The 72,089-nt window shown below is 38.9% G+C and overlaps 2 protein-coding genes and 1 non-coding gene across 3 annotated transcripts; 2 read left to right on the top strand and 1 right to left on the bottom strand.

Moving 5' to 3' along the window:
• The first annotated feature begins 20,445 nt into the window (after positions 1-20,445).
• On the top strand, positions 20,446-24,460 carry LOC140817149 (vacuolar protein sorting-associated protein 60.1-like). Its single transcript, XM_073176759.1, has 7 exons — positions 20,446-20,759; positions 20,911-21,062; positions 22,584-22,677; positions 23,368-23,439; positions 23,539-23,650; positions 23,868-24,013; positions 24,231-24,460. Exons 1-7 carry the CDS (start codon positions 20,691-20,693, stop codon positions 24,282-24,284), a joined length of 699 nt encoding a protein of 232 aa, XP_073032860.1. The 5' UTR covers positions 20,446-20,690; the 3' UTR covers positions 24,285-24,460.
• Positions 24,461-25,432: 972 nt separating this feature from the next.
• Positions 25,433-28,067, bottom strand: LOC140817284 (nudix hydrolase 26, chloroplastic-like). Its single transcript, XM_073176925.1, is given in 7 exon segments — positions 25,433-25,640; positions 25,895-25,987; positions 25,989-26,010; positions 26,459-26,553; positions 27,326-27,418; positions 27,735-27,785; positions 27,860-28,067. Coding segments are annotated over 7 exon segments (594 nt in total). The 5' UTR covers positions 28,034-28,067; the 3' UTR covers positions 25,433-25,574.
• Positions 28,068-40,260: 12,193 nt separating this feature from the next.
• Positions 40,261-40,366, top strand: LOC140817602 (small nucleolar RNA R71). The gene has a single exon (XR_012114816.1). It is a non-coding gene; the product is annotated as a small nucleolar RNA R71 (small nucleolar RNA).
• The last annotated feature ends 31,723 nt before the right edge of the window (positions 40,367-72,089 follow it).

The following is a 72,089-nucleotide window of genomic DNA, read 5'->3' as shown; positions in this document are numbered from 1 at the left end:
TTATGATGATAAAATAATAATAATGTGTAGTGGAATTTTTAGTTAAAAGCGAGGGATGTTTCCACATGAATCTTAAAACTTTAAACTTAACCATAAAACTCAACTTTAAACTAACATTTCAGCTAACACGTCCCGAGGCAGAAACTCCAAAGCTCGAGAATTAGCTCAACGGGAATCTATGCTATGAGAAACCGCAATAATCGAAGCGTCATCATCGGAAGAGTAAAACCCCAGCTCATGAACTTGATATTGAATTTCGAATTAAATCATTTAATTCATAAAAATTGACATGAATCTTAAAAATTTAAACTTAACCATAAAACTCAACTATAAACTTAAAATTTCAGCTAACACTGCCCGCGGGAGAAACTCCAAAGTTCGAGGATTAGCTCAGCGAGAATCTATGCTATGAGAAACCCCAATAATCGAAGCGTCATCATCGGAGGAGTAAAACCCCAGCTCATGAACTCAATATTTTAGCTCAAGGATGATCACCTTGCTTGTCCTAAAAGAACAAAAAATGAAACTAGAAGAAGAGCTCAAGGATTGGACATATTTAATGTGCAAGAAATTACCCTTGAGAAAACCAAAATGACCTTTGAGTTGGATGAACTTTGACAACATTGAAAGCCTTACTTGAGCATCAAGGGGGGCGGCCAAAGGGATGTTGACAAGCCATTTTTTTCACCTATAAATATGGCATCACATGCTGAAGAAAAACACACCTAAAAAGCCACCAAAAATTCGGTCATCTCCTTTCCCATTCACATCTCAGCCGACACAACCTAGGAGGAAGAAATAGGAGTTGTTCTGACTCTTCAGTGTTTTGATTTAATGTCCACACCGTCGTTAGGTTCCTGTCGAAGATCGGATACCATTCGTCGGAGTTGCAACAAGTTTCGAATGTCCGAGTTTCGGCAAATTTCAAACTACACCTTCGGATTTCGGTAAGTGGGTTTTTGATATGTAACTCTTTGTATTTTAAAAATTGAGTAAGAATATCATGACATACTTATATGTGTCTAGTTATTTTCAAAAACTGGTGATCCTATATTTTAAAATTCGATCGATATACGTTTTGTGCTTTCTGTATTTGATAATCTTTGATTCTGCTAGGTCCTTTTGAAATTCAGATACGAACTGTTTGATAAATCTGATTTTTGGTAACACACTATTATGATTTGAGTTGTATGAATTGTTCTGATAAGTTCTGTTTCACCTTTCGAGTCTGATTAAGTTAATGTTTGATATAATAAGTTTTGAAAGTCTGTTAAAATATTTTTTAAATTATCATTATATGTATCTGTGGTAATCGATCGGCCCCACTTGTTGAGTGTTTCTCAAAGCACTCACCCCTTATATCTCTCCCCGGATAAGAATGGGGAAGAATTGAATGAGGACGAACATGCGACATTCTGGGGCTGGTGATCGAACCAAAATATCTAGACTCAAGACTTTGTATTTATTTCTATTATGCAATTCCGATGTGATTTTCATTTTGTTGTCATTGTAAAGACAATATTTTTTTATGAAAATGGCTGGTGTTTGGTTATTTGCTACGAGGCTTATTTGTTTTCATCTAAATTGATAAACAATGCCGGATGTCACTGACGCCTCGATCCCGGGGCGTGAAAAACGCTGCTAGACCTTTCGAACTACCCGAGACGTAAAATGACAATTTTACCCGTGGACCTCGAACTTTTCAATTTTTTCATTTTTATTACTTTTATTAACTCGAGCCTATCCATAGCATCATATAAACTTACATTTGACTTATTAATATTTTTCTTAAATGCAAACTCGAGCCTTTCGATTTATTGAATTAATAGCTAAACCGTGAAGCGTTTTCAACCCGAATAAATTCAAAACTTAATATTTTATTTCCAAATTTTAAACATAAGTTTTTCATCCATGAAATACCCTCATGAACCATGAACCAACTCCCGTGGACCATGGTTCGAGCCCAAACTCTTTCCCTAGCCAAAACCGAATCATTCCTCTGTTCCTAAGCCACACAGCAATTCCTACCGAGCCACCCTCGAGCCATCTTTGATCCAGGCCTTGACCAGACCCTAGGCTACCCTCCTAGACCCCTAGCCTACCTTCCTGGACCAGTTTCACCAGCCTACGCACCCTAGAACCTAGCTGCGCCAAACCGAGCCCTGAAGTCCCTCCACGGCCGCGGTTGCTTAATCCTTGCGCGTCGATGAGTCCAGCCCTTCTAGGACTCTCCCTAGACCTAGGACGCATCCCTCGCAAGGTCACGACCCTGCCTGAACGAGCATTTGTCCAGCCATTGTTGCGACTTTGATTGTTGCACTCCCAAGAGCAGGTTGTCCACAAGTAATATAATTCGGTGAGTACGAATATCGTATCCACAGAGAAGCAAAGGTAATTACAAGTCCACTATAATGTCATTTTGTTTTTGTTTTTGTTTCTTTTTAATTTTAATTGAATCTTTAATGGGTAAATTTTAATTGTTCAAATTTTAATTTAAGTAGTTGAGATTAAAGGATCCACTCTTGGTATTTTAATAAAGTTAACATTAACGAACAATATTGAAATCCACTTAATAAAATGGTTCCAATATATTAAATAATCATATTTATATTATGTTATAAATTATTATCTCATAAATATATAATATATCCCAAAACTTATAAATGTGGTCAAGTATTTATTGTGCTATATATATATTTGTAAACACTAAATCAAGGTTCCCACTTTAAATGGTTGGTAAAACCAAACTAACATTTAAATGGTACCAAGAAAATATTATTATGATATATTTATATATAGTAAATCAAGGAATCCAAGTTAAATGGTTGGTAAAACCAAACTAACATTTAAATGGTTCCAAGAATTTAATATTATAATATATTTATATATAATAACTCAAGGCATCCACTTTATATGGTTGGTAATACCAAACTAACATTTAAATGGTTCCAAGAATTTAGTGTAACATATAACAACAATAAATCAAAACTCCCACTTATAAGTAGGGTATAAAAATACTTAAAGAAATAAATATAACATAAACAATAAATAATGATTAAATAATATAAAACATAGATTCTTACCTTATAATAACCTTATTATCATGCCAAGAGCTTCACCTTATCATCTCAACTTTAGGAAGTTAGCTATTCATTATTCAAAGTGTAAAACTTTGAATATGAAATTAACATGCTAATTATATTTAAATGAAGAAATAAAAGAAAAATATAGAGAGAAATATTATGAACTCAAAGATTTGTTCATAGAATGAGGGATATCTCAATACATTACAATGCACCCCTATTTATAGCCAAATTTGGGGAGACAACCACAAATAAAATATTATTTTTTTACACATAAGTCTTCATTGGTGTTCCAAGAAATTAATATTATATTACACATCACTTTTGAAAATCTTCTTCTCCGAATTTGCTTCTTCACATAAAATGAAACATGTGGATAATTGAGTTGTCTAGTTGTGGTATTTTTTTCAGAATATTTGACCAAGTAATTTGAGAGATATGGTCAAAATACTATAGCATGGTAAAACTGCCACTCCTTTGGTAACTTTAATTGTTGCTTAATTTGATCCCACTTGTGAGAGGATTTTTATCTCATACTTGGCAACAATATTGTAGATCTTATAATCAACTTTCTACAGGTCCAATAATCATCTTAATCCTATTTGCAACGCCAAGGTTATTCTTGTTTTATCGAACCTGTAAAAATAGTAAAAACTTATAATTACACCACAACTTATATTTTATACAATTTATTATAAAACATATAATATTTAAACATTTAATAAAACAAAAACTATATATTTATATTATAAAACATTTAATTAATGTACAATTTTTATGTTTATCAGCCATCACAAAACCCGATCGCTACAACCCATACCATGCAAGGAAACCCAAAGGTTTTGCTTCTCCCAAGCGCGACTCCTTATAGCTACTGTCCAGCCTTCATCGTGTCCTTATATGTCCCCTTTCTCGTCCCTTATATGTCTAATATAGGCAGCATGTCCCTTAGATCATATAACACGACTCATACATGCACAGAAACGTCGAATTTTGAAAAATATATGTCTAACATAAAATAATTTGAACGTAAATGTTTTTCATGCTATAAAACATAAATCATGTATAATATGATTTGAATTGTGCAAAAAAAAAAGTTTAAAAACATGCCTTAGTTAAAACGCTCGAAATACGAATATCGAAGCAGTGGAATGTCGGTAACGAACGGAGGACGATTTCTACCTTTTTTCTACCCTTTTTTTCTTGTCAAAACCGCACCAAAAACCCATCTTAGAATGCAAGGGAGTCGGGTGAAACTTGTTGGAAGGAAGAACGAGGAATAAAATATGAAGGATCGTGTGTGCTAGCGCCTTCGAAGGCATTTCGCACACAACAGTCTTCAATGAGCTTAAATAGCTCGTTTTCTAAGAATATTAACACCTATGAATTAAATCGAGTTTGGTTTTAAACCAAGCGGAAGAAACTCGAAGTAATCCTTCGTAAAGAAAACTGAAATGTTAGAAAATATTTTAACTTGTGTAAACTGACTAACCGAAAGAACACATATTAGTTTTTGCATTCTTGTATTTCAGTTATGGTGACAACTGAACACACGAACACTCCAACTGATCAAAACAATTTTAAAACGATAGTTAATCAGTTAAGTACAAAAGATATGTTTATGGATGTTCGCAGACTTCAACTGCTCCTACATCACCCCTTCTACCTCCGCGGGTAGGATCCACTAGAAGACTTTGATTTATACAACACCTTGTACAAACCCACTCAGCTAGGACTTACAATACTGCCTAAACTGAACTCCTAGCTACGACTGAAAGCAGCACCTTTCAGCCAACACTTCTTTAACGTCTATGTGTCAAAGGCTACATACACAAGTTTAACGTCTTTGTGCAAGACTGTATTTGCGTGGTGGTGTGTGTGTGTGTGAGAACTGATATCTGAAAACTACCCGAAAGTGTTCTCACACACTGAGGGAAATATCCTTATAATCTAAAGCTGATAACATGTTTAAGTGTTCCCTCGATTGGGCTGAATGCTTCTTTCTAAAGCTGATATAACTTTGAAGCGTGCCCTTTTCTTTTCTCTCTTGTATTGTATTATTGTTGTTTGAGTTTTCACCGATCTTCTCTTTATATAGGCGGGAAAAGCTGATCGTACAGTGAGACTCATTTATTGTATCCGTTGCATTTGAATCGGCTTCTTGGACTTTGTGTCTTGTCTTTTTGACTGCCCTTCTGAAACGTTTTGTCTTTAATGCTCTGATGCAACGTCCATTATTGTCCTTTGACTGGATAATGGCTTTGTACCTTCTCGCACAGCTGGAATCCACTAGCTGTAAGCTGTCTTGATCTGCAACTGAGAGGTTCTGACTGTTGCTTTAGTTTGATCAGCTTGACTGATCTTCAGTTGGGCTAGCTAAATCAATTGACTCGTCAGTTGAACTGATTTAGCTTCTTCAATTGATCTGGCTAGCTGGGTTCATCGTTAGTTGGACACATCATCGGCTGGCCAAGCTTTTGAGGTCTTCCTGCTGAATCACTTATCAGCTAAACTATCAACTGAACTGCTTGCTTTGAAGAACCAGTTGGACTGATTCGATTTCGGCGATCAGTTGGTATCTCCGATAGCTTCAGTTATGGCTTCGTAAACTTGATTAAATCAGTTTCAGCTATCTGCGCACTAAGGTAGATTATTAATTCAATTACCAAGTTTTTTTTATCATCAAAATCAAGATTGCGAACTTGAAAAGTTCTAACAATCTCCCCCTTTTTGATGGTTACCAAACTTGAGCAGTTAAGCGCAATATATTCAGTTTAAGAGTTAGTACATTCAAACTGTTGAAAGCTCCATCTTAACAACTGAATCAAAGAAATTGTGAATACAAAAAAAAATCCCATTTTAAAACTGAGTAGAAAGGAAAAGAGAATTTAAAACAGTATTTATCAGTTGACTGAGAGAGTAACTGGATTTTAATACAAATTTTCAGTTATGAGAAACGCTCCCCCTCAGGAACTGAATAAAAGCCCGTATTTGAGAAATATTAATTAGTCATTTAATCATTCAAGCATCATAGACAAGATAACTGAGAATATTTATTCAATCACAATGAGATATAACTGAACAATCATGATGTTTTATTTAAATAAACTTCTATGTATTTACATTTGAGTACATACATCAGTTGAGAAAGGAAAAACTGCTATAACACTAGCATATTTTAAACAACATTAGCTATCAGTTGGTTTCTGTGACAGAACTGGATATACCATCAGCTAGTTGTCTTGACTACTTGAACTGCTGCATCAGTTATGAGTTCAATTTTCTAGAGAAACGTGTAAAACAGCTTTGAACTTGTCCTCTGTACTTACCTAACTGGTCGAGCAGACTCTGACTTGGCTCACGTGGAGTTCAGCTGGTGATTAAATCAACCAACATCCCAACATAGATGAGTTTTGTCTGAAGAACAACTGACTTGGTAGGTTTGAAACTGATTTCTTGTTCAGTGAGCAATTCAACTGTTCATCTTTGCAGATGTTCCTCAGTCCCCTGCAAGCTGATTAAAAGCTCTGAAGTTAGGAAATTGGAGAAGTGGCCATAACGAAAATTGTAGGACCAATCCTCTCAACCTTTTACCAAAGAGCGACATATAAATATTTTCAAATAGTTTTGAAAATCGTATAAAACATTTTTAAATAACGTTTAACACTATTTTAGATTAATACATTTTAAACACAGTTTTCTTCAAATGTTCTTCTTAGAACAACCTGCTCTGATATCAATTGAAGGATCGTGTGTGTTAGCGCCTTCGAAGGCATTTCGCACACAACAGTCTTCAATGAGCTTCAATAGCTCGTTTTCTAAGAATATTAACACCGATAAATTAAATCGAGTTTGGTTTTAAACCAAGCGGAAGAAACTCGAAGTAATCCTTCATAAAGAAAACTGAAATATTAGAAAATATTTTAACTTGTGTAAATTGACTAACCGAAAGAACACCGATTAGTTTTTGCATTCTTGTATTTCAGTTATGGTGACAACTGAACACACGAACACTCCAACTGATCTGTGGGGACTCGGGCTCTAAATAAATTATCTTTGGGATTAATTGGATCTTTGCTAGAAAATGGGTCATAAAAAAAATTTCTTTTAAACATTATTAACTATTGTATATATAATCGTACACATGTGATAACTCTGTTTATTTCATTAAAAGTAAGTACATATCTTGTTCCATTTCATTTATACAAACTAGTGTTGGTAACAAACTACATATCACATTTAGAACATCTAGTTTATCTTCTACGCCAGAAATCACCATGCTATCCAATCTCAGTCACGCTCTCCTTGACCCTGATCCTGATCCTGCTCCACCTGTTGTCATGCACACATACAGACACAACAACAGCCGGATACTCCGGTGAGAACAAATTCCAGTATAAAACATGTATACATGCATGTCATGCAATTAAATACAACATCATAACACATGAATCAGTATTTATGACACATTAGTGAATACAGATAAAATTCTTCGACTCTTATTCTTTGACTCAACTCGTATCTATGTCTAGGGATCCCGGTGTGAATAAAACGTAACAATCTCCCACCTACTCTCCCAATCGGGGTGGCGGTACGTCTTATTCCCGGACTTCGGCCCTCTCTGTATCGATTATCTACAATAGGAGTCGATCTTCTCCTACGTACATCGACACCACCGAACATCCGGTATCTTGGCATGTCTGCCAACGACTCACCTATCTCATGTGCATTGCTATAATTCTATAAACAAGGCATAACCATATCAAATTATAAACAATCTAGTATGTGATTTTTGGAAACTCAAATTGAATCTAATTCGAGTTGTGTCATCCCGAATCAACATTGAATTATACCTTTTGGTGTTCAATATTTGTCGATGTCGAAGTCTTGACGTCGAACTTGTCGATATCAAACTGAAATGGCGAATAGCACAATATCAATCAATAACTCAACCAATACATGTACGTATCAATATTCATTCCCGGTACATTTCGACGGCATAACGGCATAATCTCGCGATATCGGTCAACTCAAACATGAATAATCAATAACAATAACTCATAATTCTCATCATAACACAATCTACTATGCTGAAATCTGCATAATCTCATACACATATATGCTGGAAAATCGTAATAATCGCATACGGTAACATTTCTTTGATCCGGTTTCAATTCTACATATCTCAACATATCAAGAACACATAATAGAAATCACAATCTGATTTCTCTCAACATCTCAACTTCAAAACATGCTGAAATGTAGCAATACTTACTTCCTTTGATAGCTTGTAACAAGAGAAGCACAAATATAAGCTCGGATCGAAAATCGGACTGTTAGATTCTTGCATGAGTAGAATTCTTGTACATGAAACTTTAAAGATCCTAAGCTCTCGGTTCTTCCTCCTGCAATTCTGAATGAAGGAATGTATTACAACTCATATATATATCTTGCATGGTGAGAGGCAAATGGCTTATTCTTTGTTCAACACGTCTCGCGCATATGCGCGAGACATAATGTCTCGGCACGTAGCATCACGGTGACTCGCTCATATGCGTGCCCTCCTTCGGCGCATATGCGCGAGGTCCCTCAAAATTCTTCACAACTCTCGGGTACCCTCACGCATATGCGCGGGTACACGTCGCGCATATGCGCGAGGTGTTCTGCCTATTTCGTGCATATGCGCCCGGTCTGGTCGCGCATATGCGCGAGGCTCATTCCTCGCACAAAATTCCACTCTTCTTTTAGCTATCCCGGTCGGATATGTTTCGTCTATAATCACATCACCATTATCCACAAATCATATCGGATTACAGTAATCAAAATTTCGGGCATTACATTTCTCCTCCCCCTAAGATCTGATTTCGTCCCCGAAATCATAGACACCTAATCATAATAGAAAGAAATGTATAACAGAAGCTGAATAAGAGTACTCACTACAATAAAATAACTTGGGAAATCTCTGTCTCATGTCTGACTCTGTCTCCCAAGTAGCTTCTTCAATGCAATGGCGACTCCACTGAACTTTCACAAGCGGAATTGTCTTCGTTCTGAGCTTCTTTTCTTTTCGATCTAGAATCTGAATCGGCTTTTCAAAATAGCTCAAAGTCTCATCGAGTTCAGCTTCATCAGGCTGAAGAATATGAGAAGTATCTGGCAGATATTTCCTTAGCATCGACACATGAAAAACGTCATGTATCCCGGATAGAGAAGGAGGAAGAGCAAGTCGATATGCACGATCACCAATCTTCTCAAGAATCTAGTACGGACCGATGTTTTTAGGAGACAATTTCCCACGTTTGCCAAACCTGACAATGCCTCTGAAAGGAGAAATCTTCAAAAATATTTTGTCTCCCTGTTCAAATACTAACAGTCGACGACGTACATTCGCATACTTGGCTTGTCTATCTTGCACTGTCTTCATTCTTTTCTGGATCAGTTTTACTTTTTCAGTAATTTCACGAATTATATCAGGCCCAAGTTCTGGTACTTCAGATAAATCATCCCAATACAGAGGAGATCTGCACTTCTTGCCATATAATGCTTCAAACGGTGCCATCTCGATGCTCGTCTGATAGCTGTTGTTGTACGAGAATTCACAAAGTGGTAGTGAATCTTGCCAACTAGTGCTAAATCTAGCACTACAGCTCTCAGCATATCCTCTAATGTCTGGATAGTCCGCTCTGACTGTCCATCGGTTTGAGGATGATATGCGGTACTCAGGTGCAATGTCGTACCTATAGCCTGCTGTAAACTGTGCCAGAAATGTGAAGTGAATCGGGGATCACGATCTGATACGATAGATTTCAGCACACCATGCAATCTGACCACCTCTCTGACATATATCTATGCCATCTGATCATGTCGGTACGTCATTCTGTACGGAATAAAGCATGCTGATTTGGTCAATTTGTCAATCACGACCCAAATCACATCACAACCCCGGGATGATCGTGGTAACTTCGTAACAAAATCCATGGAAATATGATCCCATTTCCATTCAGGAATCGATAAACTCTGAAGTAAACCTCCGGGTTTCTTCCTCCCGGCCTTCACCTGTTGGCAATTTAAACACTTAGATACAAACTCTGCAATGTCTGATTTCATCTTTTTCCACCAAAACTATGTCTTGAGATTGCTGTACATCTTTCTGCCACCAGGATGAACACTGAACCGACTACAGTGCGCTTCTGACAATATTTGTTGTTTCAAATCTGAAACATCTGGCACTACAAGACGGTTGTTCACATACAAAACATGATCATGTACCTGATACTCGGAATGATGTCCTGATCTGACCATCTCAATCGACTTCTGAACATTTTGATCATTTTTCTGTGCTTCTTTAATGCGAACAATCAAATCTGGCTCTATTTGAATCGTAGCAAGTCGCAATGGTCTACTATCTGTATCAAATGCTAATCCAGACAAACAACAATTTTCGATCAAATTCGATACACCTATTGTCGATAAGGATGGGCACATACCTTTCGACTCAAGGCATCCGATGCTGCATTAGACTTCCCTGGATAGTACTTGATTTCACAATCGAAATCCTTCAATAGATCGAGCCATCTACGTTGCCTCATATTCAACTTTGACTGTGAAAACAGGTATTTCAAGCTCTTGTGATCAGAATAGATTTCAAATTTCTCGCCATAAAGATAGTGTCGCCATATCTTCAGTTCAAACACAATGGCTGCCAATTCAAGATCATGAATTGGGTAACGAGTCTCGTGTGGCTTCAACTGTCTCGAGGCATATGCAATCACATGTCCCCGCTGCATAAGAATACATCCTAGCCCTCTATGAGATGCATCACAATATACAATGAAATCACCAGTACATGAAGGGATAGTTAACACTGGAGCACTAGTTAACTTTTTCTTCAACTCCAAGAAACTGGACTCACAAGCCTCTGACCAAATAAAAGGAGCATTCTTCTGAGTTAGCTGCGTAATCGGCTTTGCGATACTGGAAAAATCTTTGATAAATCGTCGGTAATAGCCTGCTAGACCCATGAAACTGCGTATCTCTGGCACTGATGTCGGTCTAGGCAAACTAATCACAGCCTCGACTTTACTAGGGTCGACAGAAATACCCTCTCCCGATACAATATGCCCCAGAAACACAACTTGCTTCAGCCAAAACTCACATTTCGACAGTTTGGCGTACAATTTTTCTGCTCTCAAAGTTCTCAACATAGTTCTTAAATGGTCAGCATGATCAGTCATATTCTTCGAATATATCAAAATATCATCAATGAATATAATCACAAAATCATCAAGGTACTTCTGGAAGACACGGTTCATCAAACCCAAAAACATAGCTGGAGCATTCGTTAAACCAAATGGCATGACAATAAATTCGTAATGTCCATACCTGGTTCTAAATGCTGTCTTCGGTATATCAGAATCTCTGACCCTCAGCTGGTGATATCCAGATCTCAGATCGATCTTGGAATATACAGAAAAACCCTATAACTGATCAAATAAATCCTCGATACAAGGCAATGGATATTTGTTTTTTACCGTCGCCTTATTCAGTTGTCCATGATCGATGCAAAGTCTCATCGAACCATCTTTCTTCCTAACAAATAGTACTGGAGCACCCCAAGGAGACACACTCAGTCTGATGTAACATTTGGCTAATAAATCTTCGAGCTGTTCTTTCAATTCTTTCAATTCAATAGGTGTCATTCTATAGGGAGCTCGAGATATAGGAACATTACCTGGTAGGAGATCAATACTGAAATCTACCTCTCGAGCTGGAGGTAACCCTGCAATCTCATCTGGGAATACATCCGAAAACTCGCATACCACTGGCAGATCTGCCAATGATGGGCTTGATTTCAGTAGATCTACTGAATATATAAGGAACCTTTCTGTTCTTTTCTGCAACGATCGACTCATAGACAACACCGATATCAAGGGAATCCGAGCTCTAGAACCCTTACCGTAGAATTTCCACTCATCAGCCATCTCTGGTATGAATCTGACAATCTTCTGGAAACAATCTATAGTGGCTCTGTACTTGGTTAACATATCGATACAGACAATACAGTCAAAATCAGACAACCCAAGCACAAAACAGTCTAACTCAATCTCATTACCCTCAAACTGTAGCATGCAATGTCTAACCGATGTCACTGATATCAAACCACTCCCCAAAGGAGAAGAAATAGACACTACAGTAGATAATGACTCAACAGGCAAAGCATGCATCAATGCAAAGCGTTCAGAAATGAATGTATGAGATGCACCCGTATCTATCAATAAATAATCAGGATAACCACAAAGAAAATAGTTACATGCTATCACATCGTGTGGTGCATCTTGGGCCTGCTCTTTGGTCAGTGCAAATACTCGAGCCTGCTGTCTAGGAGGTTGGCTCACAGTCTGGCTCCCTCCTGGCCTCGACTGGGATTGTGCAGGTGGTGGCTGGAAGGAATGGACAGATGATGCTTGCCTCTCAGACTGAGGTACTGATGCAGATGATCTTGCACCTGAGATCGTTGTGAACCTCTCTGTGGACAGACTCTGGCAAAATGTCCCTGCTGTCTGCAGATATTGCATCGCCCAACTACTCCCTGACACTGATCTGTAGGATGTCTTGCTCCACAAGTACTACAATACAACCCCGTATAATCTGAACTCTGACTAGGACCCCTCTGTCGTGACCCACTAGAGCTCGATGAACTGTTACCCCACTTCTTGAACTGTTTTCCTCCGGCTTTCAGTTGATCTTTCTTGCCACTGCTACTACCACCACTCTCGAATCTAGGAGGTGGTTGAAAAGAGGGCTGTGGTGGTCTTGGAATCGGAGCAACATACGAAATTCCTCGTTGCTTAATCAAGCCCGCTTCCGCTACCTTGGCACGGTTCAAGGCATATGAAAAGTTGTTCGGTCTGCCGGTATTCACCAAGGTAAAGATATCAGGATTCAAGCCATTGATAAACTGATCTGCAATGGCCTCGTCAATTTCTGCAACGTGAAGAGCAAATCGGAGCAATGTCAAAAACTTTGCCACATATTCCTCGATGTTCAGCTGTCCTTGTTTCAGATTGGCAAACTCGGCACCTTTATCTTTTTGGTATGACACGGGAAAGAAGCGTTGATAGAACTCTGCTTTAAAAGCCTTCCAAGTGATCTCTGTGCCACGTTGCACCAATGCTCTCTTTGTAGTAAACCACCAATTCTTTGCTACTTCATGCAGTTGATGGCCAATTAACATCACTCGACGCTCACCGGTATAGTCAAGGGATTCAAATAACATCTCGATGTCATCTAACCAGCTTTCGCAATCCATAGCGCTCTCAGTACCTTTCAGTGTCGGCAGTTTGAAGGATTGGAGCCGTTTCAATAGTGTCTCCATCGGTGTTGCAGTAACATCCATCGGATCGTTAGAAGTACTGCCCTGTTCTAGTACCGGACGTACATGCACTGCTGCTCTTCGATGAGGCATATCTGATTATCAAACGGATTAGTACACAATCTGTCTCAGTCCTTTGATCATATACCTCTGATCCAGAATCGGGTCTGATTCATTTTATTCTTAATACATGTCGCAATAAATCAGATAAACAAGTAAACATGTATTACCGCAAGAAACATGCTTTCATATAGAACATATGTAAATCAACATACAATTAATAGCATGCTAGCATCATCAAAGCAAGGAAGACGACTCGATCGACCCCGCTTATTCGCTTCTAGTTCAGTCTAAAGGATCTAACGCTCTGATACCACCTGTTATGGGGACCCGAGCTCTAAATCAATTATCTTTGGAATTAATTGAATCTTTGCTCGAAAATGGGTCATAAAAAAAATTTCTTTTAAACATTATCAAATATTGTATATATAATAATACACATGTGATAACTCTATTTATTTCATTAAAAGTAAGTACATATCTTGTTCCATTTCATTTATACAAACTAGTGTTGGTAACAAACTACATATCACATGTAGAACATCTAGTTTATCTTCTACGTCCGAAATCACCACGCTATCCAATCTCAGTCATGCTCTCCTTGACCCTGATCCTGATCCTGCTCTACCTGTTCTCATGCACACATACAGACACAACAACAGCCGGATACTCCGGTGAGAACAAATCCCAGTATAAAACATGTATACATGCATGTCATGCAATTAAATACAACATCATAACACATGAATCAGTATTTATGACATATTAGTGAATACAGATAAAATTCTTCGACTCTTATTCTTTGACTCAACTCGTATCTATGTCTAGGGATCCCGGTGTGAATAAAACGTAACAATCTCCCACCTACTCTCCCAATCGGGGTGGCGGTACGTCTTATTCCCGGACTTCGGCCCTCTCTGTATCGATTATCTACAATAGGAGTCGATCTTCTCCTACGTACATCGACACCACCGAACATCCGGTATCTTGGCATGTCTGCCAATGACTCACCTATCTCATGTGCATTGCTATAATTATATAAACAAGGCATAACCATATCAAATTATAAAAAATCTAGTTTGTGATTTTTGGAAACTCAAATTGAATCTAATTCGAGTTGTTTCTTCCCGAATCAACATTGAATTATACCTTTTGGTGTTCAATCTTTGTCGATGTCGAAGTCTTGACATCGAAGCTTGTCGATATCAATATAAAATGACTCGAATAGTACAATATCAATCAATAACTCAACCAATACATGTACGTATCAATATTCATTCCCGGTACATTTCAACGACATAACGACGTAATCTCGCGATACCGGTCAACTCAAATATCAATAATCAATAACTCATAATTCTCATCATAACACAATCTACCATGCTGAAATCTGCATAATATCATACACATATATTGTAACATACCGTACTTTTACTACTTGAAATTTGCGGAAAAATTAAAAATTTTATTAAATAAAAACATCCATATGGTCGTCACCCAACATTCATAAAAATATTTTTAAAATAATCCATCACCAATTAAAAAGTTGCTAAAAGAACGCTGTCTCAAAACATCTCACATTCAAATCATAAAAATTCAGAGTATTTAAAACTGTGCTTAAAAACATAAACTTGCGGTCCTCGGGTTTAGCCTGCCGCTCAACCCAAGCATGCCCCTTGGTCGCCACCTCCTGTCTCCTGTTCATCGTACTCACCTGCATCGATCAAGTCTAGTGAGTCTAAAGACTCAACACGTATAAACTGGAAATAACGAGTACTACATAATAAAATCGCATGCATATTTAATATAGGACATACATAACTTTAAATTGAACTTGCATAAACTTCAACTTGAAATAAACTTGAACTTGAACATACATACTACGACGTACCATGATCATAAACTTTTCTTAAACATGCTATCATACTTCACATACTTGGCTGCATAATTTTACGTAGAGGATGTTTCAAAGCAAGTGACCCTTAACATGATAAACGCCTGATCAGACACACCACAGTACTGGGCTGACAGGGACGTATCCACTGCCGCATGCATAAGATCCCTGTTCATAATTTAACAGGCCAGTTGATCCACGTTCATAATTTAACGCTTCACAACCACAATCTAACCCGTTCATAATTTATCGGGCGGATTGGTCCCCGTTCATGATTTAACGCTTTCCAATCCTAACTTTATTTGGTCACAAGACAATTAGCATACCTCGAAACTTAAAACATTTCTTTGCACGTCATTCATACTTACTTGGCGTTGAGGGATTCGTTGGACTTCGACTGGGGCCGTTGCTGCAACTTACTAACGTGAATTTCATACTTAACTTGCATTACTTAGACGTAGAAAACTCATGCTTACTCTCAAGCTCAATCATATCTTAGGACCTTCTACAATTTCCCACGACACGCCCTTAATAATCCTTGCACTAACCCATAACATCAAACTTAAAGTGAACTTACAAATATTTCCCAAAAACAAGGGTACACGGACCCCGTGCTTGGGTCCGGGAGAGGGTCCGTGTACTTACTGCCTAGAATGTGTCGGAAAACGGAAGGGGCACGGACCCCGTGTTTGGGTCCGGATGGGGGTCCGTGTAGGTACTGCATGTCAAGTGTCTCGAAAAGGAAAGGACACGGACCCCGTGTGAGGGTCCGGGTTGAGGTCCGTGTGGCTACTGTCTTGGAACACCAAATGGAAAACAAAGGCACAGACCCCGTGCTCGGGTCCGTGTGGGGGTCCGTCTGCACACTGTACGAAGAAACCTGCGAGAAAACTTATGCACATGCCTACACACCCAAATTGACACTTGAACACTATGATTCAACACCTTAAGGACACCATAACATTGCATAAAACTTATATAAACCCTTCAAGATACGACGTCCACCATACTATCCAATACAACGCTAATTAGCAATTGACATCAATCGAGTTCCTACGACTTTAAACTAATTCAAACACCTAACGACGTCCAACAAAACCTTGAAAAATACAACAAACCTCAATACTAACATACTCATACGCAGCGACGATCGCCCGTCGATTTCCAACGAAGCCTGCAACATAAAACTTCAAAAATACAATGATACCAAACTTTTCTTAAAATTTCAGTTTGAGCAGTCACACAAAAAATATCATAACTCTCTCATTTTTCGTCCAAAAATCTTGAATTATATATCAAATCGAAGGTATCGAAAAGTTCTACATTTTTGCCGTTGAATGTTTTCCCAAAATATGAACAGAAAAATCGCAGTTTTGACATGAACAGTAAAAACGAGTTTTAGATCTAAAAATTTTCCTTCGAAATTGATCCGATCCATGATCCGCTCAAACTACTATCATCATACATAACTTTTACGCATAAAAACAACGAAATTCGATATATGACTTGATCGACACAGCAAGAACAGAATATACGTGCCTTACTGATGATAACGTTACCGAAAGACGACACCGAAGCGGAGATAGGAGCGAGGTTGATCCGGGACGAACGTGGCACCGTTTCTCTTGAATAACATGCAACGAAATTTCTGGAATTTGAAGGGAAAAAAGGGGCGGCTGCCGAAGCTCTAAGAACCCTAGGCTTCTTCTCTCAAAATAAATAATAAAGCTTGAATTGGGGTAGTGTGTGTGTGTTTGTGCGATTTTCACTGTGTGTAAAAGTGGGTTTGTGTGTGTGCGTGTGTTTTAAATATTTAGGAGACTAATTGTTTAATTAAAATAATTATCTACTAATCAAACACTAACACCCCTATACCTTTTAAATGAAACTCTATAATTAAAATATAACACACCAAACTAGACTTTTAAAAGTTCTAAAATCATAAACTCACAAAAATAATCAAATTTAGGATTCAAAATACTAACATCTCATAAAATACTAAATTTTAAAAGTTTTAAACTCTTAAAATTACTAAATAAAGATTTAGGCTCAAAAATGCTAAAACTCACTAAATTATTTAAAATGCCCCCAAACTCAACTTAAAATAAAATACCATCTTTAAAATTGCCAAAAATCATCCCCGGGTCTTTTCCTCAATCCCGCCTCGAATAATCGCCTGAAACATGAAACTCGAAAGACATTTTAACGTGCATTACATACACGTAATTAAATTGAAAATAATGCATTTAAATAATTATGCATGACTAAACTCTTTTAAAATAAATTAAATGCTTTACTAATTTAAATAAATGCATGAGTTTTACGTGTACGAAATTGGGCTCTACATATATCCTGGAAAATCGTAATAATCGCATACGGTAACATTTCTTCGATCCGGTTTCAATTCTACATATCTCAACATATCAAGAACACATAATAGAAATCAAAATCTGATTTCTCTCAACATCTCAACTTCAAAACATGCTGAAATGTAGCAATACTTACTTCCTTTGATAGCTTGTAACAAGAGAAGCACAAATATAAGCTCGGATCGAAAATCGGACTGTTAGATTCTTGCATGAGTAGAATTCTTGTACATGAAACTTTAAAGATGCTAAGCTCTCGGTTCTTCCTCCTGCAATTCTGAATGAAGGAATGTATTACAACTCATATATATATCTTGCATGGTGAGAGGAAAATGGCTTATTCTTTGTTCAACACGTCTCGCGCATATGCGCGACCTTCTTCGGCGCATATGCGCGAGACATAATGTCTCAGCGCGTAGCATCATGGTGACTCGCGCATATGCGCGCCCTCCTTCAGCGCATATGCGCGAGGTCCCTCAAAATTCTTCACAACTCTCGGGTACCCTCGCGCATATGCGCGGGTACACGTCGCGCATATGCGCGAGGTGTTCTGCCTATTCCGCGCATATGCGCCCGGTCTGGTTGCGCATATGCGCGAGGCTCATTCCTCGCACAAAATTCCACTTTTCTTTTAGCTATCCCGGTTTGATCTGTTTCGTCTATAATCACATCACCATTATCCACAAATCATATCGGATTACAGTAATCAAAATTTCGGGCATTACATGATCAAAGCAATTTTAAAACGATAATTAATCAGTTAAGTACACAAGATATGTTTATGGATATTCGGAGACTTCAACTGCTCCTACATCTCCCCTTCTACCTCCACGGGTAGGATCCACTAGAAGACTTTGATTTATACAACACCTTGTACAAACACACTCAGCTAGGACTTACAATACTGCCTAAACTGAACTCCTAGCTACGACTGAAGGCAACACCTTTCAGTCAACACTTCTTTAACGTCTATGTGTCAAAGACTACATACACAAGTTTAACGTCTTTTTGTTCCCTCGACTGGGCTGAATGCTTCTTTCTTAAGCTGATATAACTTTGAAGCATGCCTTTTTTTTTTCTCTCTTGTATTGTATTATTGTTGTTTGAGTTTTCACCGATCTTCTCTTTATATAGGGGGAAAAACTGATCGTACTGTGAGACTCATTGATTGTATCCGTTGCATTTGAATCGGCTTCTTGGACTTTGTGTATCGTCTTTTTGACTGCACTTCTGAAGCGTTTTGTCTTTAATGCTCTGATGCAACGTCCATTATTGTCTTTTGACTGGATAATGGCTTTGTACCTTCTCGCACAGCTGGAATCCACTAGCTGTAAGCTGTCTTGATGCTTCAGTTTGATCATCTTGACTGATCTTCAGTTGGGCTAGCTAAATCAGTTGACTCGTCAGTGGAACTGATTTAGCTTCTTCAATTGATCTGGCTAGCTGGGTTCATCGTTACTTGGGCACATCATCGGCTGGCCAAGCTTTTGAGGTCTTTCTGCTGAATCACTTATCAGCTGGACTATCAACTGAACTGCTTGCTTGAAGAACCAGTTGGAATGATTCGGTTTCGGCGATCAGTTGGTATCTCCGATAGCTTCAGTTATGGCTTCGTAAACTTGATTAAATCAGTTTCAGCTATCTGCGCACTAAGGTAGATTATTAGTAACACAATTATCAAGTTTTGTTATCATCAAAATCAAGATTGAGAACTTGAAAAATTCCCACAAAATCGAATAACTAAGGGAAAAAAATTCAAAACTTACATTGCAAGCAAAGAAGGTTTGACAGCTGTTTTCCTTCCAACTTCACATAAATTGAGTGTGTGTTTCGAGGGGGGCGAGTGCAGGTGGTTAGGGGCGTGTGTGTTTAGGTTTAGGTTTAAATAAAAAACAAAAAGAATTTTTAATTAATTAATTAATGAGTTTAATCAACCATAGTTTTTAAATAGTTAATTAGGCTCATTAGTATTAATAAAATCATTAGGTATCAAATTAAAAGATTTAAAAATACATATTTCCAAAAAAATTCCTTATAAAATACATAAAATCCCTTGCTCCCACTAATTAATTTAAACTTGATCTTAAAAATACAATAATTCTTAAAATATTTTAAATAAATATTTTCTTAACTAAAAATAAAAAATTAGCTTTTAAACCTTTAACACCACAATCGTATCCGGTCCTCCGTCCCCGGCTAACCCTGATATTCGTCTGAAAATCTTTAAATTATGAAACCAAGCAAAATTACACAATTAATCATTTAGTCACTCAAAATATATAATCCATACATCCAAAATCGTTTAATTAAAGTATTTTAGCAATTTAATAATTTTGATACATTCGGCCTACGTGGACTGATTTTCGGGTGTTACAAATAACAAAGACCAATTTTGGGGCTGGTAATATAAAAGAATCGAGAAACCCGTTTTAATTACGTTTCTTTTTAGTTTATTCAATTTAAGTTGTAAGACGATTTTGTAAGTTTATTTATGTTTTGAAATTTTTACGTTTTAAAGATAATTCTATTATGACTTATAAATTGGTTGGCTAGAATTTGTTATATGATGCTCGTTGTTTTCAATTGTATGATTGTTAAACTAACTCCGACTGTCGAATAACATAAACTGATATGGGTTCTCTTGTGAATTGCTAATACTTGATAAGACCAAGCTTCGGAGCTACACCCACCTCCAGAAAGGAAAGGGTCCATCCAAAGAACACAGCGAGGTCTGCGTAGAAATTTCCGGGTTTGTTTGGTAAATATAAACAATTAATTTCATTTTTATTTATGGAACTTGGATTGCACTTTCCTTAGCTCTCTAAACAATCTTCTTCTCTTCAACTCTATTATCTGATCCATTCCCAAACCCTAATTCCTATCTCAAAATCTCAATACGCGTGGTAATTGATAAAATGAAGAGAGTGTTTGGGGCGAAGAAAGATAAAGAACCCCCTCCATCCATTCAAGACACCACCGATCGGGTTTGTGACTTTTTTCGTTGCTTCTTTATATGTATGTATATCATGATTGACTTGTGATCGTTTTAGGTTTGTTTTATGGGTCCCAAATTGTACTTGTGATTTGAGGCATCAATAATTGTTAGACTAAATCTGCCCATTATCTTTGTTGCAGATCGGTAAAAGAGGTGACAGTGTTGATGATAAGATCAAGAAGCTTGATTCGGAGCTTGCGAGATATAAAGAGCAGATAAAAAAGACTCGGCCAGGTCCCGCGCAAGAAGCTGTCAAAGCTAGAGCTATGAGAGTTCTTAAGCAAAAGAAAATGTAAGCTTTTTCCCAGCAGCCATGCACTGTATATGACTTGATATTTCGTTTCCTTTTCGTTTGTTTTGAGAAATCTATCGAGCATTTCCGATTTTTCCCCCCCTCATATTCTCAAAAGTCAAAACGTTCTTGAGCATCATCTCGGACGGTAAATTGTGCTTCATGACGACACTGATAGTGCACGTTATTCTTTCTATGATTCGAAGTTCATCAGATCTTTATTGTAGTTTAGAACCCTCTTTTTGACCTGCACTTTCTCACGGTGTTCGCTCCACTTGATATATTTTGTCATTTCGTATTTGAATTCATGACGAAATAATTATTTTTGCCTTTCTGAAAGTTAGATAAATGCTTAAAAAATATACGAGTTAGCTTAATATAAAATTAAATCAATTTGACCTTATAAGCCGCATGCCCGCATTTTAGTTTGGCTTAAGAAATAAATGTATCAGTCACATTATTATGTGTTTCTGAAAGTTAGATATTTGCTAAAAAATATACGAGTTAGCTTAATTGAAGACTCAAGCAATTTGACCTCGGTAACCACAATTTTGTTGGACTTGAGAAATCAGTTTATCGATCAGTCATATTATTGTGTGGAAGAATAATTTTGAAGGTTTAATGATGGTTAGCATTTTTTTTTGTGCTCATCAGATTTTAGGCTAAAGCTGGATTATAACAAGGGCTAGGTTGTTTTTAAAAAGTCGATCACTGGGTAGTTTTTTGTTTTGATTAACTGTTACAAGGAAAGGTAAGGCCAGGTAGATTAGAATAGTTAAAAAAATGGGATCAAATTTACAAGATAAAGTGAGTAAACAATTTTTTGTCTTCTGTTTAATTTGAAGAGATTTTGTTGTATACAAAATGGTCTGCGGCTGAAATAAGGCACTTCTGATGAAAGTCATCTTCATAAATTTTTTCAAGGATCGGTAAAATATATCCAATTTGTATAATGGTAGGCCAAACGCAGGCAATGTTTTCTCGTATTCATAAATTATATCCTTGTCATCCGTTATTTTAGAATCGACAAGGGAAGATTAAACTTGGGCACTTTTGTTCTCTGCTTTTTTTTTATAATGGGCACAACTATCATAATATTATCTTTGTTTTAATGTTGATTGTTGAATGATGGTCAAGTAAGTTGACATTTGGCTTATCGAGAAGGTACTTATTTTCCTTTAGTCGTTTTGAGGCATCGACATTTTTCTTGTAGGTCAAGTTGTTCTTTTTGCATATTTCTCATGTTCATGATGAAGAAAATCGTGTCTACCCGCCCCCGAATATCACCCTAATTACTCATGTTGCTGTTAAGTTCAAATTGAAATGTTAATCTTCTTATTGGAAAGTGTCTATCTGCCTTGTTCCTGTGCATCCATATTCACTTCTTGTTTATATGTTTTCACGGTTGTTCATCCGTACAGAAATGATGGTATTAGTATTTATCCTAAGTCGATTTGACTTCATCGAGAACGTTCACATTGAAATGGATAATATACTCATTTTTCCTAATTTTTTGGACAGGTATGAAGGTCAGCGTGACATGTTATACAATCAGACATTCAATCTTGATCAGGTTGCATTTGCTGCTGAGGGAATCAAAGATGCTCAGCAAACTGTATGTGTCTTAGATATTCCAATTTTTTTACTCTCCAATGGCTTTATTTTACATTGTTCATTTAGTAGGGATTTGCAAAAACGAAAGAAGCAATAATACTTGTATTTACTGATTTATCTTGCAATTGTAGAACATTGAGAATTATTGTTATGTCTACATATCTGTGTAGGGATTAAAATTTTGCGCTGTTCTGAACTTCCCAGTGCTGAAAAGCTGCTATTTGTTGATTGATGCTATGGCTTAGAGCATTTCTGACATTTTAAGCTGACGCACATAATTTTTTGCTGGTCTTTGTTTAGTATGACTGATATTTGAGCTTCGAGATAATATGAATTGCTGACAAAGATTTACCCTATTGTTTATTTAGTATGGCTACTCTGGTTTCTTGGAATTCGTGTAAATGCACTTTCGTCATTATGCCCTGTGGGGAAAAATTCAGTATTTGTTAGGCAGAGTATATTTTTAACATGATTGGACTCTGCTGCCTGATCCAACCAGCCATTTGCCACAACGGAGACGCACACTTTGTGGACTTTATATAGCTTATCCAAGTTTAATATTTGCTGATGTGCCTTTTGTGCTGCCCATTTAATATTCGATGTCAATGCTTGCTTGACAAGTTTAGTGCCATGGATGGGATTGTCAAAGGCTCAAGTTAACCAATAACGACTTTCTGCCATATTCTTTCAGATGTCAGCTTTAAAGTCAGCAAACAAAGAGCTTAAAGGAATGATGAAGAATGTGAAAATTCAAGACATCGATGTTTGTATCTCACTCTTGATATTTTTTTTCTCTTCTGCGTTCAGGATGTGATGTTAAATATATTTTCTGATATTGCGCTGTTATTTGTATTGTTTGTAGAACTTACAAGATGAGATGATGGACCTAATGGACGTTAGTAATGAAATCCAAGAGTCCCTGGGTAGAAGCTATAATGTACCTGATGACATTGATGAAGATGAACTCATGGGTGGTAATACTCAATTCTGTACTAATACAATTGACTAGAATCATGAACCACTAGTTACCATTTGGGGAATTTTGTTCTTCATGATTCTTTAATTATGGTGGTAGCAATGCGTCATCTGCTTGCAAATTATGATCATTGAAATCTGTGTAACTTTTCTATTTCATTGATGCCATCACTTAATCACTCTGCTTCTATTTAAACTATTGATTCCATCATGCAGAACTCGATGCTCTGGAAGCAGACATGGGGTTTGAAACCGAGGGTGATGGAGTTCCTGCTTATCTCCAACCTGATAACGATTTGGATGCAGAACTCAACTTGCCAGCAGCACCGAGCGGGCATGCTCCTATTCCTGCCGGCCGACAGGTAAATTTCACATTCCTCATAGCCTGCATAGAACAATGATTTTCCCCATCGTTGAGATGAAAACATCATTTTTGAGTTAATCATCTTCCTCATACACAAATGAGTTAATCATCTCCCTCGCCGAATGGTTGGTTTTCATTTCGCTAGTCTAAAGGATTCATGCTTTTAGAATTCATCACCAAAATGGCATGCCTTGTGATTTTTCTGTGTTTGACAGGGTGAAGATGAATTAGGGTTACCAGCTGTTCCTCGAGCTTCACTCCGGGGATAGAGAAGATTCCTATGTCGATTCATGTTTATAAGACAACCAAGTGATTGTTTATCTTCTTTTAACGTCAATGTATCGGTAAAGATTCATACAGTAACTTGTGTTTCCGATTAATATATTTTGTAGCGTAAACGAATTTGCTTTGCTAAATAAAATACGACTCCGGGAAAGGGTAAAAACTGTTTGAGGTACTGTCTTAAAACTAAGAATGAGAAAAAATACCGATCGTTTTATTATCAGACATTTATGGCACAATAAAATAATGTACATATCGAATTTAACGATATATCGAATATTTCTGTACGATATGATAACGTATCAAACTTTCGGAATAGGTATCGATATTAAATTTAAAAAATTTCAAGATCGAAATTATTTATATATATTTTCAACAATTATAATATAATACTGTTGGGTATTTTAGCTTTTTCGTGATGAGAATAACACAATTTTTTTTAAAAAAAATTCAGTTTAGATGGCATTATACTATTATCTTACCGAAATTTCAGTATACCCAAATTTTGTTTTGGTAAAAAGGGTATGAAATTTCGGTATACCAAAATTTTGGTACGATATCGATATATATTTTTCGGTATATACCAATTGGTCGGTACACTATTATTTGCAAAATCGGTATACCCTAACAAACTAGGCGTACTTAAAACGCAAATTCACGGTGTAATATAGATGGTGTATGATAACTGGGTGTGCGAATCCATTTCCACACTAGTCAATTCTATATCTAGAATCAATATTGGTTTCAGATACAAAAACAAATAGATTTTCCGGCTAAGCTTTTCATTAAATTTGCGAACGGGGACGAGTCCCATCATTAGTGTAATTATAAATTTATGTTATATTTTTAAAAATATAATATTATGGTAAAAAAAGAAATATGAAGTATATAGTTTCTGAAAATAAAGACACTTTAGATATATAAATGTTTTTGAGGCAGCTAAATTGATCATAGAGCTATCAGACCTGGGTAACAAGATAACGAATGCTTGACACATGAATATCATATTACCTACCATCTTCTCGGAAAAGAACAATGTGTACTATTTATTATATTCATATTGCATAAAATTTCATTTAAATAATCAAGACAACAAAATATATACAGGTAACATGCAATGAGGGAGACAGACGTATCACATTACAAATAAACTTTTTAAATTATTTTCATAAAAATGGATGAAACAAAATTATGAACGAACCAAGACATACTGAACAGAACAGATAACCAACACTGGGAACACATTACCATCACATAAGAAGGTTAACCTTGTCAATCTACTCAAGATATGGAGAGAAAACCGTCAAAACTTCTTGGTATACTGGCTTCTTGAAATCCACCGCCTGTCAACAAATTTTAGGAGAACATTCAATTTAACATTCGGACGAGATGTTAATGAGATGCTACATGCTAGATCCAAGTATCCAATTTTAATTGGTTAAAAGGAGTGTACTTCTCTTTGAACCTCGCATGTCCAAATCAGTGTTGGACCATTGGATCTAGCATTCGGGCATTAGCCCTTATGTAAATGTAGCAATAACTCAAACTGCACGAGAATAGTCATTTCACAGTTTTAAGGTTCAAAAGAAAAACTAACGAGATCAACAATTTGTTGTGACGACAACCATGACCATTCACCAAACTCGGCCTTCTCAGTCCCATCACCTGAAAGATTGATTTCTTCATCCTTGTCCGGTAAATTTTAATAGAAACCTGTAGTATTGCAAGTCATCAGTTTTTGGCAGACTAAAATATCATTCCGAGAAGTACAATTGTAAAGGGTGGGAACATGTGTAACCAGCAACGGCACGAGTGCTCCACATCAATGCCGAAACTACACTGGCCAGGCCGTTTTCTCTTTGCATATTTACCATTTCGTTTTCACTAGTCAGACCTCCTATGATAGCTCAATTTAGTCCCTCTCACTCTCTCGCTCTCTATGATCTAGTAATCTACAATAGTTAAATTGGAAGAGCGTCACCAATGCCGTCACTATTTGATCTCTCATATACTAATAGTTCTTTTCTTGAGTAATTTATTTAAAAAGAGGGGAAAAGGTGGCACTTCGAGTTTAAATTTATCAGCATTGTAACAACGAATCCCTAAGAATCAACTGTTCAAAATCGAGTTTATGATGGTTCGAGTAGGCACAAGTGCTTACCATTTCTGTGCTTGACCTTTCCAGTCTGAACCCCATTGCTGATTAAGTTTATCCCTGACTTCTGGAGGGAAATCATATGTTAACCAATATGGCACCTGAAGATGGAATTCTCTTTCAAGACTAGCTCAATGATGCATTAAGACATAAAGCAGGACCAGAATTTTGAGTTTGGACATATCTATAGAATAAAAAGCTTCCATTTTGTAGGAAAAAAGACACCTTTTTACTTTTCTGTTTTAACATTTTCAATGCCTTTACTTGAAATATGCCAAAGAAGAAATAAACCAATTAACGCTCCAACCATTCATACAACGATTTACTGTTTGATTGAACTTTTATGCAGTTTGACGTCAACCTCTTCCACAGTTGTAAGGTGTTACAAAAGTGCACCACGAGCCAAGTACAAACTTTTATCAACATGGCTTTCTGAAATCAAATCATTCTAGCATTTGAAATCTCATCAACTCCTCTTCTTAGCCACGGGGCTCACAAGGCTTATCATAGTTAAAAAATCCTTCAATTAAACCTACTGTCATTCCTCTACTAACCCATCACCAACCATTCATTTGCATGAAAAACAATTATACCTTTCCGCTTCGTCCTTCAATTTCTCTTTCTTTCTTTCGTTTTTTGTTTTTTGACAAAAAATCAGGGAATCTGAAATATTCACATTGAGCATACGGCATACCAGAATAACCACGGGGAAGAACAGAGTGGGGGCAGGATTGTCATAATATGAGCTACAGAACAGAACGGGGGCAGTACCTTAATTGCATTGAGTAGCTTTTTCTATCTTTTCAAACCATGATGTCTTTTTCAGAAATAAAAACTCGTAAAATAAACACATCGAATTGAACAAGATTGTACCTCAGCCACAATATCAGCAGAGGTAACTCCAGTTTCTTCTCTCAACTCCCTCATGACGGCAGTCCTAGGATCCTCTTTTTCATCAATTCCTCCCTAAAGAACGAGATTGAATTTTAAAAGTAAGAGAAGATTAGCATAAGAAAAGAAACGAAAGATTTAGATACAACAACGGTAAAAAGTGCATCCACGAAGTAAAATTCTCGGTTTTACATGGGTCCTGTCGATTTAACTGCACTTCCAGATTGAAAATCCATATCAACTAACTTTCAATATAAGTATATCACAGAGAAATACAAAGTTTCAGAAACATATACAGGATAAAACCCAAGAACGAGATTTCCAGAACTGTAGATTTCTCAAATTAGCAGCCACATCCATTATGCAATATATATCAAAATTAGAATCTCACCTGAGGCATCTGCCAAGCATCTGGTATATCAAGCCTGGAAGCAGCAAAAATCTAACCCAAATACACAAACATACATAAAATCGTCAGACGCCCAGTAGAAATCCAAGAAATATACATCGACTCACCTTTTTAGAGAGGTTGATTAGACAAATCCCGACATTTCTTCGGTAACCTTGAGGTGGGTTTTCCATGGATAACGAGAATGGAGGCCGGGGAATGATTTTCTTTGGATTCGGAAAGTTGCGTGGGAGGAAAAGAGACGCTGGATGCGAATGAAGGAAAGGGCGAGTGAAAGCCATCACGCTAACTTCTACTTTGCCTTGCTTTTAGTGAGGATATGTAATTACTGCAGTGCCCTTCCAAACCTCACAATTATAATAATCAGCAATTAATAATATTTACATCATTGTAATTTTAAAAAATGTGCATTAGGTTTTGCTGATCAAACGAGGATGAATATTTCTTTCTCGTATTCTAATATCATTAGATTATATGAGTTTTTTATATTTTTATAGAAGTTATATATTTTTGAAACGTCCATTCCTCGTTTTTCTTAAAATATACTAAATTTATATATATATATATATATATACTTTTACACCATTTAAAGTAAGCTCACAATCTATTTTACTCAAAATCTAAAAGTGCAGTAAAAATCATAAACCATTAACGTCAAACCAAACCTAAAACTAATATTTTTCAAAAATAGCATAACTTTTAAATCATCTCAAAAACCACTCAAAACATAAAAGTTATAAACATAATGAAATATTTAAAGAACTCTTAATACCATAATAGCGTGGAAAACTAGCATCGGTCATTGGGTTATGTGCACATCAGTCCATACAGTTTAACCATCAAGTCCTCCAACATCATTATAAACATCCTGACCTACATCGTTCATACCTAGTGAATCTAATGACTCATCAAACCCTAACTGAAACATATCGTTCTACTAAAATACTACTAGACAGATTTTTTTTTTGTAACCATTTTCAAAAATATATTTAAATGCATACATGCAATAACAACTGTCAATCATGTATTATAAAAAGGTAAACAACTACCGGATAAAAATATTGCAGTTAAAAACAGTTTAGTATCCTCATAACCCTAGATTGTTGTTTAAAATAATTCAAGCGTAACCTTCAAAATCCTGCTAAATCATCAACGTAGTAAAATGTGAAAATGTATAAAACAAACAATGTTCATCCATGACCCATAAACATATAGTGCGGAAAAATGTAAGGTCATCGGGTTTTCACGTGCACCCCTAGCTCAGCCTACTCAGTCTTCAGCGCCTCCAGTCTCTTCAACCACATGATCACCTACATCATTCACAGCTACTGAGTTTAAAGACTCAACACACCTGAACCGATATAACAATTACATATATTTAGCATGCAACAGTGAAAAGTACTGTAATTAAAAATACATTTCATGAGCTTCAAATCGCAAGCATAAACGTAACATGATAAAACATAAACATGTTCCTATCGCATCATATCAACATATACCTATTCACTTTTCTTTATTTGATTTCCGTTCAATAGTTGTGATTTTTGTATCATCGTATTAGTCGATGGATCTATCTACATATAACCGTGATACCCGACGACGGGGATATCAGTGACAATATTACCCATCCACTGAGCCTTGGTCTTACATGTCATCGTATTATCGTATTATCATATTAGTTACAACCAACTCTCTTCCTCCAAAAGCATGTCATCGTATTTATTACTTATAAAAATCATGCATATACGTAAATTTCCTTAAAATCAAGCATGTAACGTATTTTTCATATTTTCATAAAATGCCATGTTCATGATAACATAAACATTTAAAACATGACAAACTATTATCAGGGCGCCGCCAAGATTGCTAACCGACCCGGGTGCAAAATGACTATTTTGCCCCTGAAAACCCTAATTGACCATCTTACCCCTGAACATCAAAATTTCGACCCAAAGCCAACCAAACTCCTTAAAACACCTCAACACAAAAATACAATCGATTCCTAGACATAACTTTGAGATTGTTTCATAACTTATACGATTCGTTTTAAAACTTGGACCGGGGTCCTAGTTTTAATCCGAATCATCCCAAAACTTAACCAAACATTCCCAAATTTTTACCACCACTTATACACACCCTATCAGCCCATAAAAAACCTAAATCAGACCACCTAAGGCCCTAGAACATGACCAAATAGCAGCTAGGAAAATTTCTGCACAAGGAGAACTTTCTAACCCTAGTGCACCTAGCTCCCACAACTCGACCCTAGGCCCGAAACCAACGTGACCAGCCCTTAATCAACTATCTCAAGACCAAGACCAAGCCATGAACTCCCTCCCGGACAACCAATCCCACACCTACAGCCTCTATGTGCCGGATCACTCGGCTCACCCATAAAACAACACAACTTGCCACATAACTTTCGAACCTCCCCCGACCTTGCGTCCAGCAGCTCATGGACCATTTACAACCTTGACACGGACCCAACAGGGTATGGACCATGGCCTGGACCGAGCCCATGCACGCTGCTTTCCCCCTTTACCTGATCTAGCCATAACAACCACCGAGAACACAAGATTCGATCGACCCCTAAGCCCCATGCTTCAGACCTGATCTCGACCCTTAAATTCCCTAAAACTACTGTAAATCGTCTCTTAACGTCAAACCCACAGCCCCTACTACCATTTTAATAGAAACTTGAGTTTCATGAAGAAAAAGTGAAGTTTTGTCATGAAATTTTGGTCCTCATGCATATAATATACTAAATCTGATGTTTTACAGATGTTGCTATCATTTCGTGTGCTTGTACATTTTCGGTTGATTTTTTGGAAAAGTTTTCAACATATAGAACATAGTACTTTTTGATACCTTCAATTTGGCAGGTAAATTCGGAATTTTTGGACAAGAAACAAGTGAGTTATGATCATTTTTGTGGGACTGCTCAAACTACGATTTTTTGAAAATGTGTTCTTGACATATTCTGGAGATTTGTTTGTTGCAGGCTTCGTTGGGAATCGCCGAGTGATCGCTGCTGCATTTAGGTATATTGGATATGGTGTTTGGACAATTTTTGGTGTTTCGTTTCGTGTCGATAGGCACTTGGTTGCATTAGAAGTCGTAGGAAGCGTTTTGGTGTCAATATTTGGGTTCATGGGTTTTGTTGCGCTTTTTGGTGTGCGTTGTTGTTTTGGGGCGTTGTCTGATTTTGAATCATTGCCATAGCGTCCAAGGATGAGTATCGTTGCATCGGTTTGAGTCGGTTGGGCGTGGCATAAAAATTTCATCAAAATGTGTTCATTGGGTTGGTTGTGCGCAGGGTTAGCGCCGCAGCCCTCAGCAGGGAGCGCCTCAGCGCCTGTCCTGCGCAGCATTAGCGTCACGACGCTGCCCTGGTGGCGTCGTAGCGTTAGAGCTTTGGCTCTGCTAGCGCCGTGAGGCTAGGTAATGCCGCAGCGCAGCATTGTTCCATGACTTTTAAACCACTATTTTAGGCTCATGTCTTCCATGTTCGGGGAAATGTTCACACTTCATATAGAGATTGTTTTGGGGTTCAATGTCATTGTTTAGTACGACGATTAAACGAGGTCAAGTCCCGAGTGATTTAGAACATCATAACTAAATTGTCATTTCGATGGTGAGCACGACTATTATGTCTAAGTTATGGAAATTAAGTGCTTGAAATTGTGTTAGTATGTGCAGCAGTGGCCCCCAAGCGAGACCCAATGAATCCCTTAACGCCATGTAAATATATTCTACGTGCAAAAGAAAATATTTTATGTTTTTGAGATATGCTAAATGTCTTGTGACCAATTATAAACGGGTTTGGAAGCCGGTGAACGTGGCCGGTGACCTCTCCACCCTGATAAAACATGACCGTGGATCTCATGTATGTGGTAGTGGACATCATTGTCAGCCCAGTACTGTGGTTTAGTCTGAGCATTCATATTTATATACGGGTCACTTGCTTTGAAACATATCTCTATGCAAAATGATGATGTTATGTATGTCCAAGTATGTATGATGCAAGTATGCTTATGAAACGTTTTACGATATGATGACACGTCAACGTTTATGTAAGTAGGTTCAATTTTAAGTATGTACACTCTACTTTAAAATGCATGTGATTTTATTATGTATTACTTGTTATTTTCAGTTTGTACATGTTTATTCTTTATGTAGAGTCCAAAAAATCAGTACACGTAATCTCATGCATTTAATTAATGATTAAATTTTTTATTTAAGTTTAAAATGATTTTTGTGGTCATGATTTATTTAAAATGCATCATTTTAAATTAATTATGTTTATGTGATGCACGTTCAAAAGGTTTTCTTGAGTTTCATGTTTCGAGCGGTTATCCGATGCGGGATCGAGGAGAAGAGACCGGAGACTATTTTTGGTAATTTTAAAACGTGGTAAATTATTTTAAGTTAGGATTGGGGCATTTTTAAATGATCTATAATTTTTTAGTATTTTTAAAGCCTAATTGAATTATTTAGTAATTTTAAGATTTTAAAACTTTTAAAGATTTATTACATGTGCATTTTTATGTTTAATTAATAGACTTTTAGTAAAGTTAGTGGTTGATTAACATTTAATTAGTTGCTAAATTTTTATTTAGCAATTTTTAATTCCCTAACTACTACCTAAACTCTCACACACAAACACTTTTATACACACCTATACACGGCCAACACACACACACATTTTCATTTCAGAATTTATATTTTTGAGAGCAAAAGAAACCTAGGGTTCTTGTCTAGAGAGCAGCCGCCCCTCCCCTTCAAGATTACAGCAAGGTTTTGTTGTGTTTTCTTCAAAGAAAATCGTTCCACATTCATCCCGAATCAACCTTGCATCTTTCTTCGCGTCGATATCATCGTTTTGGTAATTTTAATTATCAAAAGGCATGTATAATCTGTCGTTTCTGCATCGATCTCGTTGATTATGTTTTGTGGTGTTGATTATGTATGAAAACATGTGTATATTATGTGGAAGTTTGAGCAGAAACTTGTCAAATCGATTTTCGAACGTTTTTAGATCTGAGATTTCATTTTTCACTGTATTTTGAATACTGCGATTTTTTGGTCGTGATTTTGGAAAAGCTTTCAGCATATGAAACGTAGATATTTTCGATACCTTCGATTTGATATAAAATTCAAAATATGTGGGTAAACATTGAGTAATTTATGATGTTTTTCGTGGGACTGCTCAAATTGCATTTTTTTTTGAAAATTATGTTATTCATGTATTCTTGAGGTTTATTTGTTGCAGGCTTCGTTGGAGACCTTGGGTGACTGCTGCTGCGTTTAAGCATGGTGAGTATGATGTGGGGTTGATGTTTGGTGTTTCGTCTAGTATAGATAGGCACTTGGTTGTATTAGAAATCGTAGAAAATATTTTGGTGTCAAAATTCATGTTTATGAATATCGTTGCGTAGTTGTTGTGTGTCGTTGTTTTGGGGACATTTATTTGAGTTGAATCCTTGTCATAGCGTCCTAAGATGAGTCTCGTCGCATCGGTTCGATTCGTTTGAGCATGACTTTTAAAATTGCATCAAAATGTGTTATTTTGGGTTGGTTGTGCGCAGGGATTAGCGTTGCAGCGCTCGCCAGGGAGCACCAGCAGCGCCCGTTCTGCTCAAGCCAGGCGCGGCGGCGCTGCCCTTGTGGCGCCGCGGCGTTTGGCCTGCGGCACTGCTAGCGCCTAGGCGCTGATAAGTGCCGCAGCTCAGCACTGTCCAGCGCCTAGGTGCTCGTCCATGACTTTTTAAAACACTATTTTAGGCTCATGTCTTATATGTTTTGGGAAATGTTCATACATCATGTTTGGATTTGTTTCGGGAGTTGATGTCATGGCTTAGTGCAATGATTAAAGGAGGTCATATCCCGAGCGATTTAGAACGTCATAAGAAAATTGTCATTTTGGGTGGTGAGCATGATCATTATGTATAAGTATGAAAATTAAGTGCTTGAACTCTTGTTAGTATGTTGTAGCAGCGGCCCCAAGCGAGATCCAACGAGTCCCTCAATGCCAAATAAATATGTTTGACGTGCAAAAAAAATATTTCAAGTTTTTGATGTATGCTAAATGTCTTGTGACCAAATTTATGTATGGGATTGGAAAGCGGTAAAGCATGACCAGGGACCAATCCACCCCGTTAAATCATGAACAGGTTTAGATCAGGATTGGAAATGCGTACGGAGACCAATCCACCCATTATAGCATGAACGGGGATCACACGTATGTGGCAGTGGATTCTTCCCTGTCATCCCAGTACTGTGGTTTAGTCTGATCAGGCGTTTTATGTATGGGTCACTTGCTTTGAAACATGCCTCTATGCAAAATGATGAAGTTATGTATGTACAAGTATGCAAGCATGTTTATGAAAAGTTTTCACGTTATGGCACGTTTGTGTTATGTATCTATGCTCAAGTTTAAGTGCAAGTTCAAGTTCATGTATGTACGCTCTATATTAAAGTTGCATGTGGTTTTATTACGTATTACTCATTACTTCCAGTTTATACGTGTTGAGTCTTTAGACTCACTAGACTTGATCGATGCAGGTGAGGAGGATTTGGAGGAGACTAGGGGTGGGGACCAAGGAGCTGGCTTGGACTGAGCAGAAGGCTAGACCCGAGGACCGCCCAGTTTTAAGTTTTAGTGAAATGTTTAAAAATACTCTGATTTCTTGTTATCGGTTATGAGATTTTTAGCAAATATTTTGGTAAACTTTACTTTGAGATATTTTGTTTCATTGGTTGTAGGATGAACGGTTTACATTATCAGGATTTTTGAGGTTCACTTTTTATTTAAGATAATTTTTAATTTTTCCGCAAATTTCAAGTAGTAAAAAGTACGGTACGTTACAGTTGGTATCAGAGCGGTGTTCTTGTAAAGGGTTACGACTACTGCCAGTTGCGAGAAGCTCACGAAGTCACACCTCAAGTCTGTAAGTTTTAAGTTTTTGAATTTTTCCATGTATTAAGCATTAAGTCATGATTTCAGTATGTTCATGTTTCAAGCTCAAATTACGTGCATCGTATGCTATTGATATTATATTCATGCATGTTGGGTTTACGTGTTGGGTAAATTTTAGAACATTATGCCCTCCTAGACGTATGGTTAACCGCGAAGCTAGGGATGAGGACAGAGAGGCTCGAGAGGAGGGGAGATATGTAGTCACAGATACTTGCGGGTATGACTCAGTTCTTCACACAGTTTGAGGGGAACCAGACTGCAGTTAATGCAGAGGCGAGGCCTCGACCAGAAGCAGTGTACGAGAGGTTCAGGCGGATGAGCCCAAAGAAGTTTTCGAGGGACCATCGACCCGATGATAGCCGAGGGATGGATTAAATCCATCGAGGTGATTTTTGCCTTTATGGAGTTGCAAGATGCAGATAAGGTCAGGTGTGCCACATTTCTACTGACCGGGGACGCTAGGATATGGTGGGAGAGCGCGTCCGTTGCAGGGAATTTGCAGACCATTTGATCGAGCAAAACTTGCACTGTGGAATCCTTAATAAAAATATGATTTTGTATGCTCAAAAATTAATCGCAAGTGCTCGATGTCAAGTAATAGTATAATGTACGTGAGTACAAGTATCGTCCTACTGAAGACTGTATTTGACAATTATTATTTTCAGTTATTAAATCTTTAGCAATGAAAATTGATTGGTTGTCTTAGTACTATCATTCTTAAATAAATACGCAAATAAAATGATTCAAGAATTGGATAATGAAATATAATATCTAAAATGGTTGATTTAAAATTCAACGAGAAATGAATTTGTTGGGAATTTTAGTTTACCTACCTCTCGTTAATTAATTAATTCGTTCGATAGAGATTGTATGCTTCCTATATGATTTCTTATTCAATTGAACACACTCACTCGAGTTATGCCAAAATAATTCTACTCAATGAAGTAATTGAATGTCTTTAATTATTTATCAAGAGTGAATCGCATGTCGATTTATGAAATCCACTAGTTTTCGCCCTACCGTACTATGACTATCGGCGCGTATCCAATTTCATATGTCTATGTAAATTGTAGATCCACGGATTATACTACTCGTTCCTATTACAAGTTATTCTCTCGAACTCACTCGCAATATAAAAACGTTATTAAAGTTAGCTACGCTCTAACAACACGATAAAAAAATAGTACATTCAAGAATAACGCAACAATCGAAATATAAATTGATTAGATCAAAGTTTGAGTTAGGATCCCCTTAAATCCTAACAAATATTTAAATTTTAGCTACTCGAATTCATAGTGGAAATAAAAAAACAATGTTTAAACAATAAATACTAAATTAGAAATACTTGAGTTGACGAAAAAAGCGAAGAACGATGCTCGGAAATCTTCGAATCTTCAACTCCAAGCACCAAAATCCTCTCCAAGCTTGTCCGGCTCTGAAAAATATGTCTGAATGCCTCCCCAAATCGTCCCCTCAACCCTTCCATATCCCAAAATAAGGTAAGAAATCGGACAAGAAATCTTTCCAAAAATAGTTGGCGCTCGGGCGGTAGAATATTACCGCTCCCGAGGGCCACACCTTCTGTAGTTTTGCTTGGGGAATACGGCAGTCGCGCTCGGGCGGTAGAATTTCACCGCTCGAGCGCCGAGTCTTTTGTAAGTTTTCTTTTCGGAAGGCATTTCTCGAGCCCGGGCGGTAGAATATCACCGCCCGAGCGCCATCTTCTCTGGAAATTTGCTGCGCGGATCACCTCCGCGCCCGAGCGGTGAAATTCTACCGCCCCGGGCGACAGTCTTTCTGTATGTTTTTCTCCTCGGCTTGCACCTTTTGCTCCAATTTCAGTTTCTCGGTCATTTTACTGCAAATTCATCACGCCTTAGCGAGACGTGATCATATGCAAAAGCTTACTCTAAAACGAACAAAATGTAAAGGAAATGTATGCGTGCCGCAATGCAAACACACACACACAAAACTAATGCAATAAAACACGTAAAAACCACACCTATCAACCCCCTCATACTAACCTTTTGTTTGCCCTCAAGAAAAATAGGTTACAGACCACAACTAAAACATGAACAGACACAAAGTGAAAGTATTAAAATAACTAAACTGATGGCGAAGTAGCAAACTGACATCTCCTGCCTCAGCGGGTTTGTGGACCACATCCAATTAGTCAAATCACAACATCCATTAATACCCCTTTCAAAACATCGCAAAACATTTGTATTTTTCCAAAAAGTGTGGTCGTGTGTTCTGTGAATATTTCTAGCTTGTGTTTCAGATAGTTTTATTTGCAAATCATGTGGATCGCTGAATCAACAAGTCAACGCAAGTTTCTCTATCCTGAGTTCTGTTTCTATTCGTGACCAACCAGTGAACACATAAAGTGGTAGAGTTTCATAGTTGAACAACAAAATGTAGAGAGTCAATAACCATAAGTGCTCAAGTGGTTCGGAAAGATTGGGAGTATGTAGATCATTTTCATTATGCACTTGTCAAAAATTTTCTATGACATTCCTCAACGCCTTACATCTCCATCTTTTTAGCCTTGGGATAGGATTTCATCCCTTTTTGGCTCCCCCACACCTTACATCCCTTTTTTTTCTTTTCTTTTTTGGCGCATAGTTTTCTCATGCGTACTCCCTAGGCTTGGGATATAGGGTATGTTTATTTATCTGGCCTAGGGATGAATTTTTCGGTCCTATGCACGATTGAGATGAAGGATATTTGAGGTATACTTTTGATTTTCTACTTGAGTTCAAGTTCTACTGGTCAGTCACTTATTTTAACAAGTCTTCATTCAAGTTCTACTCGCATCTCATGTTTTTTTCAGTTTCCCTCACAGATTATTTTGAACTTAACTGTCATTCACACCACTTACCAAAATCCACTTTATGTGCATATGAAAACTTACAAGTCACCGGGGGATTTATAATGAGTGATAAGACTAAGCAACATGCAGTCCATTTAGCCCAAAATCATCATTGGCTACCAATCTACTTGTTTTACCATCAACTGACATATATGCGAGACACATACTAATCGACCCCCTCATACTAATTCTGTGCAATGTCCCCATTGCACCAAAGAAAAAAACACACAAATGCAAACATTAATGCAGATGCAGAAACAAATGCAAAATAAATGCCCACATGAAACATCAATTAGAAATAAAACATAAAGCAGTAGAAAATGGAAGTGCAAAGAAGGAGAAACAGTGAACTCCCCTGATCAAGGTTCCTCCTCGTCGTGCTCCGGTGGTGGCACTCCGGCTGCATCGCCCTGCTGAAAATAGTCATACTGAAACTGTAAAACTCAACAAAAGTACAAGAAAGAAAATTAAAACGAGTAGAGAGGGAAAGAAATTAGTTCTCTATTTATAGTTGAGAGCTAGACTGCAGTTTTCCCTCAGTTCTGATTATTTTGGAATCGAGTGACTCCAATTTGTCGTTCCGTTGTGCCACCTAAATATTTTTTCAGTCATTGAGAATTGACTGTGAATGGCTCATTTTTTTCATCTCTCACAGTTATGTCTCCCGAGGGGAACACCTTGGTGATCATGTAAGGGACCGTCCACCTTGACTTGAGATTGCTAGGAAACAGGCGCAGCTTGGAGTTGTATAGCAGCACCGCTTCACCTTCTTTGAATTCTATCGACGTGATGCGCTTGTCAGGTGCTAGCTTTGTACGCTCTAAGTACATGTACTTCAGGTGCGGAGGCCGTGGTTTTAGCTCACGTGTTGGCGGTTCCTCAATGCTTGACTTCTGAGGGGTCAAATCTCTTCGATCCCCCATGTCCTCCAATTTCATCCTTTTTGACTTCTTCCATTGATGGTTGGCATTACAGTACACAACTCTTGCAGATTTTTCTTCATCAAGTTCATCCTCCTTCAATTCAATGGTGAGCGTGGCTTCCAATGGCTCCTTCATAGCATCATGCACAAATTGTCACACAAGTGAATCCGATGAATCAACTATAAAACAATCATTAGTGTGCAGTGTGTGCTTAAGAGCGTTAAAAACATTAAAAGTGATTTCTTCCTTTCCCACTCTCAATCTCAACTTCCCTTCTTGCACTTCAATCACGGCCTTGCCAATTGCAAGGAACGGTCTCCCTAAAATTAAATGCATCTCCCTATCATCTTCCATGTCAAGCACCACAAAATTTGTAGGAAATGTAAACTTTCCCACTTTCACCAACACATCTTCTTTGACTCCTCGTGGATGTTTGACGGATCCGTCAGCTAGTTGCAAGGACATCTGTGTCAGTTTAGGCTCGCCCAATCCAAGTTTCCTGAATACAGATAAAGGCATAATTTTAATGCTCGGACCAAGATCACATAAAGCTTTAGGAAAAACAACATCACCAATCATGCAAGGGATAGAAAAACTCCCTGGATCCTTTAGCTTTGGTGGGATCTGGTTTTGTACCAATGCAGAGCAATTTTCAGTCAATTTTACCGTCATGTGATCCTCCAACTTGCTCTTATTAGCTAAGATGTCTTTCAAAAATTTATCATAACTCGGCATTTGCATCAAGGCATCAGCAAAAGAATATTGATGTGCAATTTTTTGAATACCTCAAGAAACTTACCGAATTGCGCATCAAGTTTTGCTTTTTTCAATGCTGCAGGAAAATGAGGAGGTATAACAATTTTGGATTGTGCTGTGGGTGCTGGTGTAGAGTTAGAAAACTTACCTATGTGCGTACCAACCGCTTCTTTTCCTTGATCTTCTTTTTATTTTTCCTCTTGTTCAAGCACTTTTCCATTCGTCAATGCTATGGCTTTCACTTGCTCTTTCGGGAAAGTCTCAGTGTTGCTTGGCAAAGTGCCTGGCTCTCTACTTGCTATCATCTTCACTAACTGCCCAATTTGATTCTCTAGCTCCTTTATCAATGCATCCTGATTCTGTAGTCTAGTCTCGGTGGCTGAAATGAACTTAGACATCATCTGCTCCAAATTGGATTTTTCTTCTCTAGGAGGGTCAAATCTGTACATCGGTTGTTTTCCATACAGTTTTCCTCCCTGTGGTCGATTCTGAGTGTTTTGACCAACCCAAGAGAAGTTGGGATGTTGCCTCCATCCAGGATTATATGTGTTGGAGTACGGATCATTCCTTGGAAGATTTTGGACTCCCAATTGTTTCACTGGTGCCCCTTCTAGCACATAAAAAGGACCATTGTCTTGACAGTCTTTATTATAGTGTTCTCCTCAGCATTTTTCACAAAATATCTCTTGCAGACGCATAGCCATACCACCCATATTCAAATCATTCAGTTTCTTGTTCAAGACATCAAGTTGTGCAGTAATAGCTGAAAGGTCAGTTACCTGGTGAACTCCTGCACTTCTTCGCTGGTTATTCCTTTTAGATTGAGGATGATAGCTGCTAGCAGCCATCTCCTCCAACAACTCATATCCTTCCTCAACAGTTTTTCTCAACAGGTTCTCACAAGCAGCAACATCTATCATAGTACGATTAGAAGTAAGCAAGCCATAATAAAAGGTTTGAACGACTAACCCAAGTGGCAGTTCGTGATGAGGACATTTTCTTAATAAATCCTTGAAGCGCTCCCATGCCTCATATAAAGTCTCCTGCTCGAATTGAGCAAATGTGGTGATGTGTGCCCGCAGTTTCATGGTCTTAGATGGAGGAAAGTATTTGATGAGGAACGCCTTCACCATATCCTCCCATGTGGTGATCGAATCTACAGGCAAACAATTTAACCATGCTTTAGCTTTATCACGTAAGGAGAAAGGTAATAAACGCAATCTAAAAGCATCATCAGAAACTCCATTAAATTTAAAAGTATCGCAAATTTCAAGAAAATCTGCGATGTGCGTGTTCGGGTCATCTGCTGCAGATCATCCAAACTGGACTGTATTCTGAATCATCTGAATTATAGCTGGATTGATTTCGAAGTGATTTGCCCGCACAATAGGCCTCACAATGCTAGGGCGTGCACCATCCAAGGAAGGCTGGGCATACTGTAGCATCGGTATGCGGCGTGACATCTCAACATGTCTAGCATAATGGTGTTCCTCCTCATGATCGTGCTCGTGCCTCTCCATCAGTTCTTTCAGTCTCTGCTGTCGTCTTCTCCTGTGGAAAATTCTTTCAATTTCATGGTCAAACTACTCAAGCTCCACGTCAAGTGACTTTGGCATGCACTGGAAAAGATATCTGTAATAGAATTTGGAGTGTTAATTTAATAAAAATGAAACAATGCTAAAGAAAATAACTAAAAATAAAATTGTGAATTAACAGTCCCCGGCAACGGCGCCAAAAACTTGATCGAGCAAAACTTGCACTGTGGAATCCTTAATAAAAATATGATTTTGTATGCTCAAAAATTAATACCAAGTGCTCGATGTCAAGTAATAGTATAATGTACGTGAGTACAAGTTCGTCCCACTGAAGACTGTATTTGACAATTATTATTTTCAGTTATTAAATCTTTAGCAATGAAAATTGATTGGTTGTCTTAGTACTACCATTCTCAAATAAATACGCAAATAAAATGATTCAAGAATTGGATAATGAAATATAATATCTCAAATGGTTGATTTAAAATTCAATGAGAAATGAATTTGTTGGGAATTTTAGTTTACCTACCTCTCGTTAATTAATTAATTCGTTCGATAGAGATTGTATGCTTCCTACATGATTTCTTATTCAATTGAACACACTCACTCGAGTTATGCCAAAATAATTCTACTCAATGAAGTAATTAAATGTCTTTAATTATTTATCAAGAGTAAATCGCATGTCGATTTATGAAATCCACTAGTTTTCGTCCTACCGGACTATGACTATCGGCGCGTATCCAATTTCATATGTCTATGTAAATTGTAGATCCACGGATTATACTACTCGTTCCTATTACAAGTTATTCTCTCGAACTCACTCGCAATATAAAAACGTTTTTAAAGTTATCTACGCTCTAACAACACGATAAAAAATAGTACATTCAAGAATAACGCAACAATCGAAATATAAATTGATTAGATCAAAGTTTGGGGTTGGATCCCCTTAAATCCCAACAAATATTTAAAGGTTAGCTACTCGAATTCATAGTGGAAATAAAAAAAACAATGTTTAAACAATAAATACAAAATTAGAAATACTAGATTTGACGAAAAACGCGAAGAACGATGCCCGGAAATCTTCGAATCTTCAACTCCAAGCACCAAAATCCTCTCCAAGCTTGTGCGACTCTGAAAAAATATGTCTGAATTCCTCTCAAAATCGTCCCCTCAACCCTTCCTTATCCCCAAAATAAGGTAAGGAATCGGACAAGAAATCTTCCCAAAATTAGGTGGCGCTCGGGCGGTAGAATATTACCGCTCGAGTGCCACACCTCTGTAATTTTGCTTGGGGAATGCGGCAGTCGCGCTATGGCCGCCCGAGCTCCATTTTCTATGTAAATTTGCTGCGCGGATCACCTCTTGCGCCCGAGCAGTGAAATTCTACCGCTTGGGCGCCAGCCTTTCTGTATGTTTTTCTCATCGGCTTGCACCTTTTGCTCCGATTTTAGTTTCCCGGTCATTTCCCTGCAAATTCATCACGGTTTAGTGAGACATGATCATATGCAAAAGCTTACTCTGAAACGAAGAAAATGTAAAGAAAATGTACGAGTGCGCAATGCAAACACACACAAAATAATGCAATAAAACACGAAAAAACCACACCTACCACCCTTTCTTGGGATGACTTTAAGGAGATATTCTACTCCAAGTACTTCACAGAAGAATTACGATCCAGACTGACCAAGGAGTTCATGACACTGCGACAAGGAGATGGTAGTGTTGCAGAGTTTGTCAGGAAGTTTAAGAGGGGGTGTCACTTTGTGCCCCTGATAGCTAATGATGCCTAGAGTAAGTTGAGGCATTTCATCGATGGATTACGGCCGATCTTGCGCCGTGATGTCCGAGTTGCCGGTCCTACTACCTAAACAGTCGTCGTGTCTAGAGCTTTGGCGGCAAAACAAGATAAGAGGGACATCGAGAATGACAGGCAGGGCAAGAGGCCCTATCAAGCACCACAGCACCACAGCACCAGCAGCAGTGGCGACCACAGCCTAAGAGGCCTTACCATGGGCCGCCAGGGAAGAAGCCTTATCAAGGACCACCAAAAAGCAAGGGCCTATTCCGGAGCAGAAGGCTCCCCAGAGGCTGAGAGAGTACCCGGTATTCCCGAAGTGCAACCGCCAGCACCCGGGACAATGTTTGTATGGGTCAGGCAAGTGTTTTAAGTACGGAGCAAGTGACCACATGCTAAAGGAGTTCCCTCAGTGGAAGCAGCCGACCCAGGGCAGGGTGATCGCCATGCATGCTCATGAGGTGAACCCAGACACGACATTACTGACCGGTAAACTTTTCTACCTAGACTCAGTATTATTTTGTCATGCATGTGTTGAATTTATTTGGGATTATTAGTGTGCTAGTAATATTTTTGAGTGACTTGGGGTATAATTTCTACTATACATGCGGTTAAGGTTAAAATTTTGAGTTATAAGTTTCGTGTTGTGCTAACGTCTCTTAGGAAATATTTTCATTAAGAGATTAGCTACTAAGGCCTTGATAGATTCCGGAGCCACTCATTCATTCATCTCGGAGACATTTGCTAACCACTTGGATATCAAGACCATCGGCCTTGACGTGAATTATTCCGTGACAGTCCCATCAGGGGAAGAGTTGTCAGTTACTAGCATGGTCAGAGACATTGATCTCGAACTGCAACGCCACCTAGTGTATGCAGATTTGACTATGTTGCCGATGCCGGAATTTGATATTATCTTGTGTATGGACTGCCTGACAAAGAACAGAGTTCTGATTGATTTTCAGAAAAGGTCAGTATTGGTTAGGCCGTTGGGCATGGAACAGTCTCTGTTCGAGCCAGCTAAGTGGAGAAGTTTTCCGCGCATGATCTCTTGCATGCAAGCGCGAAGACTTATGCACAAGGATTGTCAGGCTTTCTTGGCCAGCATCATTTAAACACCCGACATGCCTACTCCGTCTATAACTGATGTACCAATGGTCAGAGATTTTCCCAACGTCTTTCCAGACGACGTCACAGGCCTTTCACCAGAGAGAGAGGTGAAGTTTTCAATTAATCTTATGCCAGACACAGTGCCAATCTCCAAGGCACCGTACCGATTAGCTCCAGCTGAGATGTTAGAACTCAAGAAGTAGATTCAGGAGCTTCTTGGAAAGGAATTCATCCGCGCTAGTTTCTACCATTGGGCGTAACAGTGCTACTTGTTGTGGGGACCCGGGCTCTAACTCAATTCTTTTTAGGATTTATTGGATCTTTGCTCGAAAATGTGGGTCAAAATTTTGCTTTTAACATTAAATCAAATATATAGTCAAAGCATAGCATGTCTTTATAATAATTAAACGACATAATGTACATATAAGTCTGTTTAGTACAATCCGACGCTAGTGTTTAAATACCAGCTACAAACATCAGTAGTACAAGTCTAATAGGCAAACACTAGAAATCTTCAACGCCCGAGATCTCCACGCTATCATCAATCTCTCATCTAGCTCGAGACCCAGATCCTGCCCCATCTGTTGCCATGCACACATACAGACACGACAACAGCCGGATAACTCCGGTGAGAACAAATCCCAGTATAAAACATGGATGCATGCAATGTCATAAATCATGTACAAAAGCATAACATATATCATTAAACATGAATCAACATCTAAACATGCAAAAGAATACAAATCTGTATTCAACATCTAGTTCTTGACTCGATTCATTTCTACTCTAGGGATCCCGGTGTGAATAAGACAGTCTGTCACCTACCCAACCACTCGGGGCGACGGTACGTCTTATTCCTAGACTTCGGTCAACTCTGTATCGAGGGTCTGCACATAGAGCAAATCTACTCGTATGTGTCGATACACCGAAACGTCTAGTTTTGGCCAATCTGCCAATATCTCCTATCTCAGGACTCGAATATAAATCAATAAACAAGACATTACATAATCAATGTAATAACAATCTAGTATGTGATTTAGGGAAACTCGTATCAAATCTGAATCGAGTTGTGCAATCCCGTGACCACATGAATTATACCTTTCGTCGCACAATGTCTGTCGAGATCTTGAATTCGGAATGTCGAGTCTGACAATAACCAATACAAATCTGAAATGGCATAATCAATTTGCACTTCATCAATATAAGTTTCAAGCAATTCAATATACAAGCTGAAATCGGTTTCAATACAATTCGACGGCGTAACGGCGTAATTCTTCGATACCGCTCAACCCAATCTCAACATAACAATATCAAAATCAGCTACACTAACTCATAATCTCATCCAACACAATATGTATACTGAAATCTGCACAATTTCGCTACATTACATGCTGGAAATTCAAAGCAAGCTCATACGATATCTGAAAATCATTCCGATTGCATTTCTATCATGTGCAACATATCAAGAACACATTTCTCAATTTAAATCATAATTTCTCCAACATCCAAAATCTGAATCATGTTGAAATGTAAAGAAACTTACATCCTTTGATAACCCTTGTTGCAAGGATCACAAATCCGGACTCGAAATTAAAATCGAATGGCTAGTTGTTGCATAATCTCAATTCTAATATGAAGAAGGTGTAAAGGAAACAAGGCATGCTCTCGGTTCTCTCCTTTTCTCTGAATGAAGAATGAAGATTCAGCAGCTTCATATATATATGCATGCCATGTGTCAAGCCAAGAAACAAAGGTGGCATTTCGCATGCAGCACTGCGGGTGCGGTGGTTCAAGAGCGCGGGTGCGCTGTGTTCACGGCGAGTTCATCTAAAAGTGCAGCACCTAGACCGCGGGTGCGGTCTCACCACCGCGGGTGCGGTCTTGCTTGCACCGCGAGTGCGGTCTTGCTTCGCACAAATCCACTAATTTCCTCTCAATACACCGCGGGTGCGGTCCTTCCTGTACCGCGGGTGCGGTGTGGCTTCGGCCCAGCTTCACAATTTTGATTTAAATGTCATGCATTCTTACCTTTACAAGTCTAACATCAATGCCAATTGATAATTCTCGAGCCTTACATTTCTCCCCCTCTTAGACAAGAGTTCGTCCTCGAACTTGTAAGCAAATAATCATGCAAGTATATACAACACAATATAATCAAAATTGAAAGGAAGACTCACATCATATGAATAGCTCGAAATGTTTCTGCTTCATATCAGACTCTGTCTCCCAAGTTGCTTCCTCAATGCTATGACGACTCCATTGAACCTTTACAAGCGGAATAGTCTTGGTTCTAAGCTGTTTCTCTTTCCGATCAAGAATCTGTATCGGTTGTTCAATATAGCTCAAAGTCTGATCTAACTCTGCTTCGTCAGGCTGAATGACATGAGAATCATCCGGCATGTATCTGCGTAACATTGATACATGAAAAACGTCATGTATCCCCGACAAAGAAAGAGGAAGAGCAAGTCTGTATGCTCTATCGCCAATCTTCTCAAGAATTTTATACGGACCGACGTATCTAGGAGACAACTTTCCTCGCTTGCCAAATCTGACAATGCCTCTGAAAGGTGAAATCTTCAAAAATAATCTGTCTCCCTGTTCAAATATCAACAGTCTGTGTCTGATATTGGCGTATTTCGCTTGCCTATCCTGCGCCGTCTTCATTCGCTTCTGAATGATCTTCACTTTCTCGGTCATCTCACGAATCATATCAGGCCCCAACTCTGGTACCTCAGAGATATCATCCCAGCACAACGGAGATCTGCACTTCTTTCCGTATAAAGCTTCGAACGGTGCCATCTCAATATTAGTCTGATAGCTGTTGTTGTATGAAAACTCACACAACGGCAATGAATCTTGCCAACTAGTACCAAAGTCTAGTACTACAGCTCTCAGCATGTCCTCTAAAGTCTGGATAGTCCGCTCTGACTGTCCGTCCGTCTGAGGATGATAAGCAGTGCTCAGGTGTAAAGTCGTACCCAAAGCCTGCTGCAAGCTGTGCCAAAAGTGAGAAGTAAATCGTGGATCACGATCTGATACGATCGACTTCGGCACACCGTGCAATCTGACGACCTCTCTGACATACAACTCTGCCATCTGATTGTATCGATAGGTCATTCTATAGGAATAAAGCACGCTGACTTGGTCAGTCTGTCTATCACAACCCAAATTGCGTCACAGCCCCGCGAAGATCGAGGTAACTTCGTCACGAAATCCACGGAAATGTGATCCCATTTCCATTCAGGAATAGACAAATTCTGAAGTAAACCTCCGGGCTTCTTTCTTTCTGCCTTCACCTGCTGGCAATTCAAACATTTAGACACAAATTCTGCAATATCTGTCTTCATCTGCTTCCACCAGAATTGCGTCTTCAAATCATTGTACATCTTCCTGCCACCAGGATGAAAGCTGAACCGACTACAGTGTGCCTCTGACATGATCTGTCGTCTCAAATCTGAAACTTCTGGCACTACTAGACGGTTATTCACATACAAAACATAATCTCTAACCTGATACTCTGATATATGACCAGCTCTGACCATATCAATCGATCTCTGAATGCTTGGATCAGTTTTCTGCGCCTCTTTGATCCTCAAAATCAGATCTGGCTCAATCTGAATCGCAGCAAGTCGCAACGGTCTACTCTCTGTATCAAATGTCAATCCAGACAAGCAACAGTCCTCTACTAAATTCGATACACCTACTGTCGATAAGGAAAGAGCACATACCTTTCGACTCAAGGGGTCTGCCGCTGCATTCGACTTCCCTGGATAGTACTTGATCTCGCAATCAAAATCTTTCAGCAGATCAAGCCATCGTCGCTGCCTCATGTTCAACTCTGACTGAGAAAAGAGATACTTCAGGCTCTTATGATCGGAATAGATCTCAAATGTCTCGCCATACAGATAATGACGCCAGATCTTAAGTGCAAATACAATTGCCGCCAATTCAAGATCATGAATCGGATAACGGGTCTCGTGCGGCTTCAGCTGTCTAGAGGCGTACGCTATCACGTGCCTTCGCTCCATAAGAACACATCCTAGCCCTCTGTGAGATGCATCACAATATACAACGAACTCACCTGTACCTGAAGGAATCATCAAGACAGGCGCACTAGTCAGCCTCTTCTTCAGCTCTACAAAACTGGCTTCACAATCTTCGGACCACACAAATGGCATGTTCTTCTGTGTCAACTGAGTGATAGGCTTCGCTATACTGGAGAAATCTCGGATAAAACGACGATAATACCCGGCTAGACCCATGAAACTGCGTATCTCAGGCACAGAAGTCGGTCTCGGCCAACTAATCACAGCCTCAACTTTACTCGGATCTACCGCAATACCATCTCCAGATATAATATGACCCAAGAAGACAACCTGTCTCAGCCAAAATTCGCACTTGGACAGTTTAGCATACAATTGCTCTTTTCTCAAAGTCTTCAATACGATTCTCAGATGATCTGCATGCTCAGTCAAATTCTTCGAATATACCAAAATATCATCAATAAACACAATCACAAAATCATCTAAATATCTCTGAAAAATACGGTTCATCAAACTCATAAAAACCGCTGGCGCATTCGTCAAACCAAAAGGCATAACCACAAACTCGTAATGCCCATACCTGGTTCGGAATGCAGTCTTCGGAATATCAACGTCTCTAACTCTGAGCTGATGATACCCTGATCTCAAATCAATCTTCGAGTATACAGAAGATCCCTGTAACTGATCAAATAAATCATCGATGCGCGGCAAAGGATATTTGTTCTTCACTGTTGCCTTGTTCAATTGTCTGTAATCAATACACAGTCGCATCGAACCATCTTTTTTTCTAACGAAAAGCATCGGAGCACCCCAAGGAGATACACTGTGTCTGATATATCCCTTGGACAAAAGATCTTCCAACTGTGCTTTCAATTCTTTCAGTTCAATAGGCGCCATCCTATATGGAGCTCTCGAAATAGGAACACTGCCTGGCACAAGATCTACGCTAAAATCAACCTCTCGAATCGGAGGCAACCCCGGAATCTCATCAGGAAACACATCTGCAAACTCGAAAACCACTGGCAGATCTGCCAATGCTGGGCTCAACTTCAGTAGATCTACTGAATATATAAGAAAGCCCTCTGCTCCTCTCTGAAGCAGTCTACTCATAGTCAGAGCAGACACTAAGGGAATCCGAGATCTGGAACCCTTTCCGTAGAATTTCCACTCCTCTGTCATCTCGGGTCTGAATCTGACAATCTTGTGGAAACAATCTACAGTGGCCCTGTACTTGGTCAACATATCTATACCAACTATACAATCAAAATCAGCTAAACCAAGTACTACACAATCAAGATCAATCTCATGCCCCTCAAACTGAAGCATACAGTGTCTAACAGTAGTCACAGATATCAAACCACTTCCTAACGGAGAAGCTATAGACACTACCATCGACAAAGACTCGACAGTCAATGAATGTCTCAATGCAAAATGTTCAGAGATGAATATATGTGATGCACCTGTGTCTATCAACACATATGCAGGATAACCGCAAAGAGAACAGTTACCTGCTATGACGTCATCTGGTGCCTCCTGCGCCTGCTCCTCTGTCAGCGCAAACATCCTAGCCTGCTGCCTGGGAGGTTGACTCACGGTCTGACTACCTCCTGGTCTCTGCTGGGTCTGTGTAGATGGTGGCTGGAAGGAGTGTACAGAGGATGCCTGTCTCTCCATCTGTGGCACTGGTGCTGATGACCCTGTACTCTGGAATCGTTGTGCACCTCTCTGGGGACAAACTCTGGCGAAGTGTCCCTGTTGCCTACAGATGTTGCAGCGTCCCATAACTCCTTGACATTGCTCCGTGGCATGTCATCCTCCACACGAGCTGCAATACACGCCACTATAATCTGACCCCTGACCTCTCTGTTGAGATCCACTCGAACTCGATGAACTACTCCCAGATTTCTTAAACTGCTTGCCTTTAGCCTTCAGAAATTCCTTCTTGCCACTACCACTAGCTCCAATGTCAAAGCGAGGAGGAAGTGGTGGAAACTGAACGGCGGTAGGCTGTGGCTGTCTCTGCCCCTGAACACCGTAAGAAACGCCTCGCTGCCTGATCAAGCCAGCCTCTGCTCCCTTAGCTCTGTTCAGTGCCTCTGAAAAAGTATTAGGCCGTCCCGTGTTCACCAAAGTAAAGACATCTGGATTCAGCCCGTTGATGAACTGATCGACCACTGCCTCGTCGTTCCCTGCTACATGCGGTGCAAATCGTAGCAATGCAGAAAATTTAGCAACATACTCCTCGATGTTCCACTGTCCCTGCTTCAAATTGGCAAATTCAGCCCCTTTTTTTCGGTAGGAGACGGGGAAGAAGCGCTGATAGAACTCATCCTTGAAGACTTTCCACGTGATGTCAATGCCTCGCTGCTCCAAGGCTCTCTTCGTAGTCAACCACCAGCTCTTGGCAACCTCTTGCATCTGATGCCCTATCAATTTCACACGTCGCTCATCAGTATATGCTAAAGACTCAAACAACATCTCGATATCATCCAGCCAGCTCTCACACTCTACTGCACTCTCTGTGCCCTTCAGGGTAGGCGGATGGAAAGACTGAAATCTCTTCAATAAGGTCTCCATCGGCATAGCGGTAACATCCATCTGTGCACCTGATGTGCTACCCTGCTCTGGCACCTGACCTGCTACCGGCTGTGGTACTCGTCGAGGAGGCATAAATCTGATTATCAAACTGATTAGTACACAATCAATATCATCTGTCTCAGCCCTCCTCTGATCATAACCTCTGATCGAGAATCGGTTCTGATTCAGGCTTGAAATGCTGTAAATCAATTCAGATAATACAACAACATATAATAGGGAAAGCAGTAAATCATGCTATCACATCAAAAGCAAGGAAGATGACTCGATCTACCCCGCTCATTCTATTCTATCTCAGTCTACAGAACGTTCAGCTCTGATACCACCTGTTGTGGGGACCCGGGCTCTAACTCAATTCTTTTTAGGATTTATTGGATCTTTGCTCGAAAATGTGGGTCAAAATTTTGCTTTTAACATTAAATCAAATATGTAGTCAAAGCATAACATGTCTTTATAATAATTAAACGACATAATGTACATATAAGTCTGTTTAGTACAATCCGACGCTAGTGTTTAAATACCAGCTACAAACATCAGTAGTACAAGTCTAATAGGCAAACACTAGAAATCTTCAACGCCCGAGATCTCCACGCTATCATCAATCTCTCATCTAGCTCGAGACCCAGATCCTGCCCCACCTGTTGCCATGCACACATACAGACACGACAACAGCCGGATAACTCCGGTGAGAACAAATCCCAGTATAAAACATGGATGCATGCAATGTCATAAATCATGTACAAAATTATAGCATATATCATTAAACATGAATCAACATCTAAACATGCAAAAGAATACAAATCTGTATTCAACATCTAGTTCTTGACTCGATTCATTTCTACTCTAGGGATCTCGGTGTGAATAAGACGGTCTGTCACCTACCCAACCACTCGGGGCGACGGTACGTCTTATTCCTAGACTTCGATCAACTCTGTATCGAGGGTCTGCACATAGAGCAAATCTACTCCTATGTGTCGATACACCGAAACGTCTAGTTTTGGCCAATCTGCCAATATCTCCTATCTCAGAACTCGAATATAAATCAATAAACAAGACATTACATAATCAATGTAATAACAATCTAGTATGTGATTTAGGGAAACTCGTATCAAATCTGAATCGAGTTGTGCAATCCCGTGACCACATGAATTATACCTTTCGTCGCACAATGTCTGTCGAGATCTTGAATTCGGAATGTCGAGTCTGACAATAACCAATACAAATCTGAAATGGCATAATCAATGTGCACTTCATCAATATAAGTTCAAACAATTCAATATACAAGCTGAAATCGGTTTCAATACAATTCGACGGCGTAATTCTTCGATACCGCTCAACCCAATCTCAACATAACAATATCAAAATCAGCTACACTAACTCATAATCTCATCCAACACAATATGTATACTGAAATCTGCACAATTTCGCTACATTACATGCTGGAAATTCAAAGAAAGCTCATACGATATCTGAAAATCATTCCGATTGCATTTCTATCATGTGCAACATATCAAGAACACATTTCTCAATTTAAATCATAATTTCTCCAACATCCAAAATCTGAATCATGTTGAAATGTAAAGAAACTTACATCCTTTGATAACCCTTGTTGCAAGGATCACAAATCCGGACTCGAAATTAAAATCGAATGGCTAGTTGTTGCATAATCTCAATTCTAATATGAAGAAGGTGTAAAGGAAACAAGGCATGCTCTCAGTTCTCTCCTTTTCTCTGAATGAAGAATGAAGATTCAGCAGCTTCATATATATATACATGCCATGTGTCAAGCCAAGAAACAAAGGTGGCATTTCGCATGCAGCACCGCGGGTGCGGTGGTTCAAGAGCGCGGGTGCGCTGTGCCCACGGCGAGTTCATCTAAAAGTGCAGCACCTAGACCGCGGGTGCGGTCCCTGCATAACCGCGGGTGCGGTCTCACCACCGCAGGTGCGATCTTGCTTGCACCGCGGGTGCGGTCTTGCTTCGCACAAATCCACTAATTTCCTCTCAATACACCGCGGGTGCGGTCCTTCCTGTACCGCGGGTGCGGTGTGGCTTCGGCCCAGCTTCACAATTTTGATTTAAATGTCATGCATTCTTACCTTTACAAGTCTAACATCAATGCCAATTGATAATTCTCGAGCCTTACATTTGTGAAGAAGAAAGATGAGAGCATGAGGTTGTGTATCGATTACCGAGAATTGAACAAGGTACCGATAAAGAAAAAATACCCACTTCCTAGAATCGAAGATTTATTTGTCAGTTGCAGGAAGCCACAGTGTTCTCTAAGATAGATCTTCGATCAGGGTATCACCAGCTGAAGGTGAAAGATGCAGATGTTCACAAGACAACCTTCAGGACCAGGTATGGGCATTACGAGTTTTTAGTGATGCCATTTGGACTGACGAACGCTCCAGAAATTTTCATGGGGAAGAGTTGTCAGTTACTAGCATGGTCAGGGACATTGATCTCGAACTGCAAGGCCACCTAGTGTATGCAGATTTGACTGTGTTGCCGATGCCGGAATTTGATATTATCTTGTGTATGGACTGGCTGACAAAGAACAGAGTTCTGATTGATTTTCAGAAAAGGTCAGTATTGGTTAGGCCGTTGGGCATGGAACAGCCTCTGTTCGAACCAGCTAAGTGGAGAAGTTTTCCGCGCATGATCTCTTGCATGCAAGCGCGAAGACTTATGCACAAGGATTGTCAAGCTTTCTTGGCCAGCATCATTTCAACACCTGACATGCCTACTCCGTCTATAACTGATGTACCAATGGTCAGAGATTTTCCCAACGTCTTTCCAGACGACGTCACAGGCCTTTCACCAGAGAGAGAGGTGAAGTTTTCAATTGATCTTATACCAGACACAGTGCCAATCTCCAAGGCACCATATCGATTAGCTCCAGCTGAGATGTTAGAACTCAAGAAGCAGATTCAGGAGCTTCTTGGAAAGGAATTCATCCGCGCTAGTTTCTACCATTAAGCGTAACAGTGCTATTTGTGAAGAAGAAAGATGGGAGCATGAGTTTGTGTATCGATTACCGAGAATTGAACAAGGTAACGATAAAGAAAAAATACCCACTTCCTAGAATCGAAGATTTATTTGATCAGTTGCAGGAAGCCACAGTGTTCTCTAAGGTAGATCTTCGATCAGGGTATCACCAGCTGAAGGTGAAAGATGCAGATGTTCACAAGACAACCTTCAGGACCAGGTACGGGCATTACGAGTGTTTATTTATGCCATTTGGACTGACGAACGCTCCAGAAATTTTCATGGACTTAATGAACCGAGTATTTCCAGCCCTATGTAGACCAATTCGTCATAGTGTTCATTGACGATATTCTTATTTACTCGAAGAGCCAGGAGGAGCACAGTCAGCACTTTAGGATAGTTCTACAGACCTTGCAGAGTCGCAAGTTATTTGCGAAATTCAGTAAATGTGAGTTTTGGTTGGAGAAGGTCGCCTTTTTGGGTCACAATATCTAGCAGTGGCATCGAGGTGGACCCAGCTAAGGTAGCGGTAGTCAAGGAATGGGTTGAGCCAAAGAATGAATCAGAGATCCACAGCTTTCTGGGCTTAGCCGGTTACTAACGTAAGTTTATTCAGGGGTTTTCGTCAATAGCAGTGCCGCTCAATTCAGTGAACAAGAAGAATGTTAAATTCGTGTGGAGTGATGAATGTCAGAAGGGCTTTAATACTTTGAAGCAAGCCCTTATTTCAGCGCCAGTGTTATCCATGTCGTCAGGGCAAGGATATTTTGTGTTATACACCGATGCATCTAAGCTCTAGGCGCATTGTTTATGCAGCATGGTCGGGTTATAGCTTATGCCTCCAGACAGTTGAAGGTGCATGAGTAGAACTACCCGACTCATGATCTTGAGTTAGCCGCCGTCGTCTTCGCGTTGAACATTTGGAGACATTATTTGTATGGAGAAAAATGTCAGATATTCACTGATCACAAGAGTTTCAAGTATTTCTTCATGCAGAAAGAACTGAATATGAGACAGAGATGGTGTTTGGAATTGGTAAAAGACTATGATTGCGAGATTAGCTACCATCCAGGAAAACCTAATGTTTTCGCAGACGCCTTGAGTAGAAAAGTGGCAGTTGTAGCACAGTTGTCAGTGTAGAGACCTCTTCAGGCTGAGATTCAGAGGTTTGGGTTAGAGGTTTATTCCAAGGGCAAAGCTCCCAGACTATATATTCTGACAGTCAAATCTGATTTGCTAGACCGAATCCGTAGATGACAGCCTTCAGATGAGCAGTTGCAGAAATGGGTGCTGAAAGATGAGGCCAAGGGCAGTGTACTCTGCACAGTGTCTGATGGTATTGTGAGATACAGAGGTAGAATGTGGGTGCCTAGTGTTGAATCGATCAGAGAGGATATTCTGATAGAGGCACATGCATCCCCGTATTCCATTCACCCAGGAGGCACCAAGATGTACAAAGACTTGTAGAGTTTGTATTGGTGGCCAGGTATGAAGAGAGATATCCGTCGGTTTGTGTCTTAATGTCTCACTTGTCAGCAAGTGAAGGCAGAGGATCAGAGGCCAGTATGGATGCTTAAGCCACTCCCTATCCCCGAGTGGAAATGGGTGAATATCACCATGGACTTCGTTGTTGGTTTGCCGAGGTCAGTCAGAGGATCCAATGCTATTTGGGTTATAGTGGATCGACTTACTAAGTCGGCACATTTCTTGCCAGTGAAGACGACTTTCTCCATGACTCAGTATGCAGAGCTCTATATCCGGGAGATAGTTCGGTTGCGTGGGATCCCAGTTTCTATTGTGTCCGACAGGGACCCGAGGTTTACATCGTCCTTTTGGAAGAGTTTGTATGCAACCATGGGGACAAAGTTGCTTTTCAGTACAGACTTTCACCCGCATACAGATGGCCAGTCTGAGCGAGTGATTCAAATTTTGGAGGATCTATTTCCAGCCTGTATGATCGATTTCCAGGGGACTTGGGAATCGAAGTACCACTAGTGGAGTTTACCTACAACAACAGTTTCCAATCATCTATAGGTATGGCTCCTTACGAGGCATTGTATGGATGGAAGTGCAGATCGCCGATTCATTGGGATGAAGTCGGTGAAAGAGCAGAACTTGGTCCAAATATTGTTCAGCAGACTGAAGATGTGGTGGTCAAGATTCGAGACAGAATGAAGACCGCCTAGAGTCGTCAAAAGAATTATGCTGATAAGAGGATAAGGGATCTAGAGTTTTCCGTAAGAGACCACGTTTTTGTAAAGATAACACCTATAAAGGGTGTTATGAGGTTTGGGAAAAGAGGCAAGCTGAGTCCGAGGTTTATTGGGCCATTTGAGATTCTTGATAGAGTTGGGACACTAGCTTATCGTGTTGCCCTTTCATCGAGTCTGGTCGGGGTACACAATGTGTGTCATGTCTCGATGTTGAGGAAGTACTTAGCTATCCATCGCATGTTCTGAGCTACGAGCTGTTGCAGATGGCTCCAGATCTGTCATATGAGGAAAAACCCGTCCAAATCCTAGACAGACAGGAGCGCAGACTTCGGAACAAAGTGATGAAGCTAGTCAAAATCCGGTGGCTAAACCAATTAGTGGAAGATGCCACTTGGGAGTCGGAAGCAGATATGAGAAGTCGCTATCCAGAGTTGTTTGGTAAGATTTAATTTCGAGGAAGAAAATTATATAAGTAGAGGAGGAACTGTAGAGCCCAAAAAATCAATACACGTAAATCTCATGCATTTAATTAATGATTAAATCTTTTATTTAAGTTTAAAATTATTTTTGTGGTCATGATTTATTTAAACTACATTATTTTTAATTAATCATGTTTATGTGATGCACGTTAAAAAGTTTTCTTGAGTTTCATGTTTCGGACGATTATCCGATGCGAGATCGAGGAGAAGAGACTGAGGACGATTTTTGGTAATTTTAAAACGTGGTAAATTATTTTAAGTTAGAATTGTGACATTTTTAAATGATTTATAAGTTTTTAGTATTTTTAAAGCTAATTGAATTATTTAGTAATTTTACAATTTTAAAACTTTTAAAGATTTAGTACAAGTCCATTTTCATGTTTAATTAATAGACTTTTAATAAAGTTAGTGGTTGATTAATATTTAATTAGTTGCTAAATTTTTATTAAGCAATTTTTAATTCCATAATTGCTACCTAAACTCTCTCTCTCACACACACACACACTTTTACACAAACTTATACACGGCCAACGCACACACATTTTCATTTCAGAATTTATATTTTTGAGAGCAAAAGAAACCTAGGGTTCTTGTTTAGAGAGCAGCCGCCCCTCCCCTTCAAGATTCCAGCAAGGTTTTATTGTGTTTTCTTCAAAGAAAATCGTTCCACGTTCGTCCCAGATCAACCTCGCATCTTTCTCCGCGTCGGTATCGTCGTTTAGATACTTTTAATTATCAAAAGGCATGTATAATCTGTCGTTTCTGCAGCAATCTCGTTATATTATGTTTTGTGGTGTTGATTATGTAAGAAAACATGTGTATGTTATGTGGAAGTTTGAGCAGAAACTTTTCGAATCGATTTTCGAACATTTTTAGATCTGGAATTTCGTTTTTCACTGTATTTTGAATTACTATGATTTTTCGGTCGAGATTTTGGGAAAAATTTCAACATATGAAACGTAGATCTTTTAGATACCTTCGATTTCATATAAGATTCGAAATATTTGGGTAAAAATTGAATGATTTATGGTGTTTTCGTGGGACTGCTCAAATTGCATTTTTTTTTGAAAATTATGTTATTGATGTATTCTTGAGGTTTATTTGTTGCAAGCTTCGTTGGGGACGTTGGGTGACTGCTGCTGCGTTTAAGCATGGTGAGTATGATGTGGGGTTGATGTTTGGTGTTTCGTCTCGTATCGATAGGCACTTGGTTGCATTAGAAATCGTAGAAAACATTTTGGGGTCAAAATTCATGTTTATGAATATTGTTGCGTAGTTTTTGTGCGTCGTTCTTTTGAGGACATTTGTTTGAGTTGAATCCTTGTCATAGCGTCCTAAGATGAGTATCGTTGCATCGGTTCGATTCGTTTGAGCATGACTTTTAAAATTGCATAAAAATGTGTTATTTTGGGTTGGTTGTGCGCAGGATTAGCGCTGTAACGTTCGCCAGGGAGCGCTGCACCGCCCATTCTACGCAAGCCAGGTGCCGCGGCGCTGCCATTCTGGCGCCGCAGCGCTTGGCTTGCGGCATTGCTAGCGTCGCGGCGCTATGCTGGTCCGTGACTTTTTAAAACACTATTTTAGGCTCATGTCTTCTATGTTTTGAGAAATGTTCACATAAAATGTTAGGATTTGTTTCGGGAGTTGATGTCATGGCTTAGTACAATGATTAAAGGAGGTCAAGTCCCGAGCGATTTAGAACGTCATAAGAAAATTGTCATTTTGGGTGGTGAGCACGATCATTATGTCTAAGTATGAAAATTAAGTGCTTGAACTCTTGTTAGTATGTTGCAGCAGCGGCCCCAAGCGAGATCCAACGAGTCACTCAACGCCAAATAAGTATGTTTGATGTGCAAAAAAAATATTTCAAGTTTTTGAGGTATGCTAAATGTCTTGTGACCAAATTTATGTATGGGACTGGAAAGCGGTAAAGTATGACCGGGTACCAATCCACCCCGTTAAATCATGAACGGGTTTAGATTAGGATTGGAAAGCGTTAAAGCATGAACGGGGACCAATCCACCCGTTAAAGAATGAACGGGGATCTCATGTATGTGGCAGTGGATTCTTTCCTGTTAGCCCAGTAATGTGGTTTAGTCTGATCAGGCATTTTATGTATGGGTCACTTGCTTTGAAACATGCCTCTACGCAAAATGATGAAGTTATGTATGTACAAGTATTCAAGCATGTTTATGAAAAGTTTTCACGTTATGGCACGTCTGTGTTATATATGTATGCTCAAGTTTAAGTGCAAGTTCAAGTTCATGTATGTACGCTCTATTTTAAAGTTGCATGTGGTTTTATTACGTATTACTCGTTACTTCTAGTTTATACGTGTTGAGTCTTTAGACTCACTAGACTTGATCGATGCAGGTGAGGAGGATTTGGAGGAGACTAGGGGTGGGGACCAAGGAGCTGGCTTGGACTGAGCAGGAGGCTAGACCCGAGGACAACCCAGTTTTAAGTTTATGAAATGTTTAAAAATACTCTGATTTCTTGTTATCGGTTATGAGATTTTTGGCAAATATTTTGGTAAACTTTACTTTGAGATCTTTTGTTTCATTGGTTGTGGGATGAACGGTTTACATTATCAGGATTTTGAGGGTTCATTTTTTATTTAAGAGAATTTTTAATTTTTCCACAAATTTCAAGTAGTAAAAAGTACGGTACGTTACACTTTAGACTCACTAGACTTGATCGATGCAAATGAGGACGAGTATGAGAAGATGAGTCTTTGATCGTTCGTGGAGACTCGGAAGCAAGTCTTTGATAAAGTCATGTCCACCTGGACGAAGATATATGACTTGCAGATTATCCAACGAGATAGATTAGTTTCCACTTATGAACAGAAGGCAACTGAAATCAAATATAAGAAGCGTCTCGACGTCATTCACACTTCAGACCTTGTAACTGATGAAGGTCTCTACTACCTTATGCTTGATAAAAAGTACATGAAACTGGAGAAAATTACCTTCTCAGAAGATTTTAGTAACATTTCTGAAGAGATGTCCCTATGGCTATCCGATTGTCTAAATGCAGTAGAGATAGAATTAAATTTTGTAATAGCAGCTAGGCATTATCAATAAAATTGATATTCCGTTTCATTATTATTTTTTTATGCATTTTAACTAATACCAACTTAAAAGGATAATTAGTAACAGCTGAGCAACTATTGTCTGACACCACAAGCTGACATAACAATGCAACTAATGTCAAGAAAAACCAATTAAACCAAGAATATTAGTAAGAATACTTAGTATTGGGTAATGATTTGATGAATATTTCAGCTGTTTGTTGTTCAGTTGAGATGTACTCCAGCTCGATTGCCTTCTTTAGAGCATGGTTTCTGATGAAATGATGTCTGACATCAATGTGTTTGGTCCTGTAGTGAAGAACTGGATTATAGGTGATTGCAATTATGCTTGTATTGTCATAAAAGATTAGTGATTCTTCTACAACGACTCCATAATCTTTCAGTTGTTGCTGAATCCAGAGAAGTTGAGCGCAACAGCTTCCAGCAGTTAGATATTATGCTTCAGTTGTGGAAGTTTCTTGGATGTTTTCTTTTTGCTGAACCATGAGATCAGTCTGTCTCCTAGAAACTGACATGACCCACAGGTGCTTTTTCGATCAAGTTACATCCTGCATAATCTATATCTGAATATCCAACTAAATTTAAAGACGAGTCCTTTGTATACCATAAGCCCACATTTTGTGTGCCTTTAAGATATTTCAATATACGTTTTGCAGCTGAGAAATGCGATTGCTTAGGATCTGCCTGATACCTAGCGCACATGCAAACAACAAATACAATACCAGGACGACTATCATTCTAGATTTTTTATACGACCACAGGTGGTCAAGCTCCAAAGAAGGCATGGGATCCTTTACAGTTGCCGGAGGGACCACTCATGAGAGGACGACTAAAGAAATTCAAGGAGGCACTACAAGGAGTAATGAGCAAGCATGAAGGGGTCGTGACGCATGGGAGTACGTTCGGAGGCCAAAGGAATATTATTCAAGCTTTGTTGAAGACGGACGAGCCTACACGGATGTGCACACGGACCTGCACTCGGGGTCCGTGCCCTTTACAGTCAAGGATGCAAAATTCCAGTGTCTACACGGACCCGAGCACGGACCAGTACACGGGGTCCGTGTCCTATGATATTTGCGAAGACCGAGTGTACACAGACCCGTACACGGAGGTGGACATGGGGTCTGTGCCTCTTGTTTCCAGCTGAAGGTGATTTCCTGAGAGTACACGGACCCGTACACGGAGGCGTACACGGGGTCCGTGTCTGAGGCAGATGAGCGAGAATATTTTCCTTCTTTAGAGTTCTAACATTTTTGGTAACTAGATTTGTGATATCTTTTCATTATTAAAAAGTGTTTGGACGAAATTTGAGACACAATTGACATATTATTGATATTTTTATCAAGTTTAGAATTTTATCTCAAACTTTTTCAAAGCTTCGCTTTGTAACCAAAATCAAACTTATCAAAGTTTTTAACTTTGTAGTGTTTGTCGATCATGCTTGTGCGGATTGTCTTAGAATCGTTCTTTGAAGGTTCGTTATAGTTTCGATTGTTTATTTCGTGATTATTTGTTGCTAAACTTTTCATAGTTTAGAGGTGAAAATCACAACACACAATTGATTCAAAAGATCGGGACAACACATCGATCCTTGTTCGATATTAAATTGAGGGCGCGATTCATATTTAATCGTGTTTGCTTTTTATTCGTACGTGGATTCGTATCATTTGGTATCAGAGCTTAGGTTCATTGAATTCAAGTAAGTTTATCTTGTTCTTAAACTTTCATATCTGTGATATTTCTTCGTCCTTTTCAGACCTGTTCTTGTTCTACTGTTCTTCATCAGTTTCTGAAATTTTGGTGATATTTTTTTGTTGGGATTTTCGACTTTTTACTCAGCCTTAGAGTAAAAAAAAAAAAGTGCCAAAAATCCGAAAATTTACCATTATTTCTTTTTGATATTTTGTTCTATTCCTTTTTGTGAGTCATATACACTTGCCTCACACAGTCAAAAAAAAATATTGATCTTCAAATTGCTTGTCTATGCAGTCTAAGTGAGTCGATCACATTTGTTCACAAGTCGAAACTTGATTGTTTGATAAACCCAAATACAAAGCTTGAGCACACTTCGAGAAAAACATCAAAATTTGAGTGGAAACATTTAAGTGTGAGTGTTATTTTCTTTGGAGTGACTAGTGAGTACTTGTTGTGAGCAAAAAAAAATTTAGAGAGGAGTGACGAGCGAATTTCTTTGGAGTGATCGTGAGCTTTTGGGTGAGGAATATTTTTTTCTACTAACGTTTTCTTGCAGGTACAATTCTAAAAATTAAATGGAGAGGGAGGTAGGAGATGATTCAAACCAAGGGGTTTCTAAGTTCCAAATGGAGGCCTTATTTGGGCATTTTAGTAGGTTGATGAGGAATGAATTAGAGCCCTTGCATGAGAGGTTGGACAAGATTGAGGGTAGTGCTAGTGGGAGTAAATCTAAGCCTAAGGATTTGGGTAGAGATGATGAGGAATATGATTTGGGAGGAGATGATGAGAGTCAAAATGAGAATTGGGGAAGGAATGGAAGAGGTAGAGGATTTGGGAGAGGAAAAAGAGAGACTGTACAGGGTAGATATGATGGGGATAGGGAAGATGGTAACATGGGTAGTATTAAGATGAAAATTCCTTCATTTCATGGAAAATCTGACCCGGAGGCGTACTTAGAGTGGGAAAAGATGGTAGAGTTCGTGTTTGAGTGTCACCACTATTCCGAACAAAAGAAGGTTAGGTTGGCGGTGGTTGAATTCTTAGACTATGCTCTCATTTGGTGGGATCAACTAGTGACCACTAGGAGGAGGTATAATGAGAGGCCCATTGAGTCTTGGGATGAGATGAAGAGAGTGATGAGAAAAAGGTTTGTGCCCAATCATTATTATAGAGAGATGTTTAAGAGGCTACAAACTTTGAGGCAAGAGTTAAAGAGTGTTGAAGACTACTATAAGGAGATGGAAGTAGTCATGATTAGGGCCAATGTGGAGGAAGATAGTGAGGCGACCATGGCTCGTTTTCTTTGTGGTTTGAACAGGGAAATTCAAGATCAAGTGGAGCTTCGACACTACTTGGATCTAGATGAGATGGTGCAGATGGCCATAAAAGTGGAGCAACAACTCAAAAGGCGTGGAGTTAGCCGCACCAATCAAACTGGGGGTTCATCATCTTCATGGCGATCAAATGTGGTGAAACTTGAGGAGAACAAGGTGGTGAGCAAGCCCAAAATTGAGACCAAACAAGAGGCGCCTAAGCAAGGAGTGCAAGGTAAATCCGAAACTCCTCTTAATTGATCTAGAGATGTTAAATGTTTTAGGTGTCAAGGGTAAGGTCATATTTCCAGTGAGTGTCCTAATAAGAGGATAATGATCTTAAATGACTATGGTGAGTATGAGTCTCATAGTGAGGGTGATGATGATGATGATGAGATGCCTGCGTTAGAGGATCCTGACGAGGGATATGAGACGGTGGTAGGTGAAGCACTAATGACTAGGCGTATCATGAGTGCCCAAGTCGAGGAGGATGAGACTAACCAAAGGGAAAACTTGTTCCATACTAGATGTTTTGTGAATAAAAAAGTTTGCAATCTTATCATAGATGGGGGAAGTTGCACCAATGTGGCTAGTAGTGAGATGGTAGAAAAGTTGGGTTTACCTACACTAAAGCATCCTCAACCATATAGGCTTCAATGGTTGAATGATTGTGCGGAGGTGAAGGTGAACAAACAAGTGTTGGTGTCTTTTTCTATTGGGAAGTATGTGGATGAGGTTTTGTGTGATGTGGTACCCATGCATGCATGTCATATCTTGTTGGGTAGACCTTGGCAATATGATAGGAGGGTGACACATGATGGATACAAGAATAGGTATTCATTTATATTGAAGAAGGATTCCATTGTTTTACTTCCTTTGTCCCCAAAACAAGTGTTGGAGGACCAATTGAAAAAAAAGAAGAGAGATGAGGCCGGAAAAAAGAGTGAATCAAAAGGTGAGATGGCCTTCGAAAGTAAAAATGAAATGGCTGAAAAAAAGAGTGATCAAAAGAGTGAGATAGCCATACAAAATCAAAATGAGAGAGAAAAAATTGAGAGGAAAGAAAATGAGAGAAAATAGGCCAAAAAGAAATCATATATGGCCCAAAAAAGTGAGTTGAAGCAATTGATGCACACACATGAACCACTTGTGTTGATTCTTTACAAGGAGATCCTCCTTAACACAAGTGATATAGTCGGGGCCCTTCCGAGCATTGTTGTTTCACTTTTGCAGGAATCTGAGGATGTATTTCCGGAGGAGTTGCCTCAAAGATTGCCACCATGGAGGGAAATCGAGCACCAAATCGATTTCGTGCCTGGGAGTGCATTGCCAAATCGTCCACCCTATAGGAGCAATCCGGAGGAGACTAAGGAGCTTCAACGGCAGGTAAGTGAGTTGTTAGATAGGGGTTTTGTGTGTGAGTCCATGTCTCCTTGTGCTGTGCCTGTTTTACTAGTTCCTAAGAAAGATGGCTCATGGCGTATGTGTGTAGATTGTAGGGCAATTAATAACATTACCATTAAGTATAGGCATCCCATACCTAGACTAGATGATATGTTAGATGAATTGCATGGTGCTTGTATCTTTAGCAAAATTGACCTGAAGATTGGGTATCACCAAATTAGGATGAGGGAAGGTGATGAGTGGAAAACTGCATTTAAAACCAAATATGGGTTGTATGAGTGGATGGTCAAACCTTTTGGCTTAACTAACGCTCCTAGCACCTTTATGAGGTTAATGAACCATGTCTTGCGTGCGTACATAGGAAAATTTGTTGTGGTTTATTTTGATGATATTCTAGTGTATAGCAAGAACTTGGCTGAGCATGTTAATCACTTGAGATTTGTACTAATCACATTAAGGGCTGAAAATTTGTATGCTAACCTAAAGAAATGTGATTTTTGTACAAGCAAACTTGTCTTTCTTGGTTTTGTGGTAAGCTCACAGGGGATACAAGTTGATGAAGACAATGTAAGTGCTATTCGAGATTGGCCAACGCCTACTACTGTTGGTCAAGTTCGAAGTTTTCATGGACTTGCAAACTTCTATAGGAGGTTTGTAAAGGATTTTAGCACATTGGCAGCACCGATGACGGCGGTGATAAAGAAGAACGTTCCATTCCATTGGGGCGAGGAGCAAGAGAAGTCCTTTAATATTATCAAGCAAGAATTAATTAATGCCCCTTTACTTGTTTTGCCTGATTTTTCTAGCGCTTTTGAAATTGAATGTGATGCGTCAGGTGTAGGTATTGGCTGAGTTTTGATGCAAGGAGGACGGCCAGTAGCGTACTTTAGCGAGAAGCTCAATGGAGCGTCCTTGAACTACCCCACGTATGATAAGAGTTCTATGCACTTGTGAGGACTCTAGAGACGTGGCAGCATTACTTGAGGCCTAAGGAGTTTGTGATTCACACGGATCATGAGTCTCTTAAGCACCTTAAGGGGCAGCAGAAGTTGGACAAGCGGCACTCCAAGTGGGTGGCATTCATTGAGACATTCCCCTACATCATCAAGTACAAACAAGATAAGGAAAATGTAGTGGCCGACGCACTATCCCGGAGGTACGTACTAATCTCTGCCTTGGAATCTAAAATTTTGGGGTTTGAGCATGTGAAAGAGTTGTACGTGCTAGATGATGATTTTAAGAATGAGTTTGAAACTTGTATGCATGGTCCACATGAAAAATTTTATTTGCATCATGGTTTCTTGTTTAGAGAAGATAGGTTGTGCATCCCTAAATCATCCATTCGTGAACTACTAGTTAGGGAGGAACATGAGGGTGGTTTGATGGGACATTTTGGTGTGGCTAAAACTTTAAGTGCATTGCATGAACATTTCTACTGGCCACACATGAAACGTGATGTTGAGCGTGTTTGTGATAAGTGCATTACTTGTAGGCAAGCTAAATCTAAAACACAACCACATGGCTTGTATACACCACTTCCCGTCCCTAGTGAAACTTGGGTTGATATTTCTATGGACTTTGTTTTGGGGTTGCCTAGGACAAAGAAGGGGAGGGATTCTATATTTGTTGTTGTGGATAGATTTTCTAAGATGTCACATTTTATTGCTTGTCACAAAACTGATGATGCGTCTCACATTGCAGATCTATTCTTTAGAGAAGTCGTTATGTTGCATGGCATGCCTGAGACTATTATTTCTGATCGTGATGTTAAATTGTTGAGTTAATTTTGGAAAATGTTATGGGCTAAACTGGACACAAAATTGCTGTTCTCTACTACTTGTCATCCTCAAACGGATAGACAAACTGAAGTTGTTAATAGAACATTAGGAACACTTTTGCGTGCTATACTTAAGAAGAACTTAAAGAATTGGGAAAATTGTTTGCCATTTGTTGAGTTTGCTTATAATCGTAGTGTGCATTCTACTACAATTTTTCGCCATTTGAGATTGTTTATGGTTTTAATCCTTTGACTCCGTTGGATTTGATGTCTTTACTTGTGAGTGAAAGGTTAAACATGGATGGGAAAAAGAAGGCTGAATTTGTTAGGAACTTGCATGAAAAGGTCAAGGGCAACATTGAGAAGAGAAATGAGCAATATGCCAAGCAAGCCAACAAAGGGAGAAAGAAGGTGATATTTGAGAAGGGAGATTGGGTGTGGCTACACCTAAGGAGGGAAAGGTTCCCTGAGAAGAGACGTTCAAAGCTATTACCAAGAGGCGATGGACCATTTCAAGTCCTTGAAATGATTAATGACAATGCCTACAGACTCGATTTACCAGGTGAGTATAACGTGAGTTCTACTTTTAATGTTAGTGACTTGTCGTTGTTTGATGTAGGTGACGAGCAAGATTTGAGGACAAATCCTTTTCAAGAAGGGGAGGATGATACGACCACGGGTGGTCAAGCTCCAAAGAAGGCATGGGATCCTTTACAGTTGCCGGAGGGACCAGTCACGAGAGGACGACTAAAGAAATTCAAGGAGGCACTACAAGGAGTCATGAGCAAGCATGAAGGGGTCGTGACGCATGGGAGTACGTTCGGAGGCCAAAAGAATATTATTCAAGCTTTGTTGAAGACGGCCGAGCCTACACGGATGTGCACACGGACCTGGACTCGGGGTCCGTGCCCTTTACAGTCAAGGATGAAGAATTCCAGTGTCTACACGGACCCGAGCACAGACCAGTACACGGGGTCCGTGTCCTATGATATTTGCGAATACCGAGTGTACACGGACTCGTACACGGAGGTGAACACGGGGTCCGTGCCCCTTGTTTCCAGCTGAAGGTGATTTCCCGAGAGTACACGGACCCGTACACGGAGGCGTACACGGGGTCTGTGTCAGAGGCGGATGAGCGAGAATATTTTCCTTCTTTAGAGTTTTAACTTTTTGGGTAACTAAATTTGTGATATCTTTTCATTATTAAAAATTGTTTGGACGAAATTTGAGACACAATTGACATATTATTGATATTTTTATCAAGTTTAGAGTTTTCTCTCAAACCTTTTCAAAGCTTCGCTTTGTAACCAAAATCAAACTTATCAAAGTTTTTAACTTTGTGGCGTTTGTCGATCGTGCTTGTGCGGATTGTCTTAGACTCGTTCTTTGAAGGTTCGTTATAGTTTCGATTGTTTATTTCGTGATTAGTTTTTGCTAAACTTTTCATAGTTTAGAGGTGAAAATCACAACACACATTTGATTCAAAAGATGGGGACAACACATCAATCCTTGTTCGATATTAAATTGAGGGCGCGATTCATATTTAATCGTGTTTGCTTTTTATTTGTACGTGGATTCGTATCAATTTGGTATTCTAATCTTCCAGTCGTCAAATTCCTCTCTAGAAAACATTTGAATTTTATTGAAAGAAGACATGGTATTCAGATTTGTAGATATGAAACATTCAAAAACAAGATTCAATTGCTCTAATACCACTTCTTAGGATTGGTTAGGAGTGAAAAAGTGTTTCGAAGGGGGGTTGAATAAACACTTGACAAATTTCACAATCTTTTCGAATAATGAATCAGCTTAGTGATAAACTGAATTCAAAAATATTGTTGTCAATGTCAATCAGTTAACTTAATAAAAGTGTGGAAATAACTGAAGGACAGATAGAATAAAGCTGATAAGGAAGAACAAAAATTTGTGGATGTTCGGAGATTTCAAACACTTCTACTTCATCCCTACTATCTCGAAGATAGGATATTCACTAAAAGACTTTGATCTATACAAAGATTTAAACAAACCCACTTTAGTTTGGACATAACATAGCCAAGACTGCAACGCTTAGTATCAATAGAATTTATCAGTACCCAACTGATGTGTAACTTCTTAGCACAATTGATCTCTACAAGATCGAATAATACAACAGTGAGTGTTTGTGCTTTAAGCACAAAGTATAGCCTGAAAGCTATGAATGTGTATACTAAGAGTGAGCTTTTGAGAGTTTTAAACTTGAAAGAATATACGCAGAGTTCTTGACTGTATTTCTTGATAACTCAAGCAATTTCGTAACTTGATTACCTTGCTTCAGCTGATCATCTCGGCTATTTATAGGATTTACTTCCAACGGTAAAAATGAATGCATTTTGAATCTTTATATCCATTGTATAGCCACGTCAACATTCTTCGAACAATCGTACACTGTAGCTTTTCTGAAATGTGACGTTCCCACTACACGTTGCAGTCTGCTCTTTTACAATTGTCGGTTGATAGCTATGTTCCTTAACCGATGACATGTCAAGATGATTTATCAGTTGACATAGCCTATATGATTAACTGATTGTTGTGTAACTGATCAATCTCAACTGATCATCCAGTTGACTACACAGTTCATTTAGCTTTGCTTAGTTCAGCAGCCTTTGATTATACACGCATTAATCTTCAGTTCGGGAAACTATCAGTTTACGAATCTTTAGTTCAGCTGCTTTCAGTCTTTTTCATCGGTTGTTCAATCTTTTCATGCTTAATTTGTAAAACTCCGAAATTAAGTTTCCAACACACCACTTGTATTTTTGTTTTTATGGCTTTATATACATAAAATTAGAGTTTTCTTATTTTAAAACTCTTTCTAATTATGCACAAAGGGGCTGCGCCGTGGTAGGGGTACTTGAAGAGATGTTTTTTCACATGTTTAAGGGTAACTAGATGCATAGATGAGGGTTGGACGTGAAGGGCTGATGGCTTGAACAAAAATTGGGGTTTTATGAAGGTTAGGGTTTCGTTCATGGTGGCTAGAGATGACAGGGTTGTGTGCTACACTTGGGATGTGTTCAAGGGTCCTAAGAGAGGCTATTCAAGGTCCTAAGTTGATCGCATGAGGGCTGGTATGAAGGCTAGGGAGGAACCGCGTAAGAGGAAGAGGGGCGCTTGGCTTTTTGTCACAGGTGAAGGCTGGGCATGCTTGGGGCTGTTAGGTTCGGTCCAGTAGCTTGCTATGGACACGATCAAGGTCCTAGTAGGGTGGTCTAGGGGCTGATCTTGGTGGATAAGGGTTGGGGCCGGAGGTTGCATGGGTAGGAGGCTAGGGTTTTCGAATTAGGATAATAAAATTTAGTAGCGGACATAGGCATGATCGAGGGTCTTAATTGGCTTGTTTTGGGCTGTATATGGTATAGTTAGGTGTTAATAAGATTTGGTTCAAGTTTGGTCAAGTTTCGAGTCAATATGAGTCAAAACCGAGATGTACGTTTAGGTTTAAAAATGAAATGCGAAATTAGTCGAGAAGCTTAAGTTTACGTCTAAGAAATATTTATGGATGAATTTTAAGGTGTTATATTAAGTTTGGATGGATTGAGATCGTCGTTTTAAGGTCTAAGGATAAATTGGGAAATTTAGGTTTTCAGGGGCAAAATGGTCATTTTGCCCCTAAAAAATGTTAGGCGTCCTGGCAGTACCCTGAATGATGTAATAACTGTTAAATGTTTTTGGAATTTTATGATGAAACATTAATGCTAAAAGATATGTTGCATGCTTGGTTTAAAAGAAAATTGAGTTATATATGCATGAATTTTTATAAGTGATGGAAATATAAAAACTTGAAGAAGGTGAATTGATTGTGACTAATACGATAATATGATGATATATAAGGTCAATGCTTAGTTGACGGTGAGAGTGTCGCTGATGTCCCCGTCTCCTGGTACTGTGTTAATACGTAGATGGATTCATCGACCTACAGCTGATACTGAAATGTCTGCTATTCGTTTTGCTTAAAAAGTGCTAGAATATTTTTTTTACTCTCATAATTCGGCCAATCCCTTAAAATATTTATATAAAATAATTTGACACCATTTTAAAATAAATCGACCAACTAATATTTGAAATCAAAAGAAATAGTCAAATCGTCAAACATTTTACAAAACTTAAAAAGTATTAAATTTGAAAAGTGTAGCTCATACTAAACCTCTCAAAAATCTCTCAAAAAGCATAAATAAAAAGTCTTAAAAATCTTTAACGTAAATCATAAACTTAAATCATAAGTGCGGAAAATAGAAGCGCTGGTCCTCAGGTTATGTGCACCTCCAGTCAAGTCAGGTCAACCATCAAGACCTCTCATATCATAATTATTAATATCACCTGCATCAATCGCATCTAGTGAGTCTAAAGACTCAACACATCATATTCTTGATAACAAATAATACGTATACAGATCACATACAACAGTGAAAAATACTTGTACTTAAAATAATATTTTCATAATAATGCATAAACTTTAATCATAAACATTTCCATAAACATTTTCATACCAACATATTTATTTTCATATTAATATCTTCATATTCGTTTTTGTTGAATTCAGATCGTGATTGTGACTCGTATTCGTATTCGTATTGATCGATGGATTAATCTATAAAAACCACAGTATTGGGCAGCGGGAATACCGACAACACTCTCACCGGTCAACTGGGTCTTGGCCAACGTATTAACATATTAACGTATTTGTATCCGTATCCGAGGAAACACGATCATCGGGCTTCTACTGAGACCATAACCCTCACGAAATCTCCAACATATCATCGTATTAGTCACACTCCCTTCACGTCCTTCAATATTTCGTATTTCCATCACTTAAAAAAACATACATATAATATTGTTTTTCTTTTAAACCATGCATACAACATTTCTTTTAAACGTCAAGATTATATCGTAAAAATTCACGAACATTTAAAATTCATAATTTAACGTATAAAAATTCATAAACATAATCGTATTAGCATATAAAACAGCATTTAGAGCACTGTCATGACGTTTACAAATTTTTAGTTGTAAAATTACTGTTTTACCCCTAGACGTAAAATTTCACGTTTTTGACTTTTTCTTAATTTCATTGACTCTAACATGTCCCAAATAAATATTTAAGCCTAAATTAAAATTTTCATAATTTTATTTAGCTTAAATACTAGGCTTTTTAATTAATTCGTAATTAGTCGTTTTAAAGGCGTTTTAATCCCGAAAATTTCAAACTTTAATATAAAATTCCTAAATTCAAAACTTAGAATTTTTATATTATTTTTTTTGAACCACGAATCGAACCCCGTGAGCCGTGTTTCGAATTATTTAGCAACTAGAAAACCCTAAACACTTGGCCCTAGCCATCTTCGAACCAAGGTGGTTTTTCGTCGAGCCTTGCTCGAACCACCATGAGCCAACATTGAGCCACCCCTTCTCTATATCATACTGGATCCTTAGCACCCTAAGTAACAAACCCGACCACAAAACCGAAGCCCCCAACCAGCCCACATACTGGCCGAGACTCCAAATTGGCGAGGACTCCTTGACTCAAGCTTAGGACCTAGCCAACCGACCTAGCCCCTAAACCAGCCTCTTGTGCACCTTCCTAGGACGCTAAGGATTCACCCTAGCCCAGCCCTAAGCCCCCAGGCCGAGCCACTTATCCCATGCAAGCCTGCGCGTACTTGATGACTCTGGGTAGGAGTCCTTGTTGACTAGGACTCCTCCCAGCCCCTGGTGCTCGAATCCTAGCATGGCTAGGACTCCACCCTCGACTCAACCATGGCCCTGGCTAGACCTGGCCCCAAGCCACGACCCATTCGAGCCCCCATGATCATAACCAAACCCCCATGATATCTTATGACAGAAAGTTGGTTCTTGCTTGAAACGGTTCTGATGTGCGACGTTATGTGCATGTTTTAAGACTCTAATCTCATGTGAAAACAAGCTTGATCAATTCCTAACTCATGGCAGCCTCTTAAACATCATGAAAACATGAATTTGGGAATCAAAATCACAAGTTTAGAACACATATGCATGTAGTTACGAAAATTCAACTTGTGTGACATGTTTTTCTTATAAAATATGTTTAAACAATTATTATGGTGTGATGATGTTTGAAGGAAAGAAATATGCGTACCTTTGCGTATTTTACGCAGGAGAAACCGTTGGCGATTGAAGAACAGCGACGAAGAGACGATGGCTTTGATGTTTCCATTGAATTTATGAAAGTTTCTCTTCAAAATATTGAGTGTGTGCCGCGTAAATTGAGGGGAGGGTTTGGAGAGAATTTTGATTGTGTTTGGCGTGGGGTTCCAAGGGTTTAATGGGGTGGTTTAGTATATTATATACTTTAATTAATCACTAAAAAAGCTTAGGCCCATTAGTGGAGTTAATTAGGCCCATTAGTGATCCATTAAAATACTAAAACTTATTTTGTTTAAATAAGTTTGTGAATTTATTAGTCGGGTTGCCAAAACGTTTGCATTTTTGTTGAAAAACCAACACCGATAAAATTTACGTCCCGACATATAAAATCACCTCAAAACTCCTTATTTTAAAAAATATGAAAAAACATCAACCATATTTTAAATAATTAAAAAATTATTTAATAATAACATTTTACTTTTTTCATCCATCGGTCTCCGTTCTTCGATCGCAACTCGAATAACCCTAAAAATACATATTAATTCAAGTAAGTAGAAAAACTACTAAAACATCATAAAAGCATGTCGTATAATCAATTTAGCAA

Source organism: Primulina eburnea, chromosome 16, assembly GCF_022965805.1.
Source record: "Primulina eburnea isolate SZY01 chromosome 16, ASM2296580v1, whole genome shotgun sequence".
NCBI classification, from domain to species: Eukaryota; Viridiplantae; Streptophyta; class Magnoliopsida; order Lamiales; family Gesneriaceae; genus Primulina; species Primulina eburnea.
Note: the sequence above shows the minus strand (reverse complement) of the source record. Positions and strands in the feature narration are given on the sequence as shown.

Bases quoted from the DNA above. Each gene is read 5' to 3' on its own strand.
- LOC140817149 (XM_073176759.1), top strand. From the start codon at position 20,691: ATGAAGAGAGTGTTTGGGGCGAAGAAAGATAAAGAACCCCCTCCATCC. The intron at 23,651-23,867 runs GTAATACTCAAT...TCCATCATGCAG, and splicing joins TGAAGATGAACTCATGGGTG to AACTCGATGCTCTGGAAGCA. The intron at 24,014-24,230 runs GTAAATTTCACA...TGTGTTTGACAG, and splicing joins CTATTCCTGCCGGCCGACAG to GGTGAAGATGAATTAGGGTT.